Source organism: Saimiri boliviensis, chromosome 5 (assembly GCF_048565385.1).
Source record: "Saimiri boliviensis isolate mSaiBol1 chromosome 5, mSaiBol1.pri, whole genome shotgun sequence".
Classification (NCBI taxonomy): domain Eukaryota; kingdom Metazoa; phylum Chordata; class Mammalia; order Primates; family Cebidae; genus Saimiri; species Saimiri boliviensis.
Window position 1 is genome coordinate 25,557,432 of NC_133453.1, and position 72,089 is coordinate 25,629,520.

General features: G+C 39.3%; 1 long non-coding RNA gene across 1 annotated transcript; it reads right to left on the reverse strand.

The window, feature by feature from the left end:
- Window positions 1–3,912: 3,912 nt before the first annotated feature.
- On the reverse strand, window positions 3,913–58,429 carry LOC141584449 (uncharacterized). The gene is made up of 4 exons (XR_012517502.1): window positions 58,309–58,429; window positions 18,296–18,376; window positions 12,230–12,373; window positions 3,913–4,044 (listed from the first exon to the last, which is right to left on the reverse strand). It is a non-coding gene; the product is annotated as an uncharacterized LOC141584449 (long non-coding RNA).
- Between the last annotated feature and the right edge of the window lie 13,660 nt (window positions 58,430–72,089).

Consider the following 72,089-nt stretch of genomic DNA (forward strand, 5'->3'; position numbering starts at 1 on the left):
AAGTAAAGAGGAGGCAACAGAATCTTATTGCAAGGTCCAAAATCGGTGTGAATATGTAGGAATGTGGGTAAGTGTGACGAAGGCACAGGTAATTTATTAGTCTATAAAAACAGGGAAGGATATTAACAGTAATATCCATTACAAATAATGGATAGTGGGAATAAAAAGCTTAAATTTTTTATTTGGCCTAGTCAGTACTAATTGTATCTGCTACATTAGAATTTTCAGCACGTTTAATGTTAATTGGCTGACCACTTGCTTTCCTAAAACCTTCTTCTTCACAAATCCTACTGTTCTATATTTCTTCTATCTCACCTTCTTGATCTAATATCCTAGTTCCTCCTCTCTCAGCCTATGAATGTTGGGATTTCTTAGGATTTCATTCTGGTCCCTCTTCCTTCTTTGTTATAAGACCCTAGATTATATCTTCTATTTACATGAATTTACATATAATTTATATACTGACAATTCCTCAAGTTTTATCTCTAGTCCAGACGTTGCTTTTGAGCTTCAAACTTGAATATCTAACTGCCTACTGTTATCTCCAGTTGGATAATTCATCCAAAATGGAAGCTTTTTTTTTCTTTTTGAGATGGAGTCTTGCTATGTTGCCCAGTTTGGAGCACAGTGGTGCAATCTTAGCTTACTGCAACCTCCGCCTCCCAGGTTCGAGAGATTATCCTGTCTCAGCCTCGGGAATAGCTGGGATTACAGGCACTTGCCATCACACCTGACTGATTTTTGTATTTTTAGTAGAGACGGAGTTTCACCATATTGGCCAGGCTTTCCGTCAGGCACCACATCCCAACACTGCCACACTGGGGATGGAGTTTCCAACACATCAAGTTTAAGGAACACATGCAAACCATAGCAATGATTATTATTTTTTATTTTTTATTTTTATTTTTTATTTTTTTGAGACGGAGTTTCTCTCTTGTTACCCAGGCTGGAGTGCAATGGCGCGATCTCGGCTCACTGCAACCTCCGCCTCCTGGGTTCAGGCAATTCTCCTGCCTCAGCCTCCTGAGTAGCTGGGATTACAGGCACGTGCAACCATGCCCAGCTAATTTTTTGTATTTTTAGTAGAGACGGGGTTTCACCATGTTGACCAGGATGGTCTCGATCTCTCGACCTCATGATCCACCCGCCTCGGCCTCCCAAAGTGCTGGGATTACAGGCTTGAGCCACTGCGCCCGGCTATTTTTTTATTTTGTTGTTTAGACAGAGTCTCAGTCTGTCTCCAGGCTGGAGTGCAGTGGAGAAATCTTGGCTTATTGTAACCTTTGCCTAGTAGGCTCAAGTGATTCTCATGTCTCAGCCTCCCAAGTAGCTGGGATTACAGGTGTGTGCCACCATATCTGACTAATTTCTGCATTTTCTGTAAAGATGAGGTGTCACCATGTTGGCCAAGCTGGTCTCAAACTTCTGACCTCAAGCCATCCTCCTGCCTCAGCCTCCCAAAGTGCTGGGATTAGAGGTGTGAGCCATTGCGCCCAGTGCAATGATTATTTTTAAACAAAAATGATCTCGTGTTACTCCTTTGATTCAAAATCTTTTAATGACTTTATTGTATCAGAATAAATTACAAATATTTTCCCATATTATACAAATCCCCCATGGCCAGGCTCCTGATACTTCCCTCTCATCTAACTCCAGTCATGCTAGCTCCTGTCATTGCTGGTTGCCCAGAAGGAGTCATACGGCTGGCTCCTTCTTATCTTTATTTATTATTTATTTATTTATTTATTTATTTATTTATTTTAAAGACGGGGTTTCACCATGTTGGTCAGGCTGGTCTTGAACTCCCGACCTCAGGTGATCCGCTTGCCTTGACCTCCAAAGTGCTTAGATTACAGGCGTGAGCTACTGCGCCCGGCCATTATCCTTTGAGTATCAGTTTTAAACTCATTAGTTTTAGTTGTTTGTTTCACCCACTGAAATGCAGTGGTCAGGGACCCTAACTGTCCTATTAGTTGTATTTTCCTTGACTATCAGGGTGCATATGGTTAAGTATTCAATAAACACATATTAAATGGATCAATGAATGAATAAAAGAATGAGTGTCAAAATTATTTGCTCTTTTTAGAAAAAATAGATTATATGCATAGCAATAGTAAAAACTACAAATGGTTAATGTTAATGTTAACAGGTAATTATGTCTACCTGTCTTTAGCTCAAGTATAATTACCTTTAATTTTCAACATGCTAGACAAACATTGTTGTTAATTTTACCTAATCACAATAGAACACTCTCTCTGCATATGACATACATATGCTTAGTATTCATGTCTTTTTGGGAGAGTAAGTGGGGCAGGATTCCACCCTGACACCCAGGCTGGAGGTCAGCAGTGGTGTGATCATGGCTCATTGTGGCTTCAGCCTCCTCAGGCTCAGGTGATCCTCTCATCTCAGGCTCCCAAATAGCTGAGACTAAAGGGGTGTGCCATCACACCAGGCTAATTTTGTATTTTTTGTAGAAACAGGGTTTGGCCATATTGCCCAGGCTGTTGTCAAACTCCTGGGCTCAAGAAACCCATTCACTTTGGCCTCCCAAAGTGCTGGGTTTACAGGCATGAGCCACTGTGCCCATTCTGTATCCATGTCTTACAGTCTAACTCTCTCAGTTACTCAATCATGTGCATGCCTCCCAATTCTTAAAAAGAGAAAGAACACTAAATCTATTTAGGAGAGTTTCAGATGATTTCGGCAAATTTGTACATTTGCAAAAAAAAAAAAAAAAAAAGAAAACTGGCACTCTTATTGACCTAATTTCTGCACAGATTAAATGCCTAAACAGAAGTATCTATTAGTGTGTAAATATTACAGCTGGCTAGGCTGGGGATGGTTATAAGTGATCATATCATTCAATTCTTGATACCAATTATTTCCTCATACGTCTGTTTTTGCATTCTTTGTTTTGTATGAACTGCAGATTTGGGTCCAGTGGTCCTATGCTGAAAGTAACCATGTGAAATTTCATCCTCGTTTCTGTATACTGAAGGACCTCAGCATAAAACAAAGAACGGATTGTTTATAAATCTGCATTGGCTGGATGCTAAAATAGCAGCTGCAGGCAGTTAAGTGTTAGGAGATTCTTTCTTCTCCACCCCTCCTTTTGGTAATTTAAATCCTCCTCTGATTAGCCTACAAAAAATCCAGTTGATAGGGATTTTGAACATACTCTAAGTCTTATTTTGACTAATCTAATGTTCTACGAAAATGTACAACACTTGCCTAAGTTTGCTCAAGTAGTATATTTTAGATTTTCTTTATGAATTTTTAAAAAATTTGATAGATGTATGTAGACTGAAAGATGATACATGATTATAAAAGGCAAGACTTTTTACTGTTCTCCCTCTGGGAGAGTCTTTTAAAAAGCCAACCCAAAATGGCTTCTAATTTAAAGCTTCAGAGATATGAAAAGCTTCATATTATGCACTCCAGACAAGAATAAAAATAGACTCTACTCCTTCAAAATGAAAATCTCACTAAGGAATATTCTACCATAACCTCTACAAGCATGAATTAACAGGCCTAGTCATTCATAGTATTAGCCTTCTCCACTGGAATAGAATTTCTAACTAACTTTTGAGTTAATATAATGTTTACTGGATGTGCACATGATAAAATACTGCACAGTAACATTGGTTGAATTGAAGTGAACTGAATAACATTACGTGCCACAGTAGGTTAGATTCAGGACATCATCAAGACTTCTTAAGAATGGTTAGGATAACCACAAGCCTTGCTCTTTATCCTAGCTTGAGTCCTAAATGAAAATACTTTGTGAACTAAGATCCTTCCAAAAATATATCTGAAGAAATAATTTTGACTACCAAGAAAACCACAGAGAGTAATATTCAAAGGGTCTCAAATAAGACATACGTACACATAATAATGAGTTACATATATTTCCCTTTTCAATTCCTTTTTGGGATGAAGAAGGGGGATTTGACAGCCGTGCTTAATTTCTTTTCATGAACAGTAGCATGCTGGAGCTGGACAGAGTGGTCCTCGACATCGATTAATCCAGACCACATTTTCCTTGTGAAGAGAGAAAAAAAAAAACAGGAAATGAAAATGAATTATCAAGTGAGGCACATCTGCCTAGCAGAGGTGTTTGGTTTAAATCTCCTGAGTCCTGGCTCAGTGTCTTCTCAGTTACACCATGCATTCTCTTGCCAAATTTTCTGACTAAAGGAAGATATTCAAAGAGAAACTTGGAAAGAAGACAGCAAAGTGAATTGCCAGGTGGGTGAATAAGAGTTTCTTGGATGTCTTATAGGCTTTGCTGATAGGGATTCTGTGAGAGTGGTGAGCCCTGATGCCCAAGGCTTCCACTGTGTGTAGTGAATTAGTTCCCACTGCCACACAGTTATCCTGGCACTAGCTAAGTGCCACCCACGGGAGAATTGGGAGAATCATCATTCAAATCATTTCCTGTGTTCTGTGGTTCAGGTGAAGGATGCCAGTTGAGAAAGATGAGATCCTCTAACGTGGAAAACAGATTAGCAATAGGTAGAGAAACGCAACCAAAAGTAGAAGATTTTAAAATTTAAGGGAACAGTTTGGGGTAGGGAGGCAAGGTGAGAACATGGACTTTGTATCAACACAGCAATGCCACTTACTGTCTATGTCACATGAGAAAGGGACTTAGCTTCTGTAAGTCTGAACTTCTTCATCCATGAAATAGAAATAATATAACCTACTTCTTAATACCTGTGTAAGATTAACTAGAATAACATATATGCAGCACTTGGTCCAGTCGAGATACTTCATACGTATTTGAAGGGAATTTGACTAAATGGAATGAACGCATGGTCTTTGGAGTTAGATAGGTTTGGGTTCATATCCTGATGCTGATGAGTCTCCTACTAGGGTGCCTGGGACATTGGAGAAGCTCGGTAAAAGGTCAGCTGCTTCGCCTTCTCCTGGGTTCATCTCTTTCTATCATGTTGTTAATAAACAGCAATGGTTCTCAAACCATAATGTGCACCAGAATCACCCAGAGGACTTGGTAAAACGGGTTGTTGGACCACATTCCCAGAGTTTCTGATTCAGTGGATCTGGGGTGGGGCTCAAAATCTTGCATCTCTAACAAGTTCTCAGGTGGTACTGAAGTTGTTTGTAACCATACTTTGGTGTTAATACATGTTGGAGACAGAATTCTTGTTCTTAGGCCCTGCAAGGAAAAATTAGCATTCAGACAAAAAGTTTTTTTAGCAAGCCAATTTTACTTTTAGCAGAAAGGGTGCTTTTGTTAGCTAATGAACAAAGGAAAGGCAGGCATATTTATTCTTTATGTATTGGGTCCTCCCTGCTGTGTCTGATCTCCGTTGGTTGGAACTAGACCTCACAATGTAAACTGAACTTGATTGGCTAACAACTTAAAACTTCACTAAATAGGTAAAGGCAATGGAGAACAAAAAAAAAGGAGGAAGTCTAAATAAGGAAGGGGCATAGGCTGAGAGCTGGGACATGCCTGTGGGCACATCCAGCACAGATATCTTGGTTAAAGTACAAGAACTACGTGCCTGTGAGCATGCCTAACAGCTACCTAAAATAGGGCTTAACAAAGAGTTGTAAGCAAAAAGCAAGAGGGCTTTGAAGAAAGTTAATCTTTAAAACAAACTATTATTTCTAACATTTATTATTATTATTACTTAACAAGAAGGGAAACTTTGAAGAGGGACTTTATACTTTCTACAATACAATACAGAGGAACTTTTTACTTTCTACCAATCTTTTTACTTTCTATGAAACTTTGAAGAGGAACTTTTTACTTTCTACAATTGCTCTATACAGATATAGAGCAATTACTTTGGTTGCCAGAGGAATATGGTCTTAAGCTCCTTGAGCCCTCTTTTGGTTTCTGATGGAAGGTTCTATTAAAATTCATGATCAGTAAGGGACATGTAAATTTACTCTGACACTAAGAGTGACAGTGTGCCTAATTTTCACTCTCAATTCTACATTGTTTTTAGTTTTCTGTTCCTCTGCATAATCCTTTAAACTACATAGCTCCATATGAAATCAAAAAGAACAATTACTAGGTCAATACTTGTTGAAACAGACAATTCATCTCAAGTGAAAAACTCAGCAACATATTTTCCAGTTCTATAATTTTCCCAGATTTCTCATTATTCCTTTTTACTGGTAAAAACTCAGGGTAATCAATTAAACAGTAAATCGAATATTGTGATCCAAATACTGTGTAACTGACTCACAGTTTGGGACACATAAATACAGCACATTTATACGGGGCCAACCTTATACACAGTCAGTTAGCTGCTGTTTGTATCAGAGGTCAAACTCTGGTGTTTTAATGCTAGCTGTGGGACATGCCTCCTTTGTTTTACCTAAGGATTTTTATTTGATGCCTGCAGGGGACTGGCTGTTTATGTCCTCCCAGAATTCATATGTTGAAGCCCTTACCTTCCTCTGACTGTATTTGGAGAGGGGGCTTCTAAGGAAGTAATTGAGATGAAATGAGGTCATAATGATAGGGCCGTGATCTGATAAGACTAGTATCCTTATAAGAAAAGATGCCAGAGAGTTCTCTCTCCTCTCCACGTGCATGCGCTGAGCCAAAGCCATGTGAGTATACAGCCATAGGGCAGCTGTCTGTAAGCCAGGAAAGAAGCTCTCACCAGAAACTGACCATGCTAGACCCCTGACCTTGGACTTTCAGCCCCTGGAACTGGGAGAAAATAAACCTCTGCTGTTTAAGCCCCTGAGTGTATGATATTTTGTTATGGCAGCCCAAGCAGACTAATACAATGCCTGCATGCCACTGGCCCAGAGTGTTTTTGAAAACTCTGAACCGGTCATTGTGCTGGATATCTTCCATTTGCTCCTGCAGCTCCACTCTCTGCCATCCTCCCTCTTCCATCTATCCTTATTTGGGAATTTCATCTGGTTTCTGCTTTACAAAACTGATAATATAATAGTCAGTATTTTAAAAATTAAGACAGTTTACATGAAAATAAATCTAGATTGTCAGATTCTCATGAGAAATTGTAAGAGCCGACAATGCTGGCAATAACAAATTGGTACTTTCCTTAGACTGGGCGTTAGCTCTCAAGCTGGCCAACTTGGCATGCTTCACTCAATTGCTTTACCAGGCTGGCCTCTCTGGTCGTCGGAGAATATTGTCCCTATTCCTCCTGCGATGGTATGAAGAACTAAACAGGCCAAATGCTTGGAAATCCCTTTTACTGGAGGCTGTAGGTGTTCCTGGTAACAGTTCACACCACAACTTTTTCTGGAACATTATCGTCAGCCCTTGGGCAATCGAAGCCACTTTGCTTGGAAGTGCCTAAGAGTTTGTTAACTCCCCAAGGCAAGACCAGCAGCAATGCATTCTAAGATGGACCCCCACGTCCTGGAAGGAGCAATCACTTCTCTTGACCAGAAGTGATGTGTCTTCTAGAGATGAGTTCACCCTTATTGCTCTTATAGTACCTCAGCCAGCCCCACTGTCTGATTCCCCACTGCATAACATTAATTTGGATTAAGAGACCTACTTAAAGGCAAAAAAGAAGTAACTATGGGCACATGACTGTAGAATCTACTGGTCATACCAATACTACACAATCAAGAAGCTATTGGCATGACAAATAAGTAGAATGACCTCTTAAAGACACAGCTTTGAAGATAAGGAGCAATTCTTTAGGATGCAGCACTGAATTTTTACCAATGGCTCTTCTATTGGTTTTATGTCCCCAATAACTGGACTATATGGATCTAGTAGCCAAGGGCTAGAACTAGAAATGCCCTATTCACCATCGCCTCCTGTAAAAGTCACACCAACCTAAAGCTTTGGCTGCCACCTGATCACTTCTTGCATTAGATCAGTAGGCAAAGAAAGGAGTTTCCACACTGGCAGGAGAACTTGACCCTGACCATTATAAGGAGATAGGACTGCTGGTACGTGATGGGAGCAAGCAGGAATTCGTGCGGCATTTTGATGGATGTGGGCCATCTTTTGTTACTCTCAGACCTTAATTGTGTTTGGCTAGTCACCAGGACCATGACCACAACGGCGTGGTAGAGGCTTAAGACATGTGGGCAGGAGGTTCTGGGTCTTCTATAGATTTCTCCTGCATAAAGATCCTCATTCCAGGCTCTTTTTCTAGGTTGTACTAAGACAATTTTCTACCCCAAATTATACTATTTGGAGACTAAAAATGACTGGCACACAGTGTTGGAGCCAGGACAAGGTAGACACGGGGGCCGCAGCTGGGGTCGTGGTGAGGGTCCTGCAGCAGAGGTTTGGTCTGCATTGAGTCTGAGCTGGTGTCCACACAGGATAACCTGTTACAGGGCATTGCAATCTGAGAAAAAGGGCACCTGCATAGGCTGATTATGAGAGGGAAGGTGGGTTAGGGGATGCCTGAACCAAATCCAAGTGGGTTCAGGAGGTTATCTGCATGGGGTAGGGGGCAGCAGATTGGTCACAAACAAGGCAATTGAGAAAATCAATACATTAAAGGTCGATGAAGCCAGATTTCTCACTTTTGGAGAAGGTGGTTGAAAATACAAAAAGGGAGAAAAGCTAGACTGAATCCTGTCATGTTGGAATAGAATTGGAGGTATCAGTGTGAACAAGTGGTTTTCTAGATTGACAGGTGGGCAGATGAATGTAAATGTGTATATGTGCACATGTACACATATTTTCTAGCTTCATTCATTGAGTGGATAACAATGACATTGTGAACGTGGTGTCTGCTGGGCTTATTTATTGTAAATTGCTGCTTTCCCCTTTGCAACTAATATGCATTTTGTTTGGAGATACTTTGAAACGATCTAAATATAATAATGAACAGGCCAGGTGTGGTGGCTCACACCTGTAAACCCAGCTCTTTGGGAGGCCAAGGCAGCAGAGCACAAAGAAGAGATCGAGACCATCCTGGCCAACACAGTGAAACCCCATCTCTACTAAAAATACAAAAATTAGCTGGGCATGGGTGGCATGCTCTGGTAATCCCAGCTACTCAGGAGGCTGAGGCAGGAGACTCACTTGAACCCAAAAGGTGGAGGTTGCAGTGAGCCGAGGTCTTGCCAATGGTGACAGAGCGAGATGCCATCTCAAAAAATAATAGTAATAATAAAATAATGAACGAACCAGCTTTTAGATCTTGACTTCTAACTCCCTTTCTCCACCCAAATGAACTAAAGCTTCCTGGAGAAATGGCTGATCTTAGGGCTGGGGCAGTGAAAATACAAGATATACTTCAAATACCTTTTTGTAGCAGAAAGTAAGGATGGGAACATGTCAAAAGAACACAGAAACCAGCTTGAAGGGGCTTTTACTGACCAAATCTGGAATAATTTATATCAATATAAATAACGATGGTAGTGAGTTATAAGATACTGAATAAAATGGGAAACCATGAATTCATACTCATATAAATGCAGAAATTAATAAATGGAGAGTTTGATACGGAACAGGAGGCTTATAAAGTTTCAAAGTACCTCCCAACAAAATACATATGAGTTGCCAACGAAAAAGCAGTAATTTACAATAAATAAGCCTGGCAGACCCTACCTTAAATAAGGGATTAAAGTGAACAGCATCAGCTAGGAAACAAATAAATATCATGCACTGCCTGATGGAATGCAATAAGAACACAGCATCTCTTCCATGATACTACTGTCAAAGATTATGCAAAATGAAAATCTAATCATGATCTGTCATCATCAAACGTGTCTAGATGGTGTGGTCAAGGAAAGCCCAAGGAACTGTTCTGATTTGACATGGTCTATGGAGACATGACAATTAAATGCAACATGTGATTCTGACTTGAATTTTCTATACAGAAAATTATTGGGACAACTGGCAAAACATCAATGGGATTTGAGACTTAAAGCAGTAATCAAGCAATATTAGTTTCCTAATTTTGATGGTTTTATTCTGCAGTTATGTAAGTGAATGCTTTCATTGGTAAGAAATACACTATAAAAGCTGGGTGAGGTGGCTCACGCCTGTAATCCCAGCACTTTGGGAGGCCAAGTTGGGGAGGTCACTTGAGGTCAGGAGTTCAAGACCAGCCTAGCCAACATGGTGAAACCCCACCTCTACTAAAAATACAAAAATTAGCTGGGCGTGGTGGTGCACACCTGTAATCCTCGCTACTTGGTAGGTTAAGACAGGAGAATCACTTGAACCGGAGCTTGCAGTGAGCCGAGATCACACCACTGCACTCCAGTCTGAGTGACACAGCAAGACTCCGTCTTAAGAAAATATTTTTTAAAAAAGAAGTACACTATAAGGTTTAGGATGAGACAGAAAATCCTGTCACCAACTTATTCCAAAATGGTGTAAAAAAAAAAAAAAAAGAGTTATTTGTAGTGTACTTACAATTTTTCTGTAAATTCAAGATTGATTCAGTCAGAATTTTGTTTTTTAATTTCTCTCTCATGAATCCTCATACAAAAGAAAATTTTATTTCATTTTAACTAGAACACTCGGATCAAATTTCAAAAATAATTTTTTGAGAATGCCTTTTGACAACCATATCCTGAATTGACTTGCTTCTCTCTCAACCCTTCTGTTACTGCTTCGCTCTCAGCCAGATCCTCTCACCAGCGTGTTTTGGGGACAATAGAATCACATGTTGCATTTAATTGTCTCTTTTTTTTCTTTGTTTTTTTTTTTTTTTTTTGAACTTGGACCTATCACTTTCACCTGTGTCTGCCTGGGATCCAGTTTCCACTCAGCATCTAGAGTGATCTCTGAAAAATACAAGCCAGATCTCACGCTTCTCTGCTAGTAAAACTCCTCTGATCTCCTATAAACTAGAATAAAATCTGAACTCCTTACCACCGCCGAAGGGTCTCTCTTTGGATGTCAGGATGGTCTCCCTGCTCTCACCTCCCAATACTCTGCCTCTCATTTACAGCCGGTGCCTGGGGCATGGCTCACTCTGCCAGCCAACTGACTCTCTTCTCTGTACTGAGGTCTCAGTGCAAGCCCCACCTCTAAAAGGCCATCTCTGATTTCCCACTCCAAAGTAGTTCTTTCTGCCCAGTTTTTAGTCTGTATTTATCTTATCCAAGTTTTCTCCACAGAATTTATGAATCACTAAAATTACTATCTTTATTGTTCATTTCCCTAAGGAATGAGAGTGAGAGACATCACTTTCCGGCTCACTGTTAAATTTCAGTGCCTAAAACTGAACCAGGTTCTCATGGTGAATGAATGAATGAATGAATGAGTGAACAACAAAAGTGTAGGTCAAGAATACGGGTTCTGTGGGAACGACCAGATAAATACTTTTCAGTTCAGAAAATAAAATTTAAAAAAGAAGAGAATGAATAGCTGAAATCCGTAAGTCAGAAAAGGTAATTCAAATCACTTTTGAATGCAGTACTCTGACAATATACTCTGAGTATGGAATCTAAAAATGAAAGAAATGCAAAGAAACCTTGCCCTGAGTAGGTTTTTATTGATAATGATATTGGTGTTGTTTAACGAATTATTTTGTGTATAATAAAGCAATTAATGAATACATTTAAGTTGTAGAAAAAGGAAGTTACAAACATGGAATGAGAAGAGATGGAAAGAAAGCCCTGTGATATATAAATTTGTAATTTCATGTGATAAAAATAGTAATACTCATGAACTTATGTTTCTATTTCTATTCATAGGTATTATAGGCCCTTTCAAAAGGCCTAAAAGCAATAACAGTCCTAACTGTACACTAAAAAATGGTTAAGGTAGTAAATTCTATGTTGTGTTTTGTGACCATAATAAATAAGAAGGAAAACAAAATATACCAAAACAATGAAAATCCTTTATCAGTGAATACACTAGTGCCCAAATCTTAGTTTCTAAATATCATTCCTGATTAAAAGGCGCCAAAGCTTTTTGAGAAATGAATGATTCCAGGTAAAGGTACGAAAAGAACAAAGTAATTATTGAGAAAATAAAAAGGAGGGAAATGCTCAAACACTAAAGAATATGTTTCAAATGCCAGCCAGGGGCTTGGAAGTTTTCTTTGGGTAAATTTGGTGCAGTTTGAACATCAAAGAGGAAAAAGGTATCTTCATAACATAGAGATCCTGTGGTTAGCCAGACAAGTTGAGATTCTTTTTTAATAGGAAATATTGGGAAGTACCCATCATCTTTGTAGTATTCTTGATTTGAAAAAAATGTTTAACTGAATCTGATCATAAGGAAACAACCAGACAAGTGTGGATTATATGATATTCTAAGAACACTGACCTTGTTTCTTCAAAAATATCAATGTTTTAATTAACAGAAAAAAAGGTAGGAGGACTTTTGCCATGGTGGTTTGCTGTCGGGGACCGTCCGGGACGGGTAGGCACGTCTGCCGGGGTCTCTCAACCTGCAAGAGGGTCCCAATACCTGGAAGAGAGAGTGCACTTGAGTGGGGATCTGGAGGGCTGATAGGCCGTGCCTAAACAGCAAATTTTATTTTTCAAAGGCCAGGAATAAATACACTTTCTTAGCTCTGCTTTACCTCATAGCAGGAGGAAATGCAAATGTATACCTTACATGGCTTATACAATAGAGAGGTCAGATACACAATGGTTGCAAGAGGAAATGCAAATGTATACCTTACATGGCCTATGCAATAGAGAAGTCAGATACACAATCAGTGGTTGTAAAAAGTAACAGAATTTCCTGTGATCACAAAGCTTGTTTACATCCAGACATTATCCCTCCTGGCTGCAGGTATCTCTGGTTTGATCTTGTTTTAGAACTGAGATGTGAAAAGGTTTTCTGCTTTTGCTCATCAGAATATCTTTTAACCGGATTCTCCTTTGTCTACTCCTGACTCAACTTATCTCAACTTCCCCATTCAGGAGTCTCTGAGTCAGAAATCAAAGCCATCCCTTATGGTGGCATTTGCTTTGCAAATATCCCAACAGTTAAACCATTATCTAGGGTACAATGCAGTCAGGTAAGTAAAGAAAAGGTTAAAGCTTATTCTTAAAGAAAGAGTCATAAAAAGTTAAAAGCAGGAACCAGTTGCTGGCAGGGGGTCACTCGGTCTAGCAGCACCTCATAGTTTTAGGCCCAAACGATATTGTGGTTGATATTAGAAACTGATCATCCATCTTTAAGTTCCTTTTAACAGATAGCTCGACTGCCTCCAGTAGGAAACTGTGTTTGAGATCAAACTCACCGTATAATGAGACTCACGCCTTTTGGGGGTCTCACACGGGAATGTTCCCCACAGTTTGCTATACCCATCAACCTGTCATTTACATTAGGCATTTCTCCTAATGCTATCCCTCCCCTTGCCCCCCACCCCCTGACCAGGCCCCAGTGTGTGATGTTCCCCTCCCTGTGCCCATATGTTCTCATTGTTCAACTCTAACTTACGAATGAGAACACGTAGTGTTTGGTTTTTTGTTCATGTGTTAGTTTGCTGAGAAGGCAAAGGACAGGAACTCATTCTTTTTTATGGCTGCATAGTATTCCATGGTGTACATGTGCCATATTTTCTTTATCCAGTCTATCATTGATGGGCATTTGGGTTGGTTCCAAGTCTTTGCTATTGTGAATAGTGCTGCAATAAACATATGTGTGCATGTATCATTATCACTTTTATATTGTACTAGTCTTTTGACTTTTCTATCTTTTTTTTTTTAGATTGAGTCTTGCTCTGTCACTCAGGTTGGAGTGCAGTGGCACAATATTGGCTCACTGCAACCTCCACCTCCTGGGTTTAAGCAATTCTCCTGCCTCAGCCTCCCAAGGAGCTGGGATTACAGATGCCCACCACCACACCCAACTAATTCTATGGGTTTGAAATTTTAAAAATGCAGATGCTTCTCAACTTATGATGGGGTTACATCCTGATAAATCCACCAGCAGTTGAAAAAATCATAAGTTGAAAATGCATTTAACACACCTAACCTACCAAACCATCATAGCTTAGCCTAGCCTAGGTTGAACATACTCAGAATAATTATGTTATTAGTCTGGAGTTGGGAAAAATCATCTAACATGAAACCTATTTCATAATAAGATGTTGAATATCGCATGTAATGTACTGAATGCTATATTAGTGAAAGTGAAAAACAGATGGTTGTATGAGTACTTGAAGTGTGATTTCTACCAAATGCCGCATGCGGCCCCCTGAGGCCATTTATCCGGCCCCCCACCGCACTTCAGGAAGGGGCACCTCTTTCATTGGTAGTCAGTGAGAGGAGCACAGTATGTGGCAGCCCTCCAACAGCCTGAGGGACAGTGAACTGGCCCCCTGTATAAAAAGTTTGGGGACGCCTGTATTAAAGCATCTTAGTAGCCACCAGTGGCATCTGGAAGAAGGAGTCTCCAAAAGCCTCTATCACTCCTTAGCAGGTTTACACAATTCATTGAACAGATTGAATAGTTTAACAGATTAGTCTGTTAACTAGATTTTGAGAAAAGATGGTAATTACGTGTTAGCAGAGCCAACAGAGAAAATCAAATGCTGGGGTGTGGAACGTTTAGCCAAAAGAAATACAGTTGTGGCAGCCAAGCCAAAAGGCAGGGCTCTGAGCAACAAGAAGACCACACAGCTGGGTGGGGGGAACGGATGGAAAGACAGATGTGAGTGCGAAACACAAGCCTCTCACCTTCTTTATCCTGGAGCTGGTCATGCATAGGAGAGCATAAAGATTAAAGGCCTCTCACCTCCTCTTGTTCTCATTTCACATGCCGTATCAAAATGTTTTCTCAAGCCCTATCATGGGAAGTTACTTTTTAAAAAAAGTAAAAAGTCTCCATCATCTTTTGAGTAAAGCATGAAATTGCCTAAGCCAAAATATTTTGCCATTCCCCAGATGGATGCAAGAAACTGACTTACGAAAAGGCTGACACATGACCACTGAGTTTAAAGCACCCTGACACCAAAGTGATCAAGTCAAGAAAATAGAAAGACATTTTCATTGAAAAGGAGGAAAATCTGCACCAAAAACACATTTGGCTGAATTACATCCAATGAGCAGCCTCTGCGGATTTTATTCTTTGACTTTAACAATATTTTAAAATTTTTAACAAAATTTAAAAATCGAAATTCTCATTTTTTGAAGTTTGCTTTGTCATAGAATTCTTTAATATTCAATCTAGGAATTAGCAGAACTAGAGTACTTAGTATTTTACTATAAGGTATGACCAAATAATTTTTGAGAGTAACAAAAAAAGAAAAAGAACTTCTTACAACTGGATATTCCTAAAGACAGCTCACCTCCTGCAAACTCAATGAAAGGGCACCATACCAATATACTAATACAATTGCAGCTATGATTTACATTTAACTTCATAACTTTTGTAAATCTAAGGAACTGGTGATATAGGCAATACAAAATAGTAGATAAGCTAAAAGGCCGTGATACATTTTTTTGTTTTATACTTGATGTTGGTGAAGTAGACAATCAATAATATGCAAGAATTCGAAACTGATCAAAATGCAATACAGGAGGGGTGCATACCTGGAAAACACCTATTTTGGATGAGACAGAACTAAATACAAATTCTATTTTTTTTTTTTTTGCCACAACTGGCTACATAGCAAGTTACTAAGTATCTGCAAGCCTTAGCTTCCTCACCTATAAACAGGAGTGCAGTACTTCATTCTCCGATTAAAGAGATAACGTGTTAATCAGCAGGTTGAGTCTATGAGTGAGTAACACACGGTCACTATTATTCCAAAAAGAGTCACCCTGGCCCATTCCTTTTGACCCTGTCCTTGAGATTCAGCTCCTTAACATGCCTGTTCCATAATAAGGTGAGCAGTATCTGGCCTTGGATTTTCACAGACACACAGCCTTAAAACACTCTTTCTTTCATCTCACTTTCTATCATATTCGCAACCTATTTAAGTGTATTAGTGACATGTAAGAACTAAGGATACCATCTTCTTGAAGGGTTTTAAGTTTAAAATACTAACAAATTTTATTTTCATAAACAGGGTTTAAAGAAGAGGCAAGCGATTGATCGCAGGTTTTTTTTTTTTTTCTACCTGCATTCTCTCAGACTTGAGTTACGTTTAAAATCCAGCTGTAGGCATCAGAATTCAAAAACATTTTCACACAAATGCTCTCCCTTCAGGCTCCTAGTTTCTGCTACTCCTATTTATTTTGGGTAAACGTTCCACACTCCAGAATTTGATTTTCTCTCTTTGCTCTGCCAACCCGTAACTGCCCTGTGTTCTCAAAACCTAGTTAACAGACTAAAGTGTTAAACTATTTAATCTGTTCAGTGAATTGTGTAAACCTGCCAATGAGTGATAGAGGTTTTTGGGAGCTCCTTCTTCCAGATGCCACTGATGGTCTACTAAGATGCCTTAACACAACTTCTCTAGCTAGAGGTCCTACCTAGTCTGCTGGAAGAAAAGTTTTTGCCTAGTGAGTGTTTCTGGCAAATTTTACATCAAAAATTCCTCATGCCTGTTACTCTGCCTGAATATAGATTAAAAGAACCATTCAGAGCCCACCAAAAGAGTAAAAGTAAAAAGAAGCAAGGTTTGTCGACTCAGCGAAAGTCTGAAAAGCACCTTGGACTTAAGGGCTTATCTCCCTTCCAGCCTCTTTGCCCTTATCTACTCCCCACCTCCTCCTTAAAGCTGCCAGATTCTGACTGTGTTTTTGACCCTGGTTCTTCTGAAATTCTTGTGCAATGCGTTTATTACTTTCTTCTGCTCTTGCAATTTCCTCTGATATTCTTTCAAAACCTTTTTTTATGAAATTGTCTTAGCCAGTCTACACTGGGTGAATAAGACAGTTTTAGAACAGAGGACTCCCATTCTTTTCTGTTTGGTATTTTATCTAAAGCCAAGTTAATTTCAGAACCACCTTCTGTTTTTAAATGTTGATTATACATCAGTATGTCTCAGTAACATCCACTGTTTGGCTAATCCAACCTATTTTTTTCTTCCATTAGTTGATACAGATCTGAATTGCGAAGTGGTCTTCTGGCGGACTTTCCATAAGTACAAACTATTTATTCCAGCCACAGAGGTTTGCATAGCTTTACATCTTGCCTTCAATATTTATGTCCTCCATTGGTGAGAAAGTCTGAAAATTTCCTAATGTTCCTGTGAGTTAAGGACACCTCAAAAGCTATTTCGATAAGGTGATTTTCCTACTCCACATTTGCTTAACTTCATGCATGCAATCTAGTATCCTATTTAAGAAGATACTGTCTGTGGATGAGATAGAAGGCTGGAAACAAATTGGCTTACTAAATCTTCAGGCAGCAAACAAAGACTTTCTGTCTGAGCTCTGTACCACAAACACAAATAACCCCAAACCCTCATATTCATGTTAATAAATCCGAAACTCTCCTTCTGTCGAAAACAGACAATGCCTGTCTTTTCCTAGCCCTTGAAAACAACTAATTATGTGTGTAATTCTCACCAAGTTATTACCCTTTGCCTTATCAGAAAATGTTTTCTGCTCTGTCATCTGGTTTAGTCAGTGTGTTTTTCTTGGAAAGTTTCTGTGTCTGTGTCTCTTGTACCCCCAGAAGACTCACTCTTGGGCCCAGCACACCAGATTTCTTTCCAAGTGCAGAGGAACAGCTCCGTGGCCCCTGCAGAAGAACCACAGCTGTGGCTGTATGACTTACAGGTGGAGAAGAACTTGAAGGGAGAACACTCAGCTCCCACTGACTATTCTGGGATGTTTGAACGACTCAGTAACCATTATTCATTAAAAAGTAGGTTCCTGCTGTACTTCTGTCCAGAGAAATCTACAAGGTGCCCATATGAGAGGCAATTTGTTTACAGATCATACTTGCTTTGCAAAGCACCTACCCTTATGGCTTTCGATTTAAGACCTATTGGAAACCAATGTTCCATTTTGTTGCATCAAATGGCATATTATTGAATATGACAGGCATCTCCTAAATGACGTTTATTTGGACCCCTTGTTCAACCCTACTTTCAGCTCCTGTATGATGACTGCCTATTTCTTTGAGGCTTCCCAGGATCTCCTAAAGTGATTCTTATCATACACATAACCCAAATTCTAAATCAGATCTTCCTAAAAAATACCTTCCAAATGTTGTGAAAGTCTAAGACTCTTCACATGATACCCACAAATAGAAAACTCATTTTACTTAAAAGCAAAAGTTTGCGGGCCTAAAAGTGTTTTTCTAGAGGCCTGGCCTCCTCCACAGGAAGGGGAAGAGAACAGACCTATAATGCATCAGATATGGGACTAGCTGCTTTCTATAATTATTCCCACATTTTCTCACAGCAACCTTATGGATTATACTGTTAGCCCCATTTTGCAAATAAGAAACACGCAAGTGGCTGGGCTCAGATTTTACCTAGCTCTAACGCTGATGCTGCCGCCGTGAGATATGCTCCTTTCAAGGAAGGTGTTTCCCCATCCTTTGGAACAACTCCATCTAGAACAGAAAAAGGAAAAGGTAAACTAATCCATCCTAAATTTAGAGGGAAGGCAAAGGTGTCATCCTCCCAAACTCAAGAGAAATAATGTAGTAATAAATAGTTTTCAGTGGAATATATAAAATAGATTGTAAAGTTCAAATAAGCTAATGATTCTGTTTAAATAATAGAATAGAATGTGAGTACCAAACAGACACTTATCACAGTCGCTTTTTTTATGAGAGCTCTCTACAAAGAACTTTTTAAATGATCAGTATGCACATCTGCTCCACATCTGTAGTTTCTCTGTTTGCAAATTTATGACTGGTGGCAACAGTGAAATTACACCATCCCTCTTCACTGTAAGGCAAATCTAAGAGGCCTCCCCACTGACCATAATGTTAGGGAACAAAAAGGGAAAACAAGTGTCTGGGCATGGCAGGGGGGCCTAGGGCAGTCTGCAGAAGACAACATTGAGAAGCCAGAGAGAAAGTACCTATCATTTCAAATGGCTGAGGCATCCTAGGCAACAGAGCTACAGACGTACTCTAGGATAAATAAATGTATAGATGATGATGTGAAGATTCCTGGTTAGAAGGCCCAATCCACCTGTGTAAACTATTCTGTCTGTAATTGATCTGTTTCATGGTCATTTTTGTTCTGTTCTGTTTTATTTCGCCTTGCTTTTTTGTTTTCTTTTCTTTTCTGAGACAGTCTTACTCTGTCGCCCCAGCTGGAGTGCAGTGATACCATCTCAGTTCATTGCAACTTCTGCCTCTGGGTCCGAGCAATTCTCCTGCCTCAGCCTCCCAAGTAGCTGGGACTACAGGTGTGTACTACCACACTTGGCTAATTTTTGTATTTTTAGGAGAGACAGGGTTTCACCATGTTGGCCAAGCTGGTTTCAAACTCCTGACCTCAGATGAATCTTGGCCTCCCGAAGTGCTGGGATTACAGGCGTGAGCCACCATGCCTGGCCTATTTTTGTTATTGTTGCTGTTTTTTACTTTACTCTCCCAAATATGAGATGATAAGTATAACTATGTGTGTTCAGATTGAACAGTGAGTGAGGAATAATCAGGCCACATAATTAGATATGAACTCAACCCACAGAATACAGCAAAATGCTTCTTTGCAATTTCTCTATGACTGTTAAATCTATATTTTATGTTTAACATAAAAGACATAAATGTATATTTGCAAATCAATATAAAATATGACCTGTATGGCAAGCAAAATAATGACCCCCCACCAAAGATGTCCATATCCTAATGCTCAGAACTTATGAATATGCTAGGTTACATGGCAAAAGTAAATGATAGTTACATATGGAATTAATGTTGCTAATCAGCTGACCTAAAGATGAGATTTTTTGGTTGGGCCCAATGTGATCAGAAGGGTCTTTATAAGATTAAAAAAAAAAAAAAGGTAGAAGAGAAAGAGTTAAAGCAATGCTACGTGAGAAAGACTCAACTAACGATTGCTGGTTTTGAAAATGAAGGAGACCATGAAATTTAGGCAGCCTCTGTAAGTCAGAAAAGGCAAGAAAACAGACTCTCCCTAGAGCCTCCAGAAAGTAACACATCCCTATTGACACCTTGATTTTTGTCTATATATTTACATATATATAATTGTACTTTAGGTTCTGAGGTACATGCGCAGAACATGCAGGATTGTGGCAGAGGTACATACATGGCAAGGTGGTTTGTTGCCTCCATCCCCCGCCATCTATATCTGGCATTTCCCCCCATGTTATCCCTCCCCAAACTCCCTTCCCTCTGCTGTCCCTCCCCTATTCCCCAACAACAGACCCCAGTATGTGATGCTCCCCTCCCTGTGTCCATATGTTCTCGTTGTTCAACACCCGCCTGTGAGTGAGAACATGCAGACACCTTGATTTTAACTCAATGAGACTCATTTCAGACTTCTGACCTCCAGTACTATAAGAGAGTAAGTTGGTGGTGGTGTAAGCAACTAAGTTTGTGGTCTTTTGTTACAGCAGTCATAGGAAATTAATATACTCAGTATTCTAAAGCAAAATGTTAGTATAAAATTATGAATAAATTGACCAATAAAAATGCTTATATTTTAGACATTGACAAAAGCATCATTGATTTCCAAAGGAAGTTTAAGTGCATTTAATCTTCACTAAAGTGTTTGTTTGTTTGTTTGTTTGAAGGAAGAGAGGTAGGGGTAAGTAAAGCGGAAATGTAGAGTGTTGATAAATGTTGAACGATGGGTGACAAGGGTTCGTTACACCATCCTATCTGCTTTTCTGAATGTTTGAAAGTGTTCGCAATAAATTTTTAAAACATGTTTCACTACCCCCAATTAAATAACTTTCAAAAGCGACCATCTAAGCAAAGCCACTATGTTAAATAAACACTGTATGTCTTTTTTCTAGAATAAAATGTGAACACTTGAGGTCAGGAGTTTGGGACCAGCCCGGCCACCATGGCAAAACTCAGTCTCTACTGAAAACACAAAAATTAGCCAGGCATGGTGGCAGGTGCCTGTAATCTCAGCTATTTAGGAGATTAAGGCGGGAGAATCACTTGAACCTGGGAGGTCGAGGTTGCAGTGAGTCAAGATCACGCCGCTGCACTCCAGCCTTGGTGACAAAGTGAGATTCCTTCTCCAAAAAAAATTTTTTCCCCAAAAGATAGTTTGCTAACAGAGTTAGAAAAACTAAGATATATATATATATATATACTTCCTTTTGCCAAAGCGTTCTAAATAAAAATGATTATGATAAATTATTTTATTTTATTCTAAATAAAAATGAATATAACAAAAAAAAGAATTTTCAATGTAAAAAAAAGACAAAAGTCTAAACCTTTCTTTCTATGATTTAATCTGAAAGCCTGTGATATTAATATGTTTCCACCAGAAATTATTAAACCGTGTTTTCATAGCAGATGATTTGTTTGCTGCTTAAATTTGAAAAGCAAAGCTGTTTGTGCCTACTCATAGGGAATTATGTGTATATTTGTCGTTCTACTCAGCACAAAGAAATGCTTCCAGTGATAAGAGTAGAACTGAAAACAGAATACAATGCATTTGTATGATTAAAAACCAAAACATAAATATAGCCCTGCATCATGGAAAACACTTAATGCTATTTTTGATAAGTGCAATATTTAATCCCATTTTTGCTAGCATTAGGTGAAAACTGATTTTCCCTCTAAAATCATGTGATGCGTTCTGTTAGAGTTTAAAATGCAGACGAATTGTGACACTGTTTCTATGATCCTAGCCCTACAAATAATAGAAATTTGCCAAAGAATTCAATGAGTGTTATTTCTTCATTGATGTAACCAAATAACCAGTAACAGCAGTGACTATAGAGTAGATAGACATTCAAATTGTTTTATTATCGAATTGAACAACTTATTTTACAGGCTGGGAACATAAGGAATATTTAAAGTATATTGGCTTACACAAGGAGTTTTGCATAGAAGCATATCTACTTGGGGATCACTAGAAGAATTAACTCAGCCAGAAGACAGAAAGACGGAAGGAAGGCAGGAAGGAAGGAAGGAAAGAAGAAAGGGCGAGCTCCGGAATTTTTTCTTTTTTTTAAATAAATTTCTAACTGAAGTTCTTAGTGCCCATATAATTTAGTATACATATATCTGTTGTATATTGTATTATACATAGTATTTGTATATTTTATACACATACACACTTGATTTTGCCTTTCCTTATGTCAATTAACAGCAATGTTTTTGTAAGAAATCAGAGTATCACACTAAAATGTTTATATCTAAAGTCCCTGTGGAAATCACATCTTCTGCCTTGGTTTCATATATTTAATGGAAAGTAGATTATAGATTCTATGAATCTTGAGCCATTATCTACATTTATGTCCTTAAAATGTCTTTCTGTAGACTTATAAATCATTATGCATTTAGAACCATGACATAAATATTATCTTCCAATCCTCAGAAAATATGAGACCAAAAACTACCCAATATTTAGGTAATCATAGAACATTTTTTACAAAGTCCATGTTTACCAGTTTATCTTTTTAATACTGCCACCACCACAAGCAACAAGTTTTCCTTATATGTGGTGTATGCAGTATGAGCACTTGGCCTCTGATGTTCTTTGATGGAGAAGGAAAACAGTTGGTAATCATCATGTATATTACATACCTTCAAAAATGGGAAGACTGTTATTAGGTTACTTTTCTTCTCCAAGAAAAGCAATTCCAATTTCGTTAACTCTTTCTTATAAGTTCCATTTTCCAACCCTCTCATCAACATTCACAGTCTCTTCTGAATCTTTTCCAAATGTTAGAGTTCTCTTAAGATGTGGAGCTCCAAGTTGGAAAGCACAATCTTGTAAAAATTTGACCAGTGCTGAGTAAGAGCAAGTACCATCTATTTATCCATCTGTCTATTTAAAGACAAATGATCATGGAGGGTCTCCCAGAATAGACCATACGTGTTAGGTGTATTTTGGTGCAGCATGAACATCAAAGAGGGGGAAGCATGTCTGTTTCTGCCTCACACTCTTGGCTTCAGCAAGACCACACCTAAAAGAGTTCTTAAGACATATCTGAGGCCGGGCGTGGTGGCTAACACCTGTAATCCAAGCACTTTGGAGGCCAAGGTGGGCAGATCACCTGAGGTCGGGAGTTCAAGACCAGCCTGACCAACACGGTGAAACCCCGTTCAAAAATAAATAAATAAATAAAAGGGAACTTCATTTTTGCCGGGCGCGGTGGCTCAAGCCTGTAATCCCAGCACTTTGGGAGGCCGAGGCGGGTGGATCACGAGGTCAAGAGATCGAGGCCATCCTGGTCAACATGGTGAAACCCCGTCTCTACTAAAAATACAAAAAATTAGCTGGGCATGGTGGCACGTGCCTGTAATCCCAGCTACTCAGGAGGCTGAGGCAGGACAATTGCTTGAACCCAGGAGGCGGAGGTTGCAGTGAGCCGAGATCGCGCCATTGCACTCCAGCCTGGGTAACAAGAGCGAAACTCCATCTCAAAAAAAAAAAAAAAAAAAAAAAAAAAAAAAAAAAGACATATCTAAAGCCAAATAACGACAATATCTTTTCGAAATAAAAGACAAAGAAACAGTCTGCTGACTCTGAATCATTATTTTTGAGACCTCTTGTTTTAACATTTAACATAGTTAAATGTTAATTATCAAATTTCTCTGGCATGTGTGTGTGACTCATCAGAGTCTTCCTTATTCATGTATCTTTTGGCAGTCTTAAAATACAGAACATTTCTTTATGAAAACATTAGTTTTATATGTTTTGTTTCATAAAAGAAGCCAAGTTGTCTCACTACACCTAGTGAAATTTTTCATATTCTTAGGTAGAAACCCCATTCCATTTCTTCTTAAAATTGTCTACCCATTGTCCAGATTCTCATCCTCTTTGAATTGCCTTTTCTACTCATTCACTTTATTCTTTCCTTTGTGTCTCTTCACTTTCTCTATTATGTTTCTCTCACTCTCATTCATTCTATGTAATTTTAACATACATCAACTATAAATAGAATAGAAAAGAACTTAGTAAAAATGTCAAAGTGGGCTTGGGGAGGAGGAGATTTAATTAAGAATTGAAGAGTCACCCCTGTCCACATCTGAAAACATCAAATAGAAACAGTGATATTAGGCACATGTAACTTCCAATTTGTGAAGCAATCGAGAAGAAAGAAACTAAAGTTACTGAACGATCAAAAAGATGTCAGAGCACCCCAGACTCAAACTTTCAACAGTTCAAAATTTGAAAAGCTTTTTTTTTTCCAAGATGAGTTGTGAATTGTATTTCATCAAAAATAAAGTTTGGCATAAAGCAGTCCATTTTTTAGAAGGCTAAGGGGAAAAAAATCTAGACTCTCCACTTCAAAAAGAAGCTATATTTATCAGTGTGGCTAAATCACGAATGAAGCCCAAGAGTTTGAGGAATGGAGCCTGTCAGCCTCACATGAACAAGCAGCAGCAGGCTGGCACATTCACAGCCAACCTCTTGGCAAATCGGTGTTTGAAAATACGATGTCTCGAGTGTAGGAAGTCTACAGGCAGAGTGTTTGTGGTGTTATCAGACAAAAATCTCTGTGTACCTGAACTCGGTGTCCGCGTCTTCTCAAACTCCAGGCTTCATACTGAGTTACATCAACATGTGACTCAGAAGAGGTGGGAAGGAAAAACAGGGCACAAAGAAGGCAATATGGGGAGAAAAGGGCAAATAAAAACACAGGCCAAAGTAAGCCAGCCTAGTTCTGAAGAGAACTGTTAATCGTTTTTATTTTTTTAACCAGTGGTAGCAAGGAAAGCTGAGTTTACATTTTATAATGCCTAGAGCTGTCTTCTCAAGGGAATATGGAGAAAATAAGAAAATGCATTTTTTTTTTTTAAGATGAAGTCTCACTATGTGACCCAGACTGGAGTGCAGTGGCATTATCTCAGCTCACTGCAATCTCTTACTCCAGGCTCAAGCAATTCTCATGCCACAGCCTCCTGAGTAGCTAGAACTACAGGTGTGAGCCACCATACCAGGCTAATTTTTGGATTTTTAGTAGAGATGGGGTTTCACCATGTTGGCCAGGCTGGGCTTGAACTCCTGACCTCAAATGATCCACTTGATTCTAAAGGAGATTAATATTGCCCTTTAACCTAAACCATTGCTGGAAAAGTGCCAGTTATTCCTATCCCAGTCTCCCAGCTCCAACAGGGACCCATGTTAGTTTTCCTAAACAGTTTTTAAATCTGTCTCCCACATTGTTATCAGAAAATGATGCTACGGGCAGATCAGAGACTTTTTTGGGAGTAAATGATTGGATATTGGTCTCCCACGTAACTTGAATCTCGCTGAGAAGCAGTAGCCTCAAATATCATGTGGTTAATTCTACTCCTGAAAAGCACTTTCTCACTGAAAATGAACATATTTGTATTACTGAAAAATGTTTTCATAAAATAGGAGTCTTTTATTTCTCTCACTTAATTGTGAAAATTATCACCACCAAGCAATGCTGATAGAAAAGGAAAAAAATGTTAATTTCCTTTCCATTATACAATAGCAATTCTATTTCAGTAAAAGTACAGTTAATTCTGTTTGCTCTTAAATGCCAATGCTAAATAAAGGCTAAGTGCCTGCTGGTCAGGGACTAAATCTAAAGTAACTTTTTCATATAGTGCATAACCTACTGTGTGCACTCAATAAAGCCATCTGCATTAGTAACCAAATCCCTGGGTCTCCTAGACAAGGGAGGGAGTCTCGAAATACCTAAAAAGTGTTATCTATTTCGAAACCAGACAATTGAGAAAATCCAATGTTCTTGGGCTTAATTTAATGTGGAGTGGTTGACCCAATAATCCCAAACACATATAATAAAATTCTAAGTCCAGAATCTCCAGGTTTTGCAGACACAACCCACCACATAAATATGTGAATGTAGGCAGGAGATATACAAGACTGGGCAGAGGCAGAGACGTGGCAAAGCCCATTCAGTGAGGCAGGACTGACTTTAGCATCCAGCCAAGAGTTTAGAATTCAAATAAGAAATTGACAAGACATTTTGAGAAGTACTTTTCCCCTCTTATCCTTAAACATTCATATTTTTCATGTTCTTTTATATATCTTATACAAGATTCTTAAATATTTCACATGTTTTCAGTGATATTTTGTACTGAGAAGAAAAAAGGGTAATGAGATGTTAATGATTGTGAAATGCCAATGACCCATGGTTGGTATGGACCAGCAATCTGTATTTCTCAATCTGGTAAACTGGGAAGGGGGAAAAAAAAGAGACTTTCCTCATTTTAACTAGAGTATTACAGAATAAAATGAGTTGTCAATCCAATTTCTTCTTTAGAACTTTTTGTTCTAGACATGTTTTTCTTCAGCATTATGGGACTAAAGAACATTTGTGAACTACTGTGAAGGCGGATTATGGTAACTGTAGAAAGATCATGCTTGGGTTAGCACGAGGACATGACCAGCTTTTCTGCTGGCACAGCAACATCACTGCTGCAGCTCCTCTGTCAATACTCCACCAGCCTGACAGGCAGGTGATGGCAAAGTCAGCGGCTCATACACCCTGTATCCACTGAGGCTCTTTAACCCCAAATGCATTGAGGGTAATGGGCTCGCTATGGCTGTTAGGGTCTTTCTGAGACTTTCTGGTTGCAAGCTGTGTTGTTTTGAGGAGTAATTACCTTGTATTAGATCTGCTAGTTTTAGCTTGATTTTGAAAAAACTGTTATGCCACATTTTTTTCAGCCCCTGAGAATAAGAGGTTTGAGGTGGATGAGTGCATAAAATGGAAAGCAACCATCTGTCAGTGCAGGTCTATCTTCAAATGCTGTAAAGTAATGAGCAAAAGAATGTTACTTCCATGGCGGTCTGTGCAGATCCTGTGTCTAAATTGGCTGTTCTAGAGCAAATAGGAAGAATTTTTGTCACTGTACTGGCTCTCTGATATGCATACTGAAAAAGACTTTCATTCATCATGTAAGCAAATAAAAATAGAGAACAAAAACTAGAGTGACATTGTGTAGTTCTTGGGTCATTGTAGATTTTTAATCCATGTTTCTTGCATAGGTAACTGGGTGAAAGGAAAGGAAGGAAGGGAGGGAGGGAAGGAGAGAGGGAGGAAGGGAGGAGGGAGGGAAGGAAGGAAGGAAGGAAGGAAGTAGGAAGGGAGTGAGGGAGAAAGGAAGGAAGGAAGGAGGAAAGGAAGGAAGGAAGGGAAAGAAGGAAGGAAAGGAAAGGAGAGAAGGAAGGAAGGGAGGAAGGGAGGGAGGGAGGAAAGGAAGAAGGGAGAAAGGAGGGAAGAATGGAAGGACGGAAGGAGGGAAGGAGGAAAGGATGGAAGGACGGAAAGAAAAGGAAATAGTGCCAGCCCCCCTGACAGCCTGGGCAATGAGATTTTTAATACTACTCAGAACATATGCTGGCCTCTGGACATTGAAGAAAAGGACTGAAGAAAGTGGCCAATGTATGTCTCCAACAGCCTCTCTCTACTTCTTCTCTATCCACAACCAAGAAGAGTGCCGATGTGATCAAAAAGAAAGACAATTTGGGAGCTATAAACTGTCAAAAGGGTGCTGACATGAAAGAGCTTAAAGTCCACTAATCTGGATCTCAGACATCTTCACCTCTCATCTCTTTCTAATAAAAACATAATTTAGAGGTAGATTGTATGACACCCTAGTTCATTAAAGATATTTGTTGAATGTGGGGATAATCAAAGTACTTTTCAATTTATTAACATATTTTAATACCATTAGCTGAATCAAAAGGCTGTTCACACTGCATTGAATTTCTTTTTGCGGTGTTAATGATGAAATCTTAAAACAGCAACTCTTGCTTGAACCAAATTTAAACTTTCAAATGTCCAAGGAAATACTTTAGACAGTGTAAATTTACATGGCGGAAATTAAAGCAGTACTTTCTTTTAAAGCTTTGAGGGCTTCTAGGTATTCATTTTTCTCTTGTAATACATAGTTACTGGGGAAAAATTGGAAAATGCAGAAAAATACAAAGAAATGTTAATTATTAGATTTCCTCTTAGAAATGAGGAAGACAATGCTAGTGCTATCAATATTCAAGTTCCTTTTCTTTCTGTAGGGAATATTTTGCAGTTAGTTGGGTTCATGTGACTGAATTCCGCCCAGTGGTATGTGGATGAAAGTGATGTGTCTCAATTCCAGGCTATGCTTCTAAAACCTCCTTTCCTCATTTGCCTAATGAATACATAAAATAAGTCAGCCTTTAAAAGATGGAAGGAGTCCAGGTCGCCAGATAATTATGGGAAGAGCCATCGTCCAACCTTGCATTGTACTGTGACATGAACAAGAAATTAACTTTTAGCGTTAAGCCACAGAGACTCAGAGGTTGCTTATTAAGCAGGTAGTAAACTCTGACTAACACAATCACAAACATTTCATTTTATTTCTTTTCACTCTCTCTTCTATGTACATATTGAATACAGTAATGGTCGTATTGAAAGTATGTCTTTGTATTCTAATTTTCTATTTAATATTATATCATAGGGTTTTTCTCTCATTAAAAACTCTTTATAAGTGTAAATTTTAGTCACTATTCTTCTACCGTATGGATATAATTTATATAACCAAGAAACTATTTGGATTAGTAAATTCCATTCAAATTTTTTACTATATATGATAAACATGTTTATATATAAATCTATTATCTTTAAGCAGATCTTTACAAATAAAACCACTGGATCAAAAGATATATATATTTTAAGTATTCAGATTCTTGAAAGATACTAAAATTTGCATTTCCATCATAAGAGCTATGGAACTGCTTATCTTATCACGTATTCACCAGTACCAAGAATTATTATGTATCCTTCCTTCCTTTCTTTCTTTCTTTCTTTCTTTCCTTCTTTTTCTCTTTCTTTTTTTTGATACAGAGTCTCACTCTATCTCCCAGGCTAGAGTGCAAGTGATGCCATCTGGGCTCACTGTAATCTCTGCTGCCAGGGTTCTCCTGCCTTAGCCTCCTGGGTAGCTGAGATTACAGGAGCCTGCCACTGCACCTGACTAATTTTTGTAGTTTTAATAGAAAGGATGTTTCACCATGTTGGCCAGGCTGGTCTCGAACTCCTGAGCTCATGATCCACCTGCTTTGGCCTCCCAAAGTGCTGGGATTACAGGAGTGAGTCACTGCACCCAGCCTCATCATAATGATAAGTTTTAACTTAAGTTTATGTTCTTAATATGAAAATATCATGCCTTTGACAGCAGGATTAATAGACTCTAAGAAAAGTGAGCTGGTCCTATAGATTATCTACTTTTTGGGAAGTGAAGCCACAGATTCACTGTGTTAGTAAATTCCAGGATGTGAAGGGCTGAATCCTCAAGGATAGGAAATCACTTTAATAGCATAGGTTGTTCCAAATCTATTAGAATGAGAGCAAAGGACTGGGAGGTATATTAGAATAGGGCTCTGAAGAATAAATTGGAAGCCTGCCATTCAGACAGGAGGACAGAAGATATTAAAGTTGGAGAACTATATACAAAAACACACGTAGGCATAGCTGAGAGACCACATGTGGAAGAAAACAAGCCCATCTGTGTTTTCACAGCATGGATGATGGCATAGAAGCTAAGACTAAAAAGAGGCAGTCACCTGTGCAGGGCCAGGAGTACCAGGCTGAGAAGTCTGGAATTTATCATATAACTTATGGAAGAGAGATGTGTTCATAACTGGTTTGGTTCTTCAGAAACTGAAATGACTTTACGCTAGGTTCAGGCCACTTTATAGATATTACTATGTTTGATTTTGAAAACAACTCCAGTTATAAATGACCACAGTTAAGAGATGTCCTGTTGAACTTGAGAGTCAGCATTAATTCATTTATGTGGTAGAGCTGAGATGCAAACCTAGGTCTTATTGGCTTCAAGGGCTGTGATCTTCTCATTGTACCATGTTGCCTTCTGTGCTGTGACAATGTAGAGGATATATTGGAAAAGAAAGAGGCAACGAAACAACTTAGGAGGCCATTACAAAGTTGAAAAAAAGATAATAAAATTCCTAATTACCAGTCTCTAGGATAAAGTAGTGCTGCAAAGGCCAAAATTATAGCAGATTTGTAAGAAAAAGGGATTGGATTTAACATTGCAGGTCACTGATTGGTTTCTCAAGACACTTCCAACAGAGAAGTAAAGGGTGAGATTCGAGGGCTGGGAGCCGGATTGCTTTACGGCTTGCTGAGAAAATGGGAAGTGAACTATAAAAATGTTCCAAAAGTATGATTAAGACCATTCTGTGTTATTTTCTCTAAGTCCTTTCTTAACATTGCTATGACCACTAATCATAATTCTTCAAGACTATAATGATCACACAGCTGATGCTAGAAGTTATGTTGTGGGTTATAAAATACATTTTCATTTGTCCTAAAAATATTTTAGAGTTACTATCTCAAAACACTAGGAATTAATTTCCAAGGTATTCAAATCATAGAAAAATCCTAGCTTCAACAAGACAGTAATAAATTTCCCGAGACATTGGGAAAAATTTCACTAAAAACCTGTCTGTTAAGAGAATGAAAAGACGAGCCACAGGCTGGGAGAAAATATTTGGAAAACACATATCTGATAATGGTTTGATATATAAAACATATAAAGAACTCTTAAAACTCAACAGTGAGAAAGCAAACAGTCCCATTAAAAAGTGGATAAAAGATATGACCAGACACCTCACAAGAGAAGATACACAGATGGCAAATAAGTATATGCCAAGATTCTTAATGTTATATGTCATTAGGGAACCACAGATTAAAACAACAATGTGGCACCACTGTACACCTTTGAGAATGGCTGAAATCCAAAACATGGACAACACCAAAAGCTGGCCAAGTTGTGGACAACAGGAATCTCATCCATTGCTGGTGGAGATGCAAAAAAGTATAGTCACTTTTGAAGACAGTTTAGCAATTTCTTGCAAAACTAAGCATACTCTTACAATGTGATCTTTGGTATATACTCAAATGAGCAAAAGAGAGCATCCACACAAAAACCTGCACATAAATGCTCATAGCAGCTTTATTCATAATTGCCAAAACCTGGAAACAAACAAGATTCTTGCAACACGTTAATGGGTAAACAAATGTGATACATCCATACAATGGTATTCCATATCATATAAAAAGAAATAAATTATCAAAACTTGAAAATACATGGAAGAATCTTAAATGCATATTTCTAAGTGGAAGAAGCCAATCTAAAAAAGACCACATACAGTGTGATTCTAACTTTATGACATTCTGGAAAAGGAAAAAGTTTGCAGACAGCAGAGCTGTTATTGTCGGGGTTCAGTGGGATGAGGAGGTAGAACATGGGACTTGGGGGGGCTGTGGAACTTTTTTCGATAATACTGTAGTAGTGAATACATATCATCATATATTTGTCAGAACTCATAGAATGTACAACACATAGAGTGAACCCCAATGTAAACTATGGACTTTAGTTATGATACATTATGTTTAATAATATATCAATGTTGGCTCATCCATTCTAGTAAGTGTACCACACTAATGCAAGATGTTGATAATAGGGGAAACTGAGGGATGGGGAGTGGGGTAGAGTGAGGGGATATATGTAAGGTCTCTATACTTTTTGCTTAATTATTCTGTAAACCTAAGTCTGCAACAACAACAAAAAAAGTCTGTGTTATTCTGACTACATTCAGTGATTTGGCAATTTGCTCCAAGTCAGAAATAAGCTTTTTGTTTTAAAATATATATATGCAGGAGATATTTGAGCTTCTAGTCAACTAAGGTACCACTGAATAAACTTTGCATACTAAGGGCTAATCATACTGTGACTGATGCTCTCCTTAAAACTCTGTAGAGACTATAAAAAGACCCTGAAGAAAGCCCTTAAGAAATCCCCATAGGTAGTATTTAGAATTAATAAACTTCTCACTATCCTTACCTAGGATAAAGTTTTCATGAAGATTAGCTTGCCTATGCCTAATAATATCTGATCATTAATGACACGATTGTAGGTGCTCAAAGCATCATCGATGATCCAGAAATAGTTTAAGTTATGTTATTTAGACTTTCTATTACCCCTACAATCCTAGAATTTTCTAAAATGTTTTCTTTCAGAGATATTCATAAGGATTCTACAAGTGTGTATCAGTCAGAGTCCAGTCAGAAAACAGAAAGAAGTCTATGTTCTCAACAGAAGGACCGTAATACAAAAAAATGTGTTAAGTAGATGTTACAGAAGTTCTAAAGCCCAAGCTCAGTACAAAGTGGAACCATTTCCACCTGCCCGATAGGAGCTGGAGCCACAGAGAAGACACACCTGTTAGAGACATTGACCAAAGCAGAGACAAAGGAGAAATAGTTTATCTTCTTCCCTCCTCCTGCCCTCCAGTGTCTTGTGCCTTCTGTTGGTCAGAGTGATCCAGAAGTCAGAGTGTAAGGGGAAAGGGAATGTGTTGCTTTCCCATTATGGAGAAGGACAGAGACTGGATCTGACAGCAAAATTGAAAAGTGACTGACAAAAGGTGCTCATACTTCAACAAAATGTTCACTATGGCATCCCTAAAAACGCTGAATTCACAGAAAAACTCAGAAATAGAAAGAGGAAAAATCGTGTCTTCACAAAGTTTCTCATAACTGCTGATAATGGTAAAATACTAATGTCTTTTCAAGGAAGGAAAAAAATGTTGACAGTCTCATAAAAGTAGAATATAGTGGGCATCCAAATGATGAGGGAAGTTTTGGAATGAGCACTTCCACTGGCACCTTCTTAGGTTTCTCTATCTCTGCTATCAACATTTAGCCAACGGAGATACATGTGATGTGCAACACCGGATATTACCTGAAGTTAAGCAAAACTAAACTATCTTGGGACTCTGCACTTCCTACTGTTTTTCTGCCTCAAGACTCTGCCATAGTCAGGTTACTTCAGATATTACTGGAAAAAAACATTCAATGGAGCTGATCTCAGCATAATGTTACTTTCCGGGATGTTATATGGTCATTCACTTCTCAGTCAGGATGAGTTTCTTATGTTGAGAATAAACCACATGTTTTTTTTTTTTCTGAGTGTAGGGTTTTAAAAAAAAAAATATATATATATATATACTTTAAGTTCTGGGGTACATGTGCCGAACATGCAGGTTTGTTACATAGGTGTACACAGGCCATGGTGGTTTGCTACATCCATCACCCTGCTATCTACTTTAGGTATTTCTCCTAATGTTAGCCCTCCCCTATCCCCCACCCCCTGCTATCTCTTTCCTAGTCCCCTTACCCCAACAGGCCCTAGTGTGTGATGTTCCCCTCCCTGTGTCCATGAGTTCTTATTGTTCAACATCCACTTATAGTGAGAACATGTGGTGTTTGGTTTTCTGTTCTTGAGTCAGTTTGCTGAGAATGATGGTGTTCAGCTTTATCCATGTCCCTGCAAAGGACATAAACTCATCCTTTTTGTGGCTGCATAGTATTCCACGGTTTATATGTGCCACATGGGGTTTTTATTTTAAAAAATCAATTGTATTTCTATAAATTAGCAGCAAACAATTAAAATGTAAAATTTTTTGTTTTGTTTTAGTTTTTAAGTTCAAGCGTATTTGTACAAGTTTGTTATATAGGCAAACCCGTTTCATGAGGGTTTGTTGTACAGATAATTTTGTTACCTAGGTATTAAGTCTAGCACTCATTAGTTATTTTTCCTGATCCTTTCCCTCCTCCCACTCTCCACCCTCCATTAGGCCCCAGAGTGTGTTGTTTCCCTCTATGTGTCCGTGTGTTCTCACCATGTAGCTCTCACTTATAAGTAAGAACATGTGGTATTTGGTTTTCTGTTCACGTGTTAGTTTGCTCATTATAATGGCTTCCAGCTCCATCTATGTTCCTGCAAAGGACATGATCTCATTAGTTTTTTTGGCTGCACAGTATTCTATGGTGCATATATTCCACATTTTCTTTATCCAGTCGATCATTGATGGGTATTCAGGGAGAAGAAACCACAATTTCTTACCATTTATTCTTAAGCTTATGGGAGGGGAGCTATACATTGAGAAAAATAATGATGGCTAGCTCTGAGATGTTAAGTGCTTCAAGAATATCATCTACAGCCTGAATTTCTTTTGAAGTTAGGAGCCTCCACCTGCTTTCTCAGTTTTCACAACTACAATGCAAGCCTTGTTTGAAACTCTTTTTTGCAAGGTTTCATCATAAATTATCTCATTATGCAGCACTGAAGCCACACACTCATTGGTTATGATGTGCTCTCTACTTGCCTAGGGTGAAATTAAAAGAATAGAATCTAATGTTGATGTTCAGAGATATTACAGGAGATTCTTAGAGAGAGTGAGCCACTTCCAGAGAAAGTTGTTGATGTTATAGAATATGCTCGGAGCACATCTTTTCCTGCCCAAAGAAGCTGAATAACTAACTCCCTAGAACCCTAAAGTACTCCATAATGGCAAAAGAGGGGACATTTTTGAGTAATTCACAATACTCTATAGTTCAGTCACAAAATAATAGTAATAAGTAAGAATTACTGAGCACTTACTGCAAAGAAAGCATTGCTGTATGGTCTGTGCATGTATTAATTTCTTTCTGCCTTACAATTCTATCATTTTATTTTGTAAATGAGGGAACCGAGGCAAAGAAAGACTACATACATTCACCTAGGATCATGAAACAGGTGTCAGAGACAGAATTTGAACCCAGGCAGTCTGACTTCAGAGTCTATACTATTAAATACTCTTTTTTTCTTCTAGAAAATTGATTTTTTTTTTTTTTTTGAGACAGAGTCTAACTCTGTCACTAGGTTGGAGTGTGGTGACGTGATCTCGGCTCACCACAACCTCCACCTCCCAGATTCAAGCAATTCTCCTGCCTCAGCCTCCCTAGGAGCTGAAACTATAGGCGCACGCCACCATGCCCAGCTAATTTTCGTATTTTTAGTAGAGATGGAGTTTCACCATGTTGGCCAGGATGGTCTTGATCCTCTGACCTTGTGATCCACCCGCCTCAACCTCCCAAAGTGCTGGGATTACAGGCGTGAGCCACCGCGCCCAGCCGGAAATGGATTTTACATTGTCTTGGCCACCTTATCATGGCACTTTTAGAGAATATTTGCATAAAAGCTTTGATTCAAAGTTTGCCTGCTGAACTGCAATTGATTCAGATGTTACAATGGTATATTACACGGCTGCATATAAGCTGTTCTATAAAGATTATGTTTGCCCAGTAATCCATATGAGTTTCTTGGGATCACATCCAGGGAAGGACTATGTTATTGACATAGAGTCCTTAAAACACCTGGAAATAACCCCAAATACAAACTTTTCATCCATACCAGCTAGTTGTACCATATAGATGCTGTAAACAACTTATGTTAATAAAGTTTAAGAGTTTTGTTGACAGGAATCTTTGAAAGCTGCCAACATATTTAAAAGCCATGCTTAAATAGTGACACTGACCTCTAGGTTAACTGTGTTATTTCTCTGAGGAGTTGGCCGACATGCCTTGGCAGGTTTTTCCAGCTCATCCTTTGATTCTTAGGTCAACAACCAGAGTTATCATTCTGAGTTAAAAGGGGGGAAATAACTCAACATTTCCCATAACCATGTGCTTCCAGCTTACTTAAGAGCTTGCACCATACCTATGAACATAATTTAGTTACTGCTCTGACCATCCCTACTGCTTACCTACCCACGTCTCAAAAGTTTTTTTTTTTTTTTGCAATTATAGAGGTAGATCATTCTCATTTCATAGTAAGTATACAAGAGTGACACTGTCAATCATGTCACTAGCCGTAAAGGTGTTCCTCCAAGAACAAAACTAATGGAAGCATTTTAATGCAAGCCAATTAATTTTTTTGCCTAGCTCTGAGGACTCACAAACCACAGAGAAGGAATCCTCTGGTGTCTTTCTGTTCTGAAGTGATCTCTCTTGTTTCCATTCCCAAGGCAATCACAAAAGGGAACTCTATACTCAACAAATAGGGAAATGAGTTAAGTATGCCAGGAATTGCTGTGGTTCAGCAGTGGTTTTTGAGATCCAACGGAACTCCTATTACATGAGCAAGGTAAGTTTTACAGTGTTAAAGAACCATCTTGTTGAAGATCATTCCTGTTTTCTATGGCTACATAATAAATGACTCCTAGGTTTAGTGGCTTAGAATAATGACATTTATTTTGCTCATGAATCTGTAATTTAGATGGAGTTAGTTGAGGATAGCTCATCTTTGCTCTACTTTACATCCGCTGGGGTGGCTCAAAGGCTGGGATTTGGAATCATCTAAAGACTCATTCATTCACAAAAATGATAGTTGCTGCTGGCGGTCAGCCTCACAATTAGCTGTGGCTTTTAGACCGAGTATGTGCATGTGGCCTCTTCATGTATCCCAGACTTCCTCACAACATGGTGGCTGACTCCAAAGGGGCAAGTGCCCTGAGCAAGAAAGAAAGAGCTAGATAGAAACTATATGTCCCTTTATGTCCTAGCCTCGTAAGTCATGCCATGTCACATCCATGACATTCTAATGCTTAAGGCAGTTAGAAAGCTCCACCCAAGTTCAAGGGGAGAAAACAGACCCCATGGCTCAATGGAGGCACGTTGATGCAACAGTGTAACAAGAGCATATGGAATGAGAAATATATCATGCAGAGAGCTTTAGAAAATACAGCCCCAATGGCCTGTTTCTTTGCACATATTTTTGGTGGGCTGACACAGAGTAGTGTCACTCTTAGAGTGCCCTGCCTTACTGCCTCTGTTTCTTTGAGTATGCCCACAAAACTATTTTTCTTGCTCTTTTCTGGATTTAAAGAGAAGGTTGTCTTTTTATCTTGTTCTAACACTGGTAAAACTACATACAAAGTATATGAAAGACTTTAAGACATCTGAATGGCAAAGCGGTATGTTTTATAGACAGTGAACTTTTTATGCTTGTAGTCTTCATAATAATTTTGATTAATGAACAAATGAGGAAATAGAAACAGTATGTAAACTAAACTTTACTATTTGTGATTAGCTTTATAATATTGTACAAATTGTATTACAAAACACTTGCTGAATACCTATGCTTTTTTTGTTTAAAATACTGGTATTTGTATTTTTCACTTATATCTGTGGGGTGTTATAACATTATCAAGCTATTAAGTGCAATATGTTTGCAATGTTAAAAACAGTAACTATGCAACTAGAGTTAATTATTTTATTATCTTTCAATTTATAATAGCACATCATAGATGTTATCATAGCATTTGTCTGCAATCCATACAACTGTGATGATCTGGTAATATTCAGTGAATTGTCAGTATACTCCTCAAGAGGACAGGAGCTGGAACAATGTTTTAAATCTATACTCTGTGTTCATTTGAAGACAGAATGATTATGAAACTTTCATGCCTTTTGTACGCAATTTGCTTCAGTCTAGATTTTGCTAATCGTACTATCATACTCTATCAAATATTCTGAGTTAAGGAGAAATACTATGGTCTGTTTTAGATCAGATCTCTGTGACTAAGACAATGGAAAAGATAGCTGAAGAAATCGATTGCCCAACCTTTATTTCAGAAATTACTTATAAAAGAAAAAAGAATTCTATTAAAGGAAGGGGGTTATTGATTCTAATACCTAATCAGAGTGTCCTAAAAAATAAGGGAAGGTGAAACCATTTTGGATTTATGAGCAAAATTCTGTTTTACTCCTGACAGTGGTAAAATTTTATAATATTTTTAAGTTGGCAATTTTATTTAAAAAAGGAAAAAAAAAAAAAAAACAAGAAGGAAAATCTACTGTATTTAATTTAGAAAAAAATTGCTGAGACTATCTTGTTTCAAAGGAGACATGCTCTGAATAGTGTTGACAAGAACCAAAGGGATTTTGTTCTTGTTTTTGTGGAGGTTGTTTTGTTTGCTTTTTGTTTTGTGTGTCTTTACTTTCAGAAATTCCCTGGTAACTGAATTATAAAGATTATTTCTCAAACCAGATACATTTGAGGCAAATTGTTTGTTAGAGTGTTGTAAAAAAGACTTGAATAAGGTCACATTTATAAATAGACGCTATGAATTAAATGGTTAGAAATAATAAAAGTTATTTTCAGCCAAGCTAAATAGTGAGTCAAAAAAATTTTCTCAAATAGGTGTCTGAATTTCCAGAAAAAAGTGAAAGCATGAAAAGCTGAGGGGCTCAATTACTACAGGTTAACACAAAACAAATAGCACAACTGACATAACCATTACCCACTCACACACATGCACATCTTAGTAATGAGACTTCCGTCAATATACACATGTAAGTTATCTTTATTCTTTTACCATTGTACTTTGTAAATGGAGGAATAGAAAGATGAAGAGGAGGAGGAGAAGGGAAATGGGAGGGCATAATATTAATAACTTTAGGACTCCATGCTTTAAATATTATTTTAATCCCATCTATTTCTTCCTGAAAGTGAAACTGTTGCTGGAAACCCCTCCAAATGACAGTGCTTAGGCAAATAGAAGAAAAAGGCTATGGGGTTTATAGAAAGAAGCAAAGAAAGATAAGGAAGAACAGGGAAGAAGGAAGATACAGGAGAATCAGCAGTGAGATGAAGGAAGGCCATAAAGAAAGAGGGGAGAGATAATTAGGTAATCAAGAGGCACAGGAAAAAAAAGAAAGGAAAATAAGGAAAATGGTAGAGCAAAAAATGAGAATAATGGAAACCAGGCACTGGTACACAATAACTTCTAGACTGAATCTGGCTCATTGCCTGTTTTCACACAGCTGCACTATGTTTTTTTACATTTTTAAACAATTGAAAAAAAAAAAAAAGAAGAGCAATACCTTGTAACATGTAAAAATTGTATGGCGTTTAAACTTATAGATATAAATAAAGTTTTATTGGCATGCATCTATGCCCATCAGTTATATATTGTCTACAGTTGATTTTTTTGCTACAACGGCAAAGTAGGGTAGCTGTGACAGAAACAGTACAGTCCTCAAAGATTGAAATACTTATTATCTGGTCCTTATAGAAAAGGTTGGCCAACACCTGGAGTGATTGATAAATATTTGTTAAGTAGCAACTCAGCACTACTCTCTATGGAGTATACAAACAGAGAAAGTCATGAAGGCATGGTTCCTAGTTTTGTGGACTTATAATCTAGTTTGGAAAATCTAATAACAGCTGTTCTTCGTAGTTGATTGCTAAGAACTATAAAAATGGCAATAATATATGGCTTGTTTCCTCCTCATTCTTACTGAACTTGATACCTTATAAATGGTCATAATATTAGAACCCTCACATCCAGAGAACAGTTGCATCCTTCAAAGCTACTATTTTATATTCTTAACCTCCAGCTTAAGGCTATCGTCTCCATTTCCAACAAACATATGAAATACCAGAAATAAAGGCTTGATCTTGAATGGATAATTCAACCAAACCAGTCTCTCAGACCATTTCTAAAAGAGAGGAAGCCTTTGATGGAAGATATAAACAAAGATCTAAAAATTAAACATGATCCTTTATATCACACTGCTGATTCAGAGACGATGATATGGGATAGTTATGCTTATTGATCTAAAATAGAAAGAAAATTCCCCAATGCTTTGTTTGCAGTAAATTTCTCCCTCCAAAATTAAGCTTGCCTCATCTCCACGGTCAACAAGCACCCTCTGCTTAGCCTGAAGGGATGGGAGGGCAGAGGGACCACTCACTCCTTTTGAGTGTGTTCTTAAAAGTGACACTTTTTCAACTCTCTTTAAGGCTGTACCACCCAATATGATAGCCACCGACCATATGTGGCTACTGAGCATGTGATACGTGGCTAGTCCAAGTTGAGATGTGCTGTAGGCATATAATACACATCACGTGTCTAAGACTAAGTATGAAAAACAAAATGCAAAATATCTACTTTTTTTCTAGGACTTTGATTACATGCTGAAATGTTTTGAATGTATTAGGTTAGATAAAATATTTTGTTAAAATAAAGTTACATATTTCTTTTAAAATGTGACTACTGTAAAATTTTAAATGACCTATGCTGTTTGTTTTCAACTGGACAGAGCTGCTTTAACAGGCTGATTTAATAATGGTCAGTGTTAAAGAGGTAGCTATGTGGCTCGTTTCCTTACCTCCTTCAAGTCTTGGCTCAAATGTCACCTGCTCAATAATGTCACTTGATAAAGTGACATTTATATATAACTTCCCAAATTCCTGACCCCCTCACCCAACTCTATTTCTTTTCAGCCAACACTTACCATCTTCTAGCCCACTATATGGCCTAATTACTTATTAAATTTGTTGCTTATGGTCTATCTCCCTGCCCCTCACTCCCTGTAATGTAGAAATATTTTATCTGGTTTTTTTTTTTTTTCTCACCCATGTATCCACAGCACCCAGAATGGCATCTGATACTTAGTAGGCCTCTTCTGGATGAATGGTGAATGGTAAAAGAAGCAGTGTAGAATACTCAATGGAAACCTCAGTGGTCAGTTTATCAGGCCTTTTGGGAAGGTTTTAGGGAGAGTTTTCAAAGGGTTGAGCTTTCTAAAAGAGTCTCTCCTGCAAACCTTCCTCTGGTTCACACTCTCCTATCCCCAGGTCTCTGCCCCTGATGTTGAGACCTAGCTGTTCTCCAAGTTCTATTTCTCAATCAACTGACAGCCTTAGGGTTTGGGGTGCTAGAAACCATATGTAGATGCTGGAAGGATATTACTGAGCCTCCCCCGTGCAAATGAATTGATACACGGTATTTTAATAAAATCCCGCCACGCAACAACATACATGCATGCCCTAATCAAACTAAATAAAGTGCATATGACAAACTGAAATTTGTTCATTCATGTCTGGGCTAAACTGGATGGCATTATCAACAGAAGCTCATAAGACATAGTATGTAAAACATATAAGTGCTGACATTAATGGCATTAAATATCTAATAATGCAAACCATCAGAAATTAGACTATAGGCATTAATCACACCCCAAACTTTTTATATCAGAGGAATAAAAAGAAACATGCTCTGAAAATGGTCCATATCTTTCAGAAGTTCTTGACTTTATCCAAAGTATGTCAGATTCCTTACTCTTCAGATTTCTTTTTTTTCTTTTTTTTTTTTTTTAACGTCTCTGGTTTTGTTCTTCTTGTCTTTCAGATGGGGATACCAAACCTATCTGTTTTTTTAATTACATTTTAGGTTTTGGGGTACATGTGAAGAACACGTGTGTTGCATAGGTACACACATGGCAGTGTGATTTGCTGCCTTCCTCCCCATCACCTATATCTGGCATTTCTCCCCATGTTATCTCTTCCCAACTCCCCACCCCCCGCTGTCCCTCCCCTATTTCCCCCTGACAGACCCCAGTGTGTGATGCTCCCCTCCCTGTGTCCACGTGTTCTCATTCTTAAGTTTTAATGCATTAGGTTGTACCCACCCCATATCTAAATGGAGATCTCTCACAGCTAGACATAATTATTACAGTAGGTGCTCATCTTTCTTTTTTTTGAGATGGAGTCTCTCTCTGTCGCCAGGCTAGACTGCAGTGGCATGATCTCAGCTCACTGCAACCTCTGACTTCCTGGTTCAAGCAATTCTCCTGCCTCAGCCTCCCGAGTTGCTGGGATTACAGGCACACGCCACCATGCCCGGCCAATTTTGTATTTTTAGTAGAGATGGGGTTTCATCATGTTGGCCAGAATGGTCCTGATCCCCTGACCTCGTGATCTGCCCACCTCGGCCTCCCAAAGTGCCAGGATTACAGGTGTGACCCACAGAACCTGGCCGGTGCTCATTTCTTGTATCAAGTTTTCCAGTCTGTATTCTACTTTTGTTCTTATTACTAGGAATAAAAACGGTCTCATTTTGGCATAATCTTGAAAATTAAACTTAGCATGAGGTCTCTACACAAACCTTACATTTAAGTAGAGCTAACAGACTCCTATTGTGTGACTTCAGGTGGCACTTCTCACTTCATAATGTCTTTCTAACAAAACTCCCTGCCTTTATGGGTGAAGTTTTCACCATTAGAGAGTCACTCTTTTGTTTATGCTATGTAATCTGGGATAAGTCATTTATATCTACAGAATTCAGTACTCCATGGTGTGTTACACATGGTTAAGGCATTAGTAGACCTTTGTGCCTTAACATCGGTTAGTATGTCAAAGTACTTTCCTACTTAACAATTAATTGCCATTGGTGTTCTGAGAGAATGAGGCATAGGAGACAGAAAGTTGATGAGAAGTTCAGGAGATGAGAGAGAGCATGATGTCTAGAATACTGGACTTAATCTGAAGCAGAGATGATTGCATGGAGAGGGGACATGAAAGGCTTTACTCAGACATGAGGAAACTGGGGGCCATTAGGGGGAAGAGCCAATCAGGATCATCAATGGAGTTGAAAGGGAAAGTAACTGTTCAGGAATTTCACGCAGGGCTCTGTGGCCCCCTATTCTTTCTCCTTTATCATAAACACTGCCCAAAATGCCTAATTGATTTAAATGTCTGCCTTAGCCAAGTACCTGAAAACAAAACAGAAAGCACACTTATACTGGAAAATCTGAGGTGAGTTTAAAACCACTTTTTACAAAGGAATGTGCAGGGTTTAGAAGAAGCAAGAAGGCATGCTACAGTACCTGGAGGGCAGCAATAGATGGGAGCTGCTGCCAGCCCAGGTCTGGAAACACACAAGGAGGAGAGAGTATTAGACCCAGACAGAAGGCCAGGCAAGAGGCTCCCTGGCAGGGGCTGTGGCCTTTGGAAGAGGAACAAAGCCAATCCTGAGTGACTTGACAGACAGGCAGGTGGGATAATAAACACCCTGACCTCACACTACTCTCAGCTTCTGACTTCCTGCCGGGAGGGACCTGTACCTGAAAAACCCAACCATTAAACAGGAAAACCAATGGCAAGGGACCCTTACCTATTTTCAACAAGACAAGAGAGCGAAGCTGTTTCTGCCACCTTTTTATAGAGGATTATATTTTAATAAACAGTTTTTCAGTTCAAGTGAGTAATACTCTGTTCATCCTCTTCATCATTTGTCAAGGCTTCAGACTGAGAGGGAATTTGTACAGGTGCTAAACTCTGGGCTGAAAATAATGTATCATAGTGGAGACAAAAGAGTACAGATTTAAAGTGTCCCTAACTTATAACAGATTTTGATTCGTTGCTGCAACTGTGTTCAATCAACTGTATCCAAGCAACTGAACTAAACTATTCCTAAGCAAAAGCCAAAAGAATAAAAATAAAAAAATGACAAGCCCATGAAAAATTCATTTTTGTTGCTGAAAACATTTGCTTTAGTATCACAATCTTAAGTTACTGGAAAATTTTGTACACAGAGACAGGTAGGACACACACACACACGTCTATGGTCAGCAAATGAATGGAAACATGGTAGCAACAGTTTATAGTTACGTTAAAAAAAAAAGTGGTGGAGGGGTGAAAACAATACCCCTGTCATGTTCAGACAGGTTAATAATTGGGATGCCAGCTCTATGCCAATAACCCACAAGTGATCAAGTATTGAGATTTCAGGTTAAGTGGTAGGTAGAATGTATTTCTAGAGTTGTGTTTTCTATAACCAGTAACAAAAAATATTATATAGAACTTAAAAGTCCTAAATATTAAAAACATTCACCTTGTACAGGAAAGAATCCTTGTTTCACTACTTTACCAATTACAATTTCAACATTTTCTATATTACAAATACAAAAATTAACACCTCACAGAAAATTTTGTTGTTTTGGTATTGGGGGGTTTTATTTCCTTTTGTGGGGGGGAAATAGGGCCTTTTGCTATTTTAGCAAATACTTTTTAAAACCAACGAACCTATAATGGAAAGAACAAAGTCAAGGCACTGATAGACGATGAATATGATTTTTTTCTAAAGGGCTTTGCTTTCATTCCTGGAGTGGAAAAAAGAAAGGACGATCAGCCCTTCAAAGTTCACAGACATTTACTGCAATTGCTCTCTTTGAAGCCAATGTTGAAGGCACACACCAAAAGCTTTGTACCTGTTATGTTTTGACCACTGGTATTCTAACCATCTAGTGTAGGAGCTAATGGCTCCCTGTATCTCTGTTTGCCTCGGCTTAATGATGTCAAGGATCAGATAGAAACATTTGATCCACTGAGTGGTTATTTTTTTTCCCAAATCCAACATTCTCACTGAAGAATAACTGGATTTTAATCGAAGATTTTAGAATTTACTTTTTTTTAAAAAAAAAATCTAATGATTTAGAACTGCAATTTTCTACCAGTGATTTTTGTAAAACCAAGATAGTGTTTCTTCTGTATGCTCCAGGATGATTATAAGGGTTGTTCCAACCAGTGTCCGTTCTGATTTTAGTGCCCATGATACACCAGTTATCACATATAGAATATTACCCCAATGTTAGGTTAAACAACAAAACCACATACCATCCTCAACAGACTCTGAATGCAAAGCTTATGGACTATGGGAGATATAGTCCTCTTCGTATTTCCCCCAACTCTATTACCACATCTTGTAAAATTATACAATATTTATGATATGTAACCAATTTTTATATTATTTTTCTCTTTCAAAAATCACTTTTTACACCTATACTAGGTTTTATGACTATATTAGCAATTACATAGACATTAAAACTGTTTTTCAATCTTGATATCACCCAGAATCCTTTTAGTTCTTGATCGTGCCCTTTTCAATTTGTACTTTCTTATGCTGATTTATTTCTTGGTTGGATAAAGAAATTCAGAAAGGGTACCTGGGTTTTGTACAAGAGAGGGATCCTGGTTTCGGATGCCTGAAACATGCAATTTTAGGGGTTACATTTAAGAAAAAATAAATAATTATGATGATTGATTTTACTGTATATAAACTATAATTTAAAAATTAGTTATGAATATGAATTTGCATTTAGAAGGAGAAAGAACAACAATCTTTTTTAAATACTTATTTTAATTTCTTTTTTTTTTTTTAGTTTTTAAAATATTTTCTCTTTCCTTTTTTCCTGTTTGAAACTTCCAGGTTCTAAGAGCACTCGGCCCTTGTGAGGGATATTCAACTGAGCCCTTGAACCTGAAAACCTCAATAGTACCCCTCCCAAATACAAAATATTATGTGTCAATGGGGTGTGCAGAAGAAATATGAGCTTTGGATTTTATTTTTGTTTTATCTTTGTAGAGATGAGGTTTCACCATGTTGCCCAGGCTGGTCTCAAATTCCTGAGCTCAAGAGATCCACTTGCCTTGGCCTCCCAAAGTCCTGGGATTACAGGCACAAGCCAACGCACCTGGCCAACATAATCTTAAAATATGAGAAAAGTTGACAAAAGTCAAAAAGCCCAGAAAAATAATAAAGCATTTACATTTATATTTATTAATTATCTGGTATACTTCTGCACTATTATACATATTTTCTACTTTTTTTTGGTTGGATCTTTTTTAATGACCTCTCCAAATGACAAAATTTTGTAATGCCTTTGTCTATACAGAGAAGTATAAGAGAATTCCTATAGCCTCGTGATCAAAATGAGTTTCTTATTATTAACAGTACCAAAAACTACTTTTCATTTCACCCCTTGTTACTGGTAACAAGACATAATTCCTTTGGATCCCGGTCATATTTTGGAAAAGCACTATCTAGTTTCTTTCATATAGAGTGGACTCTCTGAAATATTTACACTCACTTCAGCTTCTTACACGTCTAACTGCCACTTCTCCATCCTCTACCCACCTCTGGTGCTGGAGTTCTCCCTGTGGCAATACAACGTCTGTCTCTGCAGCTGTCTGTCAGGATACCTTTAACTTTCCATTTCAAGATTCCTTTGTTGCTGAAATTCAGAAATCGTATGTTTATGACTCTGTGTGGAATATGTTTGTCAATGTGCTGGGCATTTTGTTCACCCTTCCGCTGTAAAGACCATATCTTCACTCACTCACATCTGTCTCTGTCATCTTCTAAAAGTCTTCATGTATAAACTGAACTACCCAGATCTCTCATTCATGTCTGTCATCTCTTCTCATTATACTGATTCCTTTATTTTTCGCTTAATGCTGGGAGAATTCCAAGTTGTCTTCCAATTCTCTGATTTTATTTCTGCCTCTTAAATCTGCAATTCACTGCTTCTTAAATTACATGACTTCACCTCTAGGAAGTGTTCCCTGACCTCACACCTTGAACTAAATCAAATGTTCTCACAATTTTGAGTAATAAAATAAGCTACCTATTTTTTAAGTTTTCTTCTGTTTCTTTGAATAGGTAATTCATTATTGAATTATATAAGTTAAAGTTTTCTTCATTTTCTGCTTGATAAGGGATTTTGTCAGAGATGATTTAAACCCCTGCCCAAGTCTTTCAAGGTCCGAAGGGAAGAGTAGGGTAAAACTTGGGTTGTGGTTGTTGTCGCTTTGTTTCGTCATTTTAGAGGACCAAACCTCTTTGATAGAGATTGAGTACGACATTCTGAGCCATCGGTCTTTTCCTTGGTAGGCTGTGGCAACCTCCCAAACTGCCACCTGTAAATGGAAAGATTATCCTTGTCGGGGGTTCAGCTGTGACAGGGTCCTTTTTCTCTGTTGAATGTACCACCCCAGAAAAGTGCCAGACTGAAATGCAAGCCATTTTCTCTTGCTTTCTGTGTCATCAGTACAGGCATCTCTAGAACCTTAGCTTATCTTTCTGATGTGCTTAACAATTTTTTTTAATAAACTTGCTAGTATTAAAATATGTTTGCATTTTTAGATGAGACCATACTTGGCCACAGCATTATTATTTAGCAAAATACCAAAAACGAATTACTATTAACATTTTCAAAAATTTGCCTCATATACATAACTGAAATTGGCTCCTGCTTGATTTTTTTTCCAATTCCCTTTGTTAGGCTTTGATATCCAGAGATATGGTAATTTCATAAAACGTGTTGGTATACTTTCCATCTCTTCCTGCATTGAAGAATATTTTAAGTAGAAACAAAATTACCCATCTTAACACTTTGTTAAGTGTTAAGAATGCATCCATAAAATTGTTTCAGTCTAGTGTCTTTTTTGGAAGTAAGCTTTCTGAGAAGCAATATTTACCTGAAGAAAAATATATCCCTTTATGTTCATTTCATGTAAAAATAAAATAATAAAAATACCTCATCAAAAAGATTATAAGATCATTGTAATCAAATTCCAGAGTATATGTTAACTTTTTGCTTATTAACTGTTTTGGTGTATAATTTTTAAATATTTATCGTATTAGTTCCAACCCTCACTCCTGCCTTCCTCCCATCCACACACACAAGGCATTTATTTTGCTGTTACTCGGTTTGTTTTCTTGCTCTCTTTTTTTAAACTTTACAACATATTGTGAAAATCTTTTCATGCAATAAATGTTTCTAATCATATCACTTTAATGGCTGCCATTTTATGGCAGATGAGACACTTTATTTAATCAATTGTGGAATATGAGCTTTTAGACCTTTTAATCCTCTTTTATAATCACTGTCTCACAAGAACGCCTTTTCTCAGAATGATCCTCTTTTTGACAGCTGAGAGTTCTCACTTATCTGTCCTGCAATTCACCTCTATTTACCCAATCCTTGCAAAAGCAGATAGAAGTGTTATCTATGTCGGTTAAAATGCTTTCATCAGAAATTGCAAGGGTACCTGTTCAAATCTTTGATAAAAGCAAAAACAAGAACACAGACAAAGGACAGCGTTTTCACTGCTTTCTCGGGCTGGCGGCCCATGAACTTGGGGAGTAAGAAGGAACTCCAACTCCAAACCAAAAGCCATCACATCAGAGAGTGTCCCTGTCTTTGAAGGAATTCCTTGGTTCCTCTGCTGTGGCATCTAGCCAGCTGGAGCAGCGCTTCCCTTTCCTACCTGGCATAACTGCCTCGTTAGGATTCAGCAAAGGAAGTCCTAGCTTTTTGCCTAGGAATGACCAACTACATGAAGTGTGAGCTCAAATAATTTAAGAGCCATGGTAGCAACCCGTGCTTTATGTGAACCATGACCAATGTCACAGATATTGGCACCTCAAAGACCTCCCAAAGCCCCTCCAGCTGCCTCTCTGGGGTAGAAAGTGCTTCCACCTACTTCTCTTGTCTGGCTTTTTCTTGTGCAGAAAACTACTGGTCTTCTTGCCCAATTCCACTTTGTCTGCAGATATCCTCCATGAATTCCACCCAGTTTGAACATGTGGATGTCACCTTGTCCCTGTTTTAGCAATGCTAAAAAGTGTCTTCTGCATTTTTATGGTTATTTGGGAAAGGGGAGGATTCAAACACGTGTGCTCAAATTGCCACGTTGAACCAGAAGCTCTGTATTTTCTTTTTTGTGTAAAAAGGGCTAAAATGATATGCTTTACCTAAGAAGTCATTTTCAGAAAAATGAGGATTTTCTACTAAGAAAATGTTTTCTTCACATCTTAAACACAGAAGAAAATGTAGTTTATTCCTACATTTTCTCCATTGCCTCTTGGACTTCATCAAATAGTAACAAGCTCTGACACTTGGCACCCTGAAAGTACGAAGGAAGATATTCCTAGACTAAAAGCTTGAGATAATTAGAGACTGTGGTCTTTGTATCCCTACCACCTTGCACAAAATAGGTGCTTGATAAATATTCTTAAGTTAACTTAAATACTTGTGCAGACAACTGATTCTTTAGCACTGTGGAACATGGAGGGTTCATGACAAACCCAAGAGCCTTGGAGCAGAATGACCACATAGCACATGGTGCTACTTACATCCTTTATGTATTAGTCCATTCTCATGCTGCTAATAAAAATATACCCAAAACTGAGTAGTTCATGAAGGAAAGAAGTTTAATTGGCTCAGTTCCACATGTCTGGAGAGGCCTCACAATCATGGTGGAAGGTGAAGGAAGAGTAAAGGCACATCTTACATGGCATCAGACAAGAGAGCTTCTTCAGGGGAGCTCTCATTTATAAAACGGTCAGGTCTTGTGAGGCTTATTCAATACCATGAGAACAGTATGGGAAAAACCTGCCCCCATGATTCAGTTACCTCCCACCAGATCCCTCCCACAACACGTGGGGATTGTGGGAACTACAATTCAAGATGAGATTTGAGAGGGGACACAGTCAAACTATATCACTTTTCAAAGGAGAAAGGAAACGTAGTACTCCTCAATTGCATAGGCAGAAAGTAGAATACCATAAACCCAGCGTGGGAACTCAGGGTCATAATAATAAAATACATCATGGCAGACTTCACAAAAATTAGAACATAGCAGATTTTGTCATTTCCTCTATTTGCAATGGAGAAAAGACTATGTGGCAACAGAGAGAGAGAGAGGGAGGAAGGGAGGGAGTTATTCTAAGATGATTTACTTCCTCTAATCTAGGAGAAACATAGTTTGGAATTCTCACCAGAAGACGTGAGATCTTTATATTTGGAGTTGTGTGACTTCAGGAAATTAATATTTGGCCAGGAATTTAAAGATTGCTTTTTTTTTGTATTAGGTAAAGCCATAATTTCTGAATTTACTAATGCTTTTTGAAACACAAGTCTCTTTAAAAATCTTAAACGTAAACTGTTTTTTCTACTTTAAAACATTTAAAATGTGGGAGTGAGCTTTGTAAATGAAACTGCTATCATCATCTACATCAACTTTGTATAAAGGAATTCCTTATCATAAGAAAGAAAAGGTCATTTTTACCAAAAGAGTTTTTTTAAAAAACTGTTCAGGAAAAGGCTGGTTGTGGTGGCTCATGCCTGTAATCCCAACACGTTAGGAGGCTGAGGCAGGTGGATCACTTGAGGTTAGGAATTCAAGACCAGCCTGGCCAAAATGGCAAAACCCTATCACTACTAAAAATACAAAAATTAGCCAGGTGTGGTGGCACACACCTGTAATTCTAGCTACTCAGGAGGCTGAGGCATGAGAATTAATTGCTTGAACCCAAGAGGCGGAGGTTGCAGGGAGCAGAGATTGTGCCACAATACTCCAGCCTGGGTGACAGAGTGAGACTCCATCTCAAGAAATTAATCAATTAATTAAAAACGAAAATATAAAACTGTTTAGAAAAAAACTAAGAATGTAGTGAAACTTTTAAAGACAAATACGTGCTTCCATTGGCAAATAATTATTGAAGGTCTAGTATATGGCAGCCTCTGTTACAGACATTGGGGATTAGAAACAAACACAAAATTCCTTGCCTTCATGGAGCTGACATTCTAGTGGATAGAGACGGAAAACAAACATAATACCTGAGACAATATTTAGCATGTGAAAGAGTGATAAATACTATGGAGAAAACTAAACAGTGAGGAGGATGGGGAGGACGGAGGTAGGGAGCTGTATTGATTTCTTTCTTTGTTTATATTAGTTCTGTGTGAGTGTTTATAGGTACTACGACCAACTATCCTAAACTTGGCTTAAAATAACACAGATTTCTCTTCTTACAGTTCTTTAGGTCAGAAGTACAAAATAGCAGGACTGCGTTCCTTCTGGAAGCTCTAGGGGAGAATCCATTTCCTTGCCTTTTCCAGCTTCCAGAGGCTGCCCATGTTCCTTGGCTCATGACCTCCGTCCGGTGATCACATCAGGCCCACATCTGCTTCTGACATCATCTCTCCTCTGACCCTCATTCTCCAGCCTCCCTCTGTAAGAATCTTAGTGATGACATTGGGCTCACCTGGATAATACAGAATGCTCACCAGTCGCAGAACGCTCAGCCTAATCACATCTGTCACGTTGCTTTTGTCATGTCACGTAACATATTCACAGATTTGGGGGATTAGAATGTGGGTTTGTTTTTTTTTTCCAGGCTACATGTTTCTATCTACCATAGGAGAAGGTTGCAATTTTATTTATGGTGACTCTGAGTGAGTTCACTGAGAAGGTAACATTTGAGTGAAGATGAAGGAAGTAAAGGAGCAAGCCAAGGAGGACATCTGGGGAAGAGCTTTCTAGCCATAGAAAACAGGCAGCCGTGCAAAGAGCCCGAGGAAAGAGCAAAGCTGCCACATTTGAAGCACGGTGCAGAGGCCACTGTGACAGGAAGAGGAGCAGGAGGAAGAACGGAGTGGTCCAAGGGGTGGAGGAGAGCAGATGGCATCTGCCCTGAGGTCATGGTACCGAGTTGGTAGTTTTTCCTGAATGGACTAGGGAGGCTTTGGAGGCATCTGAGAAGAGACAGCATCTGGCTTATATTTTTGAGATGTCAGTCTGAATAAAATGCTATGCCTTTCACAAAGGGAAAGTGTTTCCTCACAAAGAGGCTGGGAGTCTCGCTGGGGGCTCTACAGGAATCCGGAAAGGGGATGATGGAAGAATCTGGGATTGAGGGATGATAGGTTTCTTATGACAGTTGACATAAACAGGACAGTGAGAGTCGTCACAATAGTCTCGAGGCAGTGTGGAGAAGTGAGAGAGTCGGAGTGGGGCTCTCTTACTTTGTGCAGATGGAGCCAAGGAGGTGGGGAAGAGAAACACTTCGCCCTGAAAATATACAGCAAAGCCCAGAAAGGTCTAAAAATATCCTGCTCCTCTAGAGGAGCTTTCAGTAGCACCTCGAATGTACTTTGCACACAACCCAGTCATAAGCAAGAGCTGCCACCATCTGTCCCAGCCTCTATCCCCTCTCTCCTCCTCCCTACCTCTCTACTTCACAGCTCTACATCTCATAAGAGAAGTTTGACTCTCAGTCCACTGGTGAAAGTGTCAAAGAATTACCTACTTCTTTACTCCTTTTAAGTCAATGTACACCAGGTCTAAGTTCCGACCTTGCTAGGCTGGTGGGAAATCCAGAACTAATTCTGCAAGCAGAAGCACCTTTTCCTAAATAGGGACAACTCATACCAGGATTTGATGACAGGGAAGAGGAGCATTTGAAGACCTTTGAGCATTGATAGACAAAATAATATTTGTCTTCTTTTAAATCACCAGCCAACGGAGTCTCAGGCATACAGAGACCTGGGGGTTTTAGATTTAACGTGTTTCCTTTGGGTCTAGGAAGCAACAGCTCTCACCTTTCTCAACTCTGCCCTCCAGTTTTCAAGGAAGAATGATTTATCTAATTGGTAAATTTGAAAAGCATAAATAGGGCACGTTCACTAGACCAGCTTGCTCACAGAGGCCCCTTTGGGAGGCCCAGTCCAGGACTGAGTAGAAAGTCTGCTTGGTGGTATGGTTCATATTAGGAGATCCATCTGAAGCCAGCTGACATCTAATGCCATTTTTATCAGTCATAAGGGTGGTATTTGGGCTCCTTATTATTTTTCTTATTTCTCAATGGTTCAGAATCTAGGCAGCAAAGACAGCTATTTACTGGGTCTCTGAAAGATCACACCAATGGAGAAAGAGGCGTTCTTTCCTCTGCTAAATTGGTAGAATAAAAGCCTGGAGCTGCTGGTAGACATCTTATCACTGTATACCTGTGGGTGGGAGGAATCCTGCCTGCAAACAAGCCAGTGTGGAGAAGGCAGGGCCCGGAGTATTGGAAAGAGTCCAGGTTCTGATGACACATAGTAAACATCTGCATCCAGCTGTGTCTGATGCCTGTGAACTTTTCAATTAGAGGAGCCAACATGTTCGCTCGTTTGTTCAGGCCAGTTAGAGTTAGATTTTAGATGCTTGCAACTGAAAGAGACTTGACCAGTATTGTTTAGGGATGGGCTAACTTTTTGAATCACAGAAACATCTGGCTTTTTAATTTGCTTCTCAATTAGATGAAATGTAAGTTAAAAAAAATCGTACACCACTGGTATGAGCTGATTACATTAGTTGCCTGGTTCAGAAAAAGTTAGTAGCTCCTCCCAGCCTCACTGCCTTTAGGGAAGCTCTTGTCAGACACCTGGAGGGGGAAGATGGATGGGTGTGTCTGAGGAATAGAATGTTACTTTCCCAAATAAGAAAAGTGCTGCTTGGTAGATAACTACATCATGTTATCTCTTGTTTGTGAGCTTTGGATAGTGAGTTAATTTTCTTCACACTTGAATATACATATTTGATTTAAAAATCTCTTACAACAGTGATTTCAGTAGTTTGTATTTGAAATATTAGAAAAAGCGGCACTTCTTTTCGGGAGGAGATTAGTGAAAACTGAAAGAAATGTGGTAGAAGAATTAATTATGCTTCCTTGAAGGAGGCATCAGGAGAAAAGTTACATTAATTAAAAATTAACAGCATTAAGGGTTTCCAACTGATTTTGTGTTTGTCTCATTAACGTGAGCAGGAGTACAAACACGTCTGTCATCATCAAAGAATTTCCTGAAGAATTCCTTATCAAGGCTCAGTTGTACACGGAGACAATTGCTCTAGGGCAAAAGAAAAATCATGTGGAACAGCAAAGGGTGGGAATTCTACTAGGAATGAAGACGAAATGCTACTAAGATGAGCGCTAAGAAGAGCACCACTGGGTCACATCTCTGAAATAGGATACCCATGGTGTATATAATTTGGTGATCACAAGGGATGAAGACAATAGGGTTGAAGAGGCCAACAGGAAATCTAAACACAGACAAGTCACTTAACTGTGAAATTGGTTGCTTAATGGTTGGTATGTCTAGACCGAATCCACACATAACCAAACATAGGAACAGGAAGAAGTTCCAAAAACTAGTAGTGAGAAATAGGTTACGCTTCTGCCTGAATTTGTGAAAAGAAACCATGTATAAATTAGATAACTCCCAGAGTTCATGATTTTTATGCATCTCTGTAGGTTCGCTTTTCTCTTTTTCATTCTTATAAAAGTCCAGTGAAGTCTTTAGGCTATTTACACACTGATGAAATGACCTCTGAAACTTGCTGTCAAAATTAAATGACTTTACTTCATTAATTTTAGTAAAACCTTTTCATGATATTTTTCCAAGTGAATGTGGGCAGTAAGATTGTGTATGGGGATGCTACCATTTTAATCTCAATGTGGACAAAATGGAAAATTAATCTGCTGAAGTAATACAAGTTGAGAAAAAATATATTTAATTCTTTATCAAAGTAGCTGGAAAAAACTCAACTAAAACAGAAAAGGAGTCAAAGAAAATGACATCATTTACCTAGGAAGATAGTCCAGCTAATTTGTGCCCAATCCATATCTATCAACTGCTATCTGTTTTAAATATTAGATTTAAAAATTAGGTTTCTAGTGTATACAGAAAAAAACCTTTCACTGACTATACAAATATGATAAAATATTAGGTAGCTTTTTAACTTGATGTCTCATATATGTGACTCCATATGTCATAATGAATATTTCTCCAATAAAGTTCACACATAATGCTTCACTGTAATCTTTTTCTATATAAGCCATAATTTTTTCTATTATTATTTTTTGAGACAGAGTCTCACTATGTTGCCCAGGTTGGAGTGCAGTGGCGCTATCTTGGCTCAGGCAACCTCCGCCTCCCAAGTTCAAGCAATTCTCCTGCCTCAGCCTCCCAAGTAGCTGGGATTACAGGCACCCATCATCACACCCAGCTAATTTTTGCATTTTTAGTAGAGATGGGGTTTCACCATATTGGCCAGGCTGGTCTCGAATTCCTGACCTCAGGTGATCCACTTGCGTTAGCCTCCCAAAGTGCTGGGATTACAGGCGTGAGCCACCACATCCAACTACAATCCATCATTTTTACAACCTTTATTCTTAATTACAATGAATATGATTGATTTAAAAATAACACTTTATATTTATTTTCCTCCTGAATTAAATACATGTATATTCTTTCAACAGGTCACAAAGGCCTTCCAGGCCAGAGAGCTCAGCGCACTCCCAGCAGGGATGCAGTATGGTAAATTCTATTCATTTTGTTTTGTTTATTTACTCATGTAACAAATTAAATCTTGTGTCAATCAGTGTCATTTTCATTGTTACTTCTGCATTATTGCATTTTTCAGTGTTCTTTCATTGCAAGCAACGGAAACCAACCAGGGCTGTGATGGACAAAAAGAAATGTGTTGAAAGAATATCAGGGTTTCCTAGAATCAATATGACTCTGGAGAACTGGGCTTGGGGTCAGACACTTCTCTGAGCTCCAGACCTTAGCAGCTACAAGTGGATTTCTGTTTTTTTTTTTTTTTTTTTTTTTTTTTTTTTTTTTTGAGGCAGAGTTTCACTCTTGTTACCCAGGCTGGAGTGCAATGGCACGATCTTGGCTCACCGCAATCTCCGCCTCCTGGGTTCAGGCAATTCTCCTGCCTCAGCCTCCTGAGTAGCTGGGATTACAGGCACGCGCCACTATGCCCAGCTAATTTTTTGTATTTTTAGTAGAGACGGGGTTTCACCATGTTGACCAGGATGGTCTGGATCTCTTGACCTGGTGATCCACCCACCTTGGCCTCCCAAAGTGCTGGGATTACAGGCTTGAGCCACCGCGCCCCGCTACAAGTGCATTTCTTAAAGGCACCTCAGGATCTCTTCCTCCCCTTCTCAGACAAACTTCTCTCCTGCTTCAAAACCTTCCATAACTCTCCATTGCCCTTAGAATAGTCAAGAACTTATGCTCATAAAGGCCTCTCTGACTGTATTAATCTGTTCTCACACTTCTTAAAGAACTGCCCAAGACTGGGTAATTTATAAAGAAAAGAGGTTTAATTGACTCAAGAGTTCCATGTGGCTGGGAGACCTCAGGAGACTGACGATCATGGCAGAAGGAAAAGCAGGCATGTCTTACATCACAGCAGGCAAGAGAAAGTGAGACCATGTGAAGGGAGAACTGTCACACACTTACAAAATCATCAGATCTCACGAGAACTCATTCATTATCATGAGGACTGCATGGGGGAAACCGGCCCCATGATCCAGTCAGCTCCCACCAAGTTTCTCCCTGGATACATGGGGAGATTTGCGTGAGAACACAGCCAAAGCATAGCACTGACCTTCAGTGACCTTGAGTGTGTTGTCTGCACTAACTTCTCCTTTCCCAACTCCCGCTCATCACCCCACCCCTTCCAATCAGAGCTCTGTCTTAACTCGTCAGCATCCTCTCATGCCAAGTTCTCTTGACCAGTGAACTAGAGATTCCTAACTGGTTTCTCAAAGCCCACAGCACTTCTGTAACTTTATCACAAAGATGCCAAACCATTGAACTGTTTGAGATGGGCAGAAGCAGGGGCAGGTCCATTGATGCTTATATGCAATGAGATAAAAAAATACCAGGGTGTGAGCTCCATTCCAGTCATATTGATCTCCTTCATGTCCACAAGTGCATCAGCCTCTCCTCAGCACCCAAGAATCTATCCATGATGCTCCCACTGCCCAGAATACTATGCCCCAACTCCTCACCCAGCTTTTCCTTTGAGACTCAAGTTTTGCACCAATTATTCTAGGAGACCTTCGCCAACTTCCCCTATTTGATTAGCACACCCTATCATTCAGATCGACAGAACTCTTTACTCTGTCTTTTGAAATACCTGTAGCACTAGAAGTCATTTTCATGAACGTCTGACTCTCCCCACTATACACCCAGTGGAACGGGGTCTCAGTCTGGTTCACTGCTACATTTCCAGCCACGGGAAGAATGCAGACAGATAAACATTCAATAAGTTGTTAGTGCTGAGTGATTGTTGGCAATTATGATTCCCTAGATTTAGATAAGTAAAAATAAAAACAATTATTACCTTATAAGTGTAGACTCTTTTAAAATTTTTTTGTAATTAGAATCCTTTCTTATTTGGAAATAAAGAACGTGAAACATCGTAAATAGAAATTAATAATACATCTAAGGTGGCACATCCCACTAGTGGGAGATCAGTAATGAGAACTCAGGTTCTCTGCCTTGCTGCTTGGTTAATTAGAAGTTCGGGAAAATTTTGGGCAGTTCTCTTTTTTTTTGAGTGGGGGGGGGGATGGTGTAGCACTCTATCACCAGGCTGGAGTGCAATGGCGCAATCTCGGCTCACTGCAACTTCCGCCTCCCAGGTTCAAGCAATTCTCCTGCCTCAGTCTCCTGAGTAGCTGGGACTACAGGCATGCACCACCATGCCCAGATAAATTTTGAATTTTTAGTAGAGACGTGGTTTCACCATGTTGGCCAGGATAGTCTTGATGTCTTGACTTTGTGGTCTACCTGACTCAGCCTCCAAAGCACTGGGATTAGAGGTGTGAGCCACAGCGCCCAGCCAGGTCTCTGACTTTTTAAGGCTGAAATCCTGTAGAGAAACTAGAATTCTTTTTCAGAAAATAATGTATGACTGACTGCCACAGTCATAGACAGACTTTTAGTTAGCATGAGGTATTGGTCTGACCCATGATAGCAGCATAATCATGCTCATATTGCTTTCTGCCGATTTGCCTAAAATTTCAAGCATTAAGAGAGGTTTGGTTATACAAATTTCTTATTCTCTGTCATCTATCAATTTGTGTTATGATTTAAAAATGCATCCAAAAAGATAAAAAAAAAAAGAGAGCTTTGAAAGTATACCATCGTTATGGTTATTTAAAAAAAATTATAATTTTGTAAAATTGCTAACTTTCTATTTGTTTTTTTTCTCTAATGAGTCCACACAATTCACAGAGGCAGCTAAAAAGAAGGAAAAAGTCTTATTCTAAGAAATATAAGAAGGCAAATGTAGCAACCATGTGTAATTCTGATTTCTTTTCAACACGTCATGTGACATTTCTGATTATAAATTGATGGCAGACATGCACTGGTTTGAATAATTTACGATTATGTAATGCAGATATGCTATTCGTAACAATGTACCAGATGGAAAATGTGGGTACTTTCAATGGAAAGTGAGTTATTTGGTCTGTCTATTTTGTAGAAATCCTCGAAGCATAAATTAAAAGCAGAAGAGTGCGTTATACAGTTTCAAGATCTAAAAACCTCTACCATACTCTGTAATCTCTCAGCAGTGTGAAGGACGGCGTGTTCAGCTGGCCAGACAGACATTCTTATCTATCCTCCAGTGTTGTTGTTCCACTCTGGGATGACTGGGTTAAAGAAAAATGTCCTCTGAAATGAGTATTTCCAACTCTAAATATGCAACGTGAACCTTGAGGCCAGACGGGGTTTATTTTAGTTTCTGTTCACAGTGCTGTGTGTGCAGCCTCATGTTGAGAGTTTTCTCATTCAGAAAATATTTCAATCTTTCATGGTTTCACAGTGTCCATATAAAAGAGGACTCGGTGCACCGAGAAATAATCTCTTAGCCACTTGAAATGTATTTATTTTCATTTTGTATTGCCTGAATAATTTATGTGTTATATTTTGCTACTTAGAGAGATGAGGAACTTAAAAGGCAATTTTTTAGAGCTAAGGAAGTTTTTTCTCTTCCATAAACATCAAGCTAGTACCCAGAATGTCCTCATCAGCAATATAATAAAAGATCAATATTTAATACATAAGAAGACATAGAAAAATTCACACTTACATTATTGCCATACACCTCAATGAATAAAAGAACTACAAAGCGTGAAACTGAAATGTCAAAATGACAAAACCCCTAAAAGGGAAATAACTCCATTGGCCAACAATCTATAAATTATTTCTACCCTTAAATACCAGCATGAGAAATATAGCATACATTGAAGTTGGAAAATAGGAAACAACACTTACGCGACAAGGACAATGTGGCATATCCAGTCCTTCCACAGCCCTGCCACGTCCTGCTTCAATCCATTGCATATGGAACTGCCAGAAGAGCCTTCTGCAGTTCTGAACATGTTGCTCCCTGGGTTGAAAATATTCAAAGCCTTCATATCTACAGAATACTTAAATACCCTCAGAGTCTTTAGTTTTGGGCTTGAAATATGTCGAAATATTTATAGATAGTAATATTATGACAAAGATTTGCTTCTAAATAACCTGGGAGACAGAAGAGAGGGAGGGAGGAAGCAGAGGCACAGATGGAATGAAATTGATCATGAGTTGGTCATTGTAGAAAATGGGTGGTAACCACACAGGGTTCATTATTCAACTTTCCCTACTTCTATGTGTTTATAAAGTTAAAAACTAAACAATAACAACCCTTCTCCTTAACATTCAAAACTTTCAATAATTTGGACCAAATAATTTATCTTTCAAGTTTATAGTCAATGTCCCGAGCACCTAAAGTCACATCCAAATTCATTGTCAAAATATTGTCCCTGCGTATGTCTTTTGTTGACTCGGTGCCTTTGGTCCAGCCATTTTTCCTTCCTGGAATGTACATCTCTCTCAGCTTCAAAATACATACTGGTCTGTATTTTCTGAGGCTGAGTTTCCCCCTCTTTAAAATGATGGGTATGGGCCAGGTACAGAGGCTCATGCCTGTAAGCCGAGAACTTTGGGAGACCAAGGTGGGTGGATTGCCAGAGGTCGGGAGTCGAGACCAGCCTGGCCAACACAGTGAAACCCCGTCTCTACCAGGAACACAAAAATTAGCCAGGCGTGGTGGCATGTGCCGCGAATCCCAGCTACTCAGAAGGCTGAGTCAGGAGAATCACTTAAACCTGGGAGTCGGAGGTTGTAGTGAGCCAAGATTGCACCACTGCACTCCAGCCTGGGCAACAGAGCAAAACTCAGTGTCAAAATAAATAAATAAATAAATAAAATGACAGGTATGGACTAGATAATTCCCAAGGTCTCTTCCAGCTTAAAATTACTGAACAAGGCTTGACATTCACTTTTTTTTTTTTTGAGACGGAGTTTCGCACTTGTTACCCAGGCTGGAGTGCAATGGCGCGATCTCGGCTCACTGCAACCTCCGGCTCCTGGGCTCAGGCAATTCTCCTGCCTCAGCCTCCTGAGTAGCTGGGATTACAGGCATGTGCCACCATGCCCAGCTAATTTTTTTTTTTTTTTTGTATTTTTAGTAGAGACGGGGTTTTGCCATATTGACCAGGATGGTCTCGATCTCTTGACCTCGTGAACCACCCGCCTCGGCCTCCCAAAGTGCTGGGATTACAGGCTTGAGCCACCGCGCCCGGCCGACATTCACTTTTAAAAACAAAAATCTACTTAGGAATAAAGTCTATGAACAGAGGCCTCAACTAGCTACGGTTTGAACTGGGACTGACATCACCTGTAACGTTTGGGGAATTTCAATAAAATGTGGTTCCTTTTGGTGGGACACAGAGGCTCATGCCTGTAATCCCAACACTTTGGGAAGCCGAGGGAGGCAGCTCACGAGGTCAAGAGATCGAGACCATCCAGGCCAACATGGTGAAACCCGTCTCTACTAAAAAATATAAAAAATTAGCTGGGCGTGGTGGCGCGTGCCTGTGGTTCCAGCTACTTGGGAGGCTGAAGCAGAATTGCTTAAACCCAGGAGGCGGAGGTTGCAGTGAGCCAAGATCCGGCCACTGCACTCCAGCCTGGCACCTGGTGACAGAGTGAGACTCTGTCTCAAAAAAAAGAAAAATAGATTCCTCTCCCCGACCTTTTAAAAAATATTTCACTATTACTGGCGTTTTAGAAACCTATCATCTCAAATGAAAGCTGGCCTAAATAATCTGGAAGGTCCACTTAGCAATGCATTCATACTTCTATGGCAACGGATGCCTTCGGGAGATAGGTACTTTGAGACTGAGACTAGATGGTAAGGACTGGTTGTAGGAATTTGACCAAAGACTTTGAGTTTTTGAATCGTGCAAATGAAAAATGGGTTCTCCACATACCATCTGAACACAGTTCTCTTATTTCAAATGACTTAGAGCAAACATTTTTGTTACTTAGATTTTCATTATTAATTGTTGATTAAAATTACTGAGTGATTAAAAATTCTTGGCAGCCACTGAAGGTAACAAAGAGCAAAAATCTTTTCATAGATTATTTAAATCTACTGAAATTGATTTCAGTGATTATTCAAAATAAATAAATATTCTTATTGTCTGATTATGAAAGTCACACACGTTTGAAACAAATGGCTTTGGTTACGTATCTTTCTGTTCCTCTTCCTTGATCACTATCCCTCCTCACCCACCCACCCAAGTACAACAGGCGTGTTTGTGCTCTGTGAGCCTGTCTGACTGGGTTGGGGGTAGAGACTCTATCAGGGTTCTGCAGCGGGGACTCTAATTAATCAATCTGGATGTTTAAAGTGGAAATGTTAAATCAGAGGCTCCGTGAGCTGACTGTTAGAACTCTTGGTTGACAACGACAGAAATGCAAACTCAAATATGCTTAAACAAAATAAGTAACTTACTGGCTCATTAACTTAGAAGTCCAGAAGCATGACATGTACAGTGCAGCAGGGTACGGATGCTCAAATGGCATCTTCAGGTCTGAGCCCCTCCATCTCAGAGCTCACTTTTCTTTGGGGTGTCTTCATTCTCAGGAAGGCTCTTCCTACACAGAGACAGAGTCATCACCAGTAGCATCATACCTATATGCTACCATGTTAGCAATTCCAAACAGAAGCGAGATTATTAATTAATTCTTTAAAAATTCTCAGGAAAGGTCTCCATTGGCCTAGTTTGGACTGCGAGCCCAACCATGAATTAATAGTAAAGGTTATTGATAATTATGCACTGTGATGATCTGATTACTGGGACCTGAATCAAAATCCCACCCTGAGATCAGCCGGACCTAAAAAGTGTGCACTGAAAGTGGAGAATGAATGGGTCTTTGGAGGAAAATCAAGGTGTTCGCTCTTATCACACAGGGCCGTATATTAGAAAAAGAGGTGATAACATTAGGTTGGTGTGAAAGTCATCCTGATTTTTACCATTATATTCAATGTCATATACTCAATGGCACAACCACGATAACTTTCACACCAACCTTATACTTAGTTAATTGACTATTAATTCACTGATCTGCTGATCGACTATCTAGGGCCAGCCTTGGAACAGCACCTTCTTGGAGAGAAGATATATAAACAGAAAGCCACTAGCAGAATGGACTGACTGAGTGGCTGCAGACTTGGGCTTTTTATGTTCTAAATGGCTGTGGTGGTATTCTGTTCAAGGTATTGACTGTTGAGCCTTATTCAGTGGCCATTGTTTATCTTTGGATTATGCTGGGAGAGAATGCCAAGGCATTTGGATCAATCAAATGATGAAGAAAAAGCATATTTAGGATTCCTCCCTGGTCTGCTGTATATTTAAACATGGTTTCCCAAATTCCTGGTCGGGCACAGTGGCTCACACCTGTAATTCCAGCATTTTGGGAGACCGAGGTGGGAGGATCACTTGAGCTCAGGAGTTTAAGATCAGCCTGGCCAACATGGCGAAACCCTGTCTCTATTAAAAATACAAAACTTGAAAAGAGGGGTCCGACTTTCAAGATGGCCGCCTAAGAACAGCTCAGGACTTCAGCTCCCAGTGAAAGTGCAGAGGGTGAGTGGACGCCGCATTTCCAGACGAACTCTTATTACCCACAGACCAGGAGATACCCAGGCAGAGGGGTCGCCAGCGTCGCAGTCCCAGCCGGTGCGGCTGTTTTGGCCCCCGCGGGGCTGATTCCGCCCGCGCGGCTGCTGTGACCCCTCCCTGTTGCTGCGGTTCTCCGTACAAAAGCCACTGGTCTGGGAGCCCTCTTAGCTGGCGAGCAGAGCCTTGAGACGGCAGAATAGCCCATTCATCTGAAATAGCGAGCCAGGCCAGGAGATTCCTAGGCAAAAAATCCGCCAGGAGCCGGCGCCGCGGTTCGAGCCGACTCCGTGAGTCGCAGCACGGGAGATCCCGGCGCCTTTTCAACAAGCGACCGGAACGCGGGGTCGTTCAACTTAAAAGAAAAGACTCTGAGTCAGGGAGCCAGGTGATCAGGCTCGGTTGGTCCCACCCCTCCACCCCCAACAACAACGAAAACAAAAACAGTAATTGGAAACCCTCTGGGTTGAGCCCTTCAAACCAAGCACAGCTGAACCGGGACGGTCCGGCTCCGTGGGGGAGGGGCTTCCGCCATTACTGAGACCCTCCACCCCTACGGAGGCAGGCTGCCGTTGCCGAGGCAACCCGCCGTTGCCGAGGCAACCTGCCACAACAGAGAGAGTCCGCCATAACAGAGGCGGGGCCACCATTGCCCAGACAGTTCTAACTACGCCCATATAAAAAGGACTACAGGGAAGAGCTCAGGGCAGCTGGGCGGAGCCCACAGCAGCTCAGCAAAGCCCCTGCCGGCAGGCAGAGGCTAGGCGTGCTGCTAGCTGGGCGGGTCCGACCTGAAAAAAAAAAAATCAAAAAAGGCAGTAGTGCAACGGAAACTCATAAAGCTCCAACTCCCTGGGACAGAGACAGACAACAGGTGGATAAACCCACAAAAATGGGTAGAAACCAGCGTAAAAAGGATGAAAACTCCCGAAACCAGAACACCTCTCCTCCTAAAAGTGATCACAACTCCTCACCAGCAAGGGAACCAGACCGGATGGAGAAGGAGGGTGATGAAATGACAGAATCAGACTTCAGAAGATGGGTAGTAAGAAACTACAATGAGCTAAAAGAACATGTTCTAACCCATCGCAAAGAAAATAGGAACCTTGAAAAAAGATTGGACGAACTGCTGACGAGAATGGACAGCATAGAGAGGAGAATAAGTGAATTGATGGAGCTGAAAAACGCAACACGAGAACTTCGTGAAGCATGCACAAGCTTCAACAGCCGAATTGACCAAGCAGAAGAAAGGATATCAGAGGTCGAAGACCAACTCAATGAAATAAAAAGAGAAGGCAAGAACAGAGAAAAAAGCGCAAAAAGGAATGAACAAAATCTTCAAGAAATGTGGGACTATGTGAAAAGACCTAATCTACGTCTGATAGGTGTACCTGAATGTGATGAAGAGAATGAATCCAAGCTTGAAAATACTCTTCAGGATATTATCCAGGAAAACTTCCCCAACCTAGCAAGGCAGACCAATATTCAAATCCAGGAAATACAGAGAACACCACAGAGATATTCCTCAAGAAGAGCAACCCCAAGGCACATAATCGTCAGATTCACCAGGGTTGAAATGAAAGAGAAAATGCTAAGGGCAGCCAGAGAGAAAGGTCGGGTTACCCACAAAGGGAAGCCCATTAGACTCACAGCAGATCTCTCAGCAGAAACCCTACAAGCCAGAAGAGACTGGGGGCCAATATTCAACATCCTTAAAGAAAAGAACTTTCAACCCAGGATCTCCTATCCAGCCAAACTCAGCTTCATAAGTGAAGGAAAAATAAAATCCTTTGTGAACAAGCAAGCACTCAGAGATTTCATCACCACCAAACCTGCTCTACAAGAACTCCTGAAAGAGGCTCTACACATATAAAGGAACAACCAGTACCAGCCACTCCAAAAACACACCAAATGGTAAAAAAGCAGCAACACAATCAAGAATCTGCATCAACTAACCAACAAAACAGCCAGGTAGCATCAAAATGACAGCATCAAATGCACACATAACAATACTATCCCTAAATGTCAATGGACTAAATGCCCCAATCAAAAGACACAGACTGGCAAATTGGATAAAAAGCCAAAACCCATCAGTGTGCTGTATCCAGGAAACCCATCTTACATGCAAGGATACACAAAGGCTCAAAATAAAGGGATGGAGGAAGATCTACCAAGCAAATGGAGAGCAAAAAAAGGCAGGAGTTGCAATTCTCATCTCTGATAAAATAGACTTTAAAGCAACAAAGATCAAGAGAGACAAAGAAGGACATTACATAATGGTAAAAGGATCACTGCAACAAGAAGAGCTAACGATCCTAAATATATATGCACCCAATACAGGAGCACCCAGATACATAAGGCAAGTTCTTAATGACTTACAAAGAGACTTAGACTCCCACACAATAATAGTGGGAGACTTTAACACCCCATTGTCAATATTAGACAGATCAACCAGACAGAAAATCAACAAGGATATCCAGGACCTGAACACAGACCTGGAACAAGCAAACCTAATAGACATTTACAGAACTCTCCACCCCAAATCCACAGAATATACATTCTTCTCAGCACCACATCACACCTACTCTAAAATTGACCACATAATTGGCAATAAATCACTCCTCAGCAAATGCAAAAGAACAGAAATCATAACAAACAGTCTCTCAGACCACAGTGCAATCGAGTTAGAACTCAGAATGCAGAAACTAACTCAGAACCGCACAGCTTCATGGAAACTGAACAACTTGCTCTTGAATGTCGACTGGATAAACAATGAAATGAAGGCAGAAATAAAGATGTTCTTCGAAACCAATGAGAACGAAGATACAACATACCAGAATCTCTGGGACACATTTAAAGCAGTCTCTAGAGGAAAATATATAGCAATGAGTGCCCACATGAGAAGAAAGGAGAGATCGAAAATTGACACCCTATCATCAAAATTGAAAGAGCTAGAGGAGCAAGATCAAAAAAACTCAAAACCTAGCAGAAGACAGGAAATAACTAAGATCAGAGCAGAACTGAAGGAAATAGAGACACAAAAAACTCTTCAAAAAATCAATAAATCCAGGAGCTGGTTTTTTGAAAAGATCAACAAAATAGACAGACCACTAGCCAGATTAATAAAAAAGAAAAGAGAGAATAACCAAATTGATGCAATAAAAAACGATAAAGGGGATATCACCACAGATTCCACAGAAATCCAAACCATCATCAGAGATTATTACAAACAACTCTATGCACATAAACTAGTAAACCTGGAAGAAATGGATAAATTCCTGGACACCTGCAACCTCCCAAGCCTAAACCTGGAAGAAGCCGAAACCCTGAATAGACCAATAACATGGTCTGAAGTCGAGGCAGCAATAAAGAGCCTACCACCCAAAAAAAGCCCAGGTCCAGATGGGTTCACAGCTGAATTCTACCAGACATACAAGGAGGAGCTGATACCATTCCTTCTGAAACTATTCCAGACAATCCAAAAAGAGGGAATCCTTCCCAAATCATTTTACGAGACAAACATCATCCTGATACCAAAACCCGGCAGAGACTCAACAAGAAAAGAAAATTTCAGGCCAATATCCATGATGAACATAGATGCAAAAATCTTCAATAAAATACTGGCAAACCGATTGCAACAGCATATCAAAAAGCTCATCCACCATGATCAAGTAGGATTCATCCCGGGGATGCAAGGCTGGTTCAACATACGCAAGTCCATAAACGTAATTCACCACATAAACAGAACCAAAGACAAAAACCACATGATTATCTCGATTGATGCAGAGAAGGCTTTTGACAAAATTCAACAACCCTTTATGCTAAAAACCCTCAATAAACTAGGTATTGACAGAACGTATCTCAAAACAATAAAAGCTATTTACGACAAACCAACAGCCAATATCATACTGAATGGGCAAAAACTGGAAGCATTCCCTTTGAAATCTGGCACTAGACAAGGATGCCCTCTCTCACCACTCCTATTCAATATAGTACTGGAAGTTCTAGCCAGAGCAATCAGGCAAGAAAAAGAAATAAAGGGTATCCAAATTGGAAAGGAGGAAATCAAATTGTCTCTATTTGCAGATGACATGATTGTATATCTGGAAGACCCCATCATCTCAGCCCAAAATCTCCTGAAACTGATAAACAACTTCAGCAAAGTCTCAGGATACAAAATCAACGTGCAAAAATCACAAGCATTCCTATACACCAGTAATAGACTTCAAGAGAGCCAAATCAAGAACGAACTGCCATTCACAATTGCTACAAAGAGAATAAAGTACCTAGGAATACAACTAACAAGGAACGTAAAGGACCTCTTCAAGGAGAACTACAAGCCATTGCTCAACGAAATAAGAGAGGATACAAACAGATGGAGAAACATTCCATGTTCATGGTTAGGAAGAATCAACATCATGAAAATGGCCATACTGCCCAAAGTAATTTACAGATTCAATGCTATTCCCATCAAGCTACCAATGACCTTCTTCACAGAACTGGAAAAAAACACCTTAAACTTCATATGGAACCAAAAGAGAGCCCGCATAGCCAAGTCAATTCTAAGCAAAAAGAACAAAGCAGGAGGCATCACACTACCGGACTTCAAACTATACTACAAGGCTACAGTAATCAAAACAGCATGGTACTGGTACCAAAACAGAGATATAGACCAATGGAACAGAACAGAGGCCTCACAGGAAATACAACATACCCACAACCATCTGATCTTCGACAAACCTGACAAAAACAAGCAATGGGGAAAGGACTCCCTGTTTAATAAATGGTGTTGGGAAAACTGGCTAGCCATGTGCAGAAAGCAGAAACAGGACCCCTTCCTGACACCTTACACCAAAATTAACTCCAGATGGATTAAAGACTTAAACATCAGACCTAATACCATAAAAACCTTAGAAGAAAATCTAGGCAAAACCATTCAGGACATAGGTGTAGGCAAGGACTTCATGACCAAAACGCCAAAAGCAATGGCAACAAAAGCCAAAATAGACAAATGGGACCTAATCAAACTCCACAGCTTCTGCACGGCAAAAGAAACAGTCAGTAGAGTGAATCGGCAACCAACAGAATGGGAAAAAATTTTTGCAGTCTACCCATCTGACAAGGGGCTGATATCCAGAATTTACAAAGAACTAAAGCAGATCTACAAGAAAAAAACAAACAAGCCCATTCAAAAATGGGCAAAGGATATGAACAGATACTTTACAAAAGAAGACATACAGGAGGCCAACAAACATATGAAAAAATGCTCATCATCACTGGTCATCAGAGAAATGCAAATCAAAACCACATTGAGATACCATCTCACACCAGTTAGAATGGCGATCATTAAAAAATCGGGAAACAACAGATGCTGGAGAGGATGTGGAGAAATAGGAACACTTTTACACTGTTGGTGGGAATGTAAATTAATTCAACCATTGTGGAAGACAGTGTGGCGATTCCTCAAGGACTTAAAAATAGAAATCCCATTTGACCCAGCAATCCCATTACTGGGTATATATCCAAAGGATTATAAATCATTCTACTACAAGGACACGTGCACACGAATGTTCATTGCAGCACTGTTTACAATAGCAAAGACCTGGAACCAACCCAAATGCCCAACGATGATAGACTGGATAGGGAAAATGTGGTACATATACACCATGGAATATTATGCAGCCATCAAAAACGATGAGTTCACGTCCTTTATAGGGACATGGATGAACCTGGAAACCATCATTCTCAGCAAACTGACACAAGAGCAGAAAATCAAACACCGTATATTCTCACTCATAGGCGGGTGTTGAACAATGAGAACACATGGACACAGGGAGGGGAGCACTACACACTGGGGTCTGTTGGGGGGAAATGGGGGAGGGGCGGGGGGTGGGGAGGTGGGAAGAGATAGCATGGGGAGAAATGGCAGATACAGGTGAGGGGACGGAAGGCAGCAAAGCACACTGCCATGTGTGTACCTATGCAACAATCTTGCATGTTCATCACATGTACCCCAAAACCTAAAATGCAATAAAAAAAAAGAAAAAAAAAAAAATACAAAACTTAGCCAGGTGAGGTGGCGGGCACCTGTTATCCCAGCTACTCGGGAGGCTGAAGTAATAGAATCACTTAAACCCAGGAGGCAGAGGTTGCCATGAGCATGGCATGCACTCCAGCCCGGGTGACAGAGCAAGACTTCATTAAAGCACTCAGGTATCAGAATTAAGCCTACTTATCAAATACAGCATAGTAACCTGTGGATCCAACGTGCCTTGTCAGTTGATTTTCCATTAGTTACCATTGAGGAAAATAAACTATACAGATTCAGTATTTGCCAACAGGCAGAATATGTGGTTCCATTCACTGTCCAAATAAACAGTTGTACTCAGTTCCACATTTCTACAAACTGCAAATCTTTTATTGGTAAATTCGTTATAATTTAGAATGAATACATTGTCCCTCTTAATGCTTATAAAAATTCACTTTACGTCAATCCAACTCAAGCCTCACCTCCTTTACAAATCATTCCTTGATCACTTTGCCTACAACAATTTTCTTTCACTTCTTTTTTTTTCTCTCACTTCTTTTTTTCTCTCTCATTTTCTTTTTCTGCAATAATAATACGAAGAGTTACTCACTGAGCAATTATTATGTGCGAGGCACTCTGCTAAATATTTGTTAAGAATTATCTCTCAAACCCAACCAACAAGGTAGGTTACTAAAGATGATGCTTGTTTTGCAGAAGCACCAAGAAGCTAAAAAGCTTTGTCCAGTGTCACCTAATTTAGTGAAAGAGCATGACTCTGAACCCAGATAGTCTGATTCTAAAGCCCATGTCCTTAACCACTTTGCTACACAACATTTCACAGCACTTATGATTGTGTTATGTTATGTGGCAAAAGGGATTTTGCAGGTGTAATTAAGGTGCTTGATTAAGGTTATTAATTAAAAGCAGATTATCTGGTGGGCCTAATCTAATCACAGGAACTTTTTAAAAGCGGAATTGGTGGGTCACGGTGGCTCACGCCTGTAATCTCAACACTTCGGGAGGTGGGTGGATCATGAGGTCAGTAGATCAAGATCATCCTGGCCAACGTGGTAAAACCCTGCCTCTACTAAAAATACAAAAATTAGCTGGGTGTGATCACATGTGCCTGTAGTTCCGGCTACTCAGGAGGCTGAGGCAAGAGAATTGCTTAAACCCAGGAAGTGGAGGCTGCAGTGAGCCGAGATCACACCATTGCACTCCAGCCTGGGTGACACAGAGCAAGACTCCGTCTTAAAAAAAAAAAAAAAAAAAAAAAAGCAAAGAGCTTTCTCAGACTGGTGACAGAGGAAATGTCAGGGAAATTCAAAGCACAGGCCACTGCTACCTGAAGATGGAGAGGAACATGTGCAAGGACTACAGCTGCTTCTAGTTTCTGAGAACAACCACTGGGAACTGAATTCTGCCCACAATCAATCTGAGTATGGAGCCAGACTCTTCTCCAGAGCCTCCAGACAAGATCCCAGCCTGGATTTTACCTTCATGAGATCCTAAGCAGAGAACCCCGTCAAGCCCACCCAGACTTCTGACCTACTGAACTGTGAGATAATAAATTAGTGTTGTTTTAAGGGGCTAGATTTGCGGTCATTTGTTTTACAACAGTAGAAAACTAATGCAAGCCTGGACACCGTGGCTCATGCCTATAATCCCAGCACTTTGGGAGGCCAAGGAGAGTGGATCACCTGAGGTCAGGAGTTCAAGACCAGCCTGGCCAACAAGGTGAAACCTTGTCTTTACCAAAAATGCAAAAATTAACCAGGTGTGGTGGCAGAAGCCTGGCCAACATGGCAAAAACCCCATCTCTACTAAAAGTACAAAAATTAGCCGGGCATGGTGGTATATCCCATCTAATCCCAGCTACTCAGAAGGCTGAGGCAGGAGAATCGCTTGAACCCAGAAGGCAGAGGTTGCAGTGAGCCAAGATTGTGCCATTGCAGCCCAGCCTGGACGACAAAGTGAGGCACAGTCTAAAAAAAATAAAACTAACGCAGATTTTTTTTTTTTTTAATTAGGTGAACTGTATGAAATTGCCAATATTGATTGTTGTGACCTACAGAAATAATTACTTCATTTGACTCAATCTAATATTATTTGAGGATGAGCAAGCTAATATTATTTGCTGATGGGTTCTTAAAGACTTGACATTTTAGAAAGACACAAAAAATAAATGTTCATAAACTTTACTCATCTCCATGTTCTTTACTCTCCTAAAGGCACACACCAAAAAAGTATATATGTTGACAATTTCATCAGTAGTTCTATGACAGAGAAAATGTCCTCTGTCTATCCTGTTGTTTCTAACTGCTGCTAATTTGTGTCTGTTCTCCAATGTGATCTTAAAATGTTGAGGTCAGAAACGATATTTTGGTTTCCAGCACAATGTTTGTAACATTAATAAATTTTCAGGTTTACCATGTTGGCACTTTGAAATGCAGTTAGTGATTCAGTTATGCAGAGTAACATGGGAGAATTTGCATTAATGTAACCACTAGAGAGAAAAGATGTTTTTCAGTGCAGACCTTAGATTGAGACTTTAAAATCCTTTGTTTTCAAACTTAAAGAAGAGGTAAGGACTACTGAAAGTTCCTGTGTGCAAAAACAGGACTCAGAGATGATGACCGAGGTGAAAATTCAACAGGTCATCCTTCTAAAAAAGCCCATGAGGGCACCTTGAGACCAAAGGCCAAAGCAATTTTCATTGTCATAAACTCTTAATTATTTAAGAGGTCAGCAATTGCATGTTGCATGTGTGTGGTTTTTTTTTTACAGAGCCTAAAATGCACATATTTTTATTTACCTTTTACGTATGTGATCAAAAGACACGAAAGGTTAATTCAGTACAAGGTGCAATGTTTGATCCCCTGGATAGAGTTCTGAGACAGAGTGATACCAAACAGCTCCTCCTAGTTGTCATTGAAGGCATCACACCTATTATCAAATCAGGAAATTTGTTTCTGAAGTGTAACTCTAATACGGAATAAGAAAACTAGTCAGGTAACCTGATCATTGTTGCCTCAAGGTCTGTATATCAACTTCCCTCCATTCATACAGATAGTAAGAGGCTGTGGTTAACATGAATTATTGACACGTCACTAGAACCCATTTGCTTGGCAAATCCTCAGGACTGTGCTTCCAAATGCATACTGTCCATTCTTTGGGAAACTTTTATTCAGTGTTTTTTTTCTAAACTTTAGAATCAGCCAAATACTTTTACCATTAAAATTTTAGTAATGTACAGGTTTATTTACACATTAATGCACAGAATCTATTTTCAGAACTAACAAAGGAATACTAGTAGTAAGAAAGATCCTGCAAGGATCTTTTTAAAAATCTGCTTAAAAGCCGGGCACGGTGGCTCACGCCTGTAATCCCAGCACTTTGGGAGGCCAAGGCGGGTGGATCGCGAGATCAAGAGATCGAGACCATCATGGTCAACAAGGTGAAACCCGTCTCTACTAAAAATACAAAAAAATTAGCTGGGCATGGTGGCGCATGCCTGTAATCCCAGCTACTCAGGAGGCTGAGGCAGGAGAATTGCCTGAACCCAGGAGGCGGAGGTTGCGGTGAGCCAAGATCGCGCCATTGCATTCCAGCCTGGGTAACAAGAGCAAAACTCCGTCTCAAAAAAACAAAAACAAACAAACAAACAAAAAAAAAAACCATGCTTAGAAAATAGATATGGTTTAACACCTTAATTTGTAAACATTTATTTCAAATGGTCTCCTTCAATAGCCCATTTTAAATGTTCTTGGTTCTCTTTTTTTATTGAGACAGAGTTTCGTTCTTGTTGCCCAGGCTGGAGTGCAGTGGCGCAATTTCGGTTCAAGGCAACCTCTGCCTCCCAGGTTCAAGCGACTCTCTTGGCTCAGCCTCCTGAGTAGCTGGAATTACAGGCATTTGCCACCACGCCCAGCTAATTTTTTGTATCTTTAGTAGAGATGGGGTGTCATCATGTTAGCCAGGCTGGTCTCACTCAAACTCCTGACCTCAGGTGATCC